This window comes from Oncorhynchus gorbuscha, linkage group LG21 (assembly GCF_021184085.1).
Source record: "Oncorhynchus gorbuscha isolate QuinsamMale2020 ecotype Even-year linkage group LG21, OgorEven_v1.0, whole genome shotgun sequence".
NCBI lineage: Eukaryota > Metazoa > Chordata > Actinopteri > Salmoniformes > Salmonidae > Oncorhynchus > Oncorhynchus gorbuscha.
The window spans coordinates 12,173,763-12,245,851 of record NC_060193.1 but is presented as its reverse complement, the minus strand read 5'-3'; the positions used below and the strand labels follow the sequence as shown (position 1 = coordinate 12,245,851).

Genomic DNA, 72,089 nt, shown 5'->3' with positions numbered 1-72,089 from the left:
ATAACAAATCTCAAAAACAGCTTTTCGACGATGACATTAACATTTTCTTTACATTGTTGAATAGAGATAAAAGAGTTTAGCGGAAAACAAACGTTTATTCTGAAAATGTATGATTATTTATGTAGATGACACCGAAATCGGGTCGCAATAGAAGAACAGTGTTATTCGTAGACAGGCTATAGCCAGCCATATTCACAGTGTTACACACAGCAGCGATGCGTGTGAGGAATACAAGCCTCAGAAAATTACAGTTTAACAACTTTTGGATACTTTAAAAATCAGGAAAAAACAGAGTCCACGAGACAACAGTGACATGTTCATTTTTTTTATGATAAATGACCGTGTAAACAATATTAAAATAGATCAATGCCATTTTCAGCAGATTTCTGTCAATACCACAATATATCACACATTATGGGGGAAAAAATTATCAAACACTATTTGCCTGCAAAATGAATAACATCTAAGCACATTTAAACCACAATTGCACTAAAATACCACAGAAAGACTTAACAATAACATAATCTCAATTCAAATGATTAAAATAACCATGTCATTTAACACAAGTCAATGTTATAAATTATTCAAATGGTGGTAGTAAAAAATAATGCAATGTTATTATTGTTATAACAAGTAACGTACCTGTATTGTTAAGCAGCAGTCAAGTCAGTCTGGATTCTGGAATCCTACAGTCTCGCCTTTCTCCTGTCTTCTCTATCCATATGTAGACAGCCTCGCGCTAGCTCAATACGAGAACGGCCTGATTGGCTAGCGGCCGGGTCGGTTCAAAACAGCCTCCCAAACTGCTGATTGGACGCTGCTCTACACACTTTACGGGTTTCTCGTTGGTGATTGGTCGACAAGGGGAGGCCTTGTCATACCCACGCCTTTGAAAAAGAGCCGCTGAGAAAAGTTTCAGAGTAGTATGAAGAGAAATTCATTGGGTGAGGAAGGTTGGCTGTGTGTGCAGTAGTACATATGGGTACGGTATATATGCTAACATATAAAGGTTCAATTGGAGGTGTTTTTAGAAGGTATGAAACAGCTTTTTCTCTCAGGTGAAAGGTTAAAATAGGACACTAGGCTACAGATCTGTGGACACCTGTCAAGTCATTGGACTTATAAGGGATGGATATTCCTAATAAAATAATTAATTTAACTACAGTTTTGTATTCTACCTTATATGTAGTGAGAAAATGTATAGTGTATTAGATTTGGTAGGCTTACAAATGATTTCAATAATCACTGTTGGATAATTGCCCGGTTGTAATCATTTAATAAACTTGAGTTAGATGGTGCCTATATATATTTCTCATTCATTTGTGACTGAAACTTGCAGATCTTCAGAACAGAATGTGCTCTTTTGAGGAAAATGGGCAGAATAACTTTAGAGTGAACTATCCCTTGAATGGAGGGGTCCTTCAGATCCAGTCCTTAAGCTCAACAGTGTATGTTGATTTCAGATCCAGTCCTTAAGCTCAACAGTGTATGTTGATTTCAGATCCAGTCCTTAAGCTCAACAGTGTATGTTGATTTCAACAGTGTATGTTGATTTCAGATCAGTCCTTAAGCTCAACAGTGTATGTTGATTTCAGATCCAGTCCTTAAGCTCAACAGTGTATGTTAATTTCAGATCCAGTCCTTAAGCTCAACAGTGTATGTTGATTGTCATTCATTAGAATGGACTATCCCTTTAAAGGAGGGGTTCATAGGCTATAGTAGTGTTTGTGGATTTTTATCCTTGATCAGAGATTGATTTCAACATGGCAACCAGTGTTTAGACTATCAAACCAATCAATTACATTAATTGATGGTTACTAAGTCCTGGGAGGATATGAAAACCAAGCAGAACAACAGCCCTCAAGGCCTGCAGTTGTTTCTCTTTTTTAATATCTTTTAGAAATGTGTTTTAACATACAGTGGGGAGAACAAGTATTTGATACACTGCCAAATTTGCAGGTTTTCCTATTTACAAAGCATGTAGAGGTCTGTAATTTTTATCATAGGTACACTTCAACGATGAGAGACGGAATCTAAAACAAAAATCACATTGTATGATTTTTAAGTAATTCATTTGCATTTTATTGAATGACATAAGTATTTGATCACCTACCAACCAGTAAGAATTACAGCTCTCACAGACGTGTTAGTTTTTCTTTAAGAATCCCTCCTGTATTAACTGCACCTGTTTGGACTCGTTACCTGTATAAAAGACACCTGTCCACACACTCAATCAAACAGACTCCAACCTCTCCACAATGGCCAAGACCAGAGGGCTGTGTAAGGACATCAGGGATACATTGTAGACCTGCACAAGGCTGGGATGGGCTACAGGACAATAGGCAAGCAGCTTGGTGAGAGGGCAACAACTGTTGGCGCAATTATTAGAAAATGGAAGAAGTTCAAGATGACGGTCAATCACCCTCGGTCTGGGGCTCCACAGTCTCAAAGAAAACCATTAGTAACACACTACGCCATCATGGATTAAAATCCTGCAGCACACGAAAGGTCCCCCTGCTCAAGCCAGCGCATGTCCAGGCCCGTCTGAAGTTTGCCAATGACCATCTGGATGATCCAGAGGAGGAATGGGAGAAGGTCATGTGGTCTGATGAGACAAAAATATAGCTTTTTGGTCTAAACTCCACTCGCCGTGTTTGGAGGAAGAAGAAGGATGAGTACAACACCAAGAACACCATCCCAACCGTGAAGCATGGAGGTGGAAACATCATTCTTTGGGGATGCTTTTCTGCAAAGGGGACAGGACGACTGCACCGTATTGAGGGGAGGATGGATGGGGCCATGTATTGCGAGATCTTGGCCAACAACCTCCTTCCCTCAGTAAGAGCATTGAAGATGGGTCGTGGCTGGGTCTTCCAGCATGACAACGACTCGAAACACACAGCCAGGGCAACTAAGGAGTGGCTCCATAAGAAGCATCTCAAGGTCCTGGAGTGGCCTAGCCAGTCTCCAGACCTGAATCCAATAGAAAATCTTTGGAGGGAGCTGGAAGTCCATATTGCCCAGCGACAGCAGGAAACCTGAAGGATCTGGAGAAGGTCTGTATGGAGGAGTGGGCCAAAATCCCTGCTGCAGTGTGTGCAAACCTGGTCAAGAACTGCAGGAAACGTATGATGTCTGTAATTGCAAACAAACAAAGGTTTCCGTACCAAAAGTTCTGCTTTTCTGATGTATCAAATACTTATGTTATCCAATAAAATGTAAATTAATTACTTAAAAAATCATACAATGTGATTTTCTGGATTTTTGTTTTAGATTCCGCCTCTCACAGTTGACGTGTACCTATGATCAACTTTACAGACCTCTACATGCTTTGTAAGTAGGAAAACCTGCAAAACCAGCAGTGTATCAAATACTTGTTCTCCCCACTGTATATATTTTTCTATTATACATGTTTTCTTGTTTCAGGACAAAACAATTATCCAGTTATTCTGAAGCCAAACTGAACGCAAGATGACTGACATGATTATCAAGATGTTGACCAATTGTTCCCTTGTGCCAATAGTGCAGCAGAACCAGCCCATGGCCTCTCAGAGCAGGGCTCTGGGTATACACGTGGAGCCATCACCATGTTGTTAGTGCTGAACATCCTCAGTATAGAGGCCTGTGCTGAACATCCTCAGTATAGAGGCCTGTGCTGAACATCCTCAGTATAGAGGCCTGTGCTGAACATCCTCAGTATAGAGGCCTGTGCTGAACATCCTCAGTATAGAGGCCTGTGTTGAACATCCTCAGTATAGAGGCCTGTGCTGAACATCCTCAGTATAGAGGCCTGTGCTCAACATCCTCAGTATAGAGGCCTGTGCTCAACATCCTCAGTATAGAGGCCTGTGCTGAACATCCTCAGTATAGAGGCCTGTGCTGAACATCCTCAGTATAGAGGCCTGTGCTGAACATCCTCAGTATATAGGCCTGTGCTGAACATCCTCAGTATAGAGACCTGTGCTGAACATCCTCAGTATAGAGTCCTGTGCTGAACATCCTCAGTATAGAGGCCTGTTGGGATGTAGCCTACTGGGTTTTTACACCTCACCTGAATACGTCTGGACTCTTTCTACTTGTTTTAAAGGCACCATGTTACTTCCATTTTCATTGGTCCTGTTAATGCTAATGAAGAATAAATACAGAAATACAAATAGGTCGTAGGTAACTGATAAGACACATTTGTTATTTTGTGCCAAATCATTGCATTGGAGTTAATAGAAAGGTATTTAAAATGTTGCCAATATACAGTACCAGTACCAGTACCAGTATACACACCTACTCATTCCAGTACCAGTACCAATATACACACCTACTCATTCCAGTACCAGTACCAATATACACACCTACTCATTCCAGTACCAGTACCAATATACACACCTACTCATTCCAGTACCAGTACCAGTATACACACCTACTCATTCCAGTACCAGTACCAGTATACACACCTACTCATTCCAGTACCAGTACCAATATACACACCTACTCATTCCAGTACCAGTACCAATATACACACCTACTCATTCCAGTACCAGTACCAATATACACACCTACTCATTCCAGTACCAGTACCAGTATACACACCTACTCATTCCAGTACCAGTACCAATATACACACCTACTCATTCCAGTACCAGTACCAATATACACACCTACTCATTCCAGTACCAGTACCAATATACACACCTACTCATTCCAGTACCAGTACCAGTATACACACCTACTCATTCCAGTACCAGTACCAATATACACACCTACTCATTCCAGTACCAGTACCAATATACACACCTACTCATTCCAGTACCAGTACCAATATACACACCTACTCATTCCAGTACCAGTACCAATATACACACCTACTCATTCCAGTACCAGTACCAATATACACACCTACTCATTCCAGTACCAGTACCAATATACACACCTACTCATTCCAGTACCAGTACCAATATACACACCTACTCATTCCAGTACCAGTACCAATATACACACCTACTCATTCCAGTACCAGTACCAATATACACACCTACTCATTCCAGTACCAGTACCAATATACACACCTACTCATTCCAGTACCAGTACCAATATACACACCTACTCATTCCAGTACCAGTACCAATATACACACCTACTCATTCCAGTACCAGTACCAATATACACACCTACTCATTCCAGTACCAGTACCAATATACACACCTACTCATTCCAGTACCAGTACCAATATACACACCTACTCATTCCAGTACCAGTACCAATATACACACCTACTCATTCCAGTACCAGTACCAATATACACACCTACTCATTCCAGTACCAGTACCAATATACACACCTACTCATTCCAGTACCAGTACCAATATACACACCTACTCATTCCAGTACCAGTACCAATATACACACCTACTCATTCCAGTACCAGTACCAATATACACACCTACTCATTCCAGTACCAGTACCAATATACACACCTACTCATTCCAGTACCAGTACCAATATACACACCTACTCATTCCAGTACCAGTACCAATATACACACCTACTCATTCCAGTACCAGTACCAATATACACACCTACTCATTCCAGTACCAGTACCAATATACACACCTACTCATTCCAGTACCAGTACCAATATACACACCTACTCATTCCAGTACCAGTACCAGTATACACACCTACTCATTCCAGTACCAGTACCAATATACACACCTACTCATTCCAGTACCAGTACCAATATACACACCTACTCATTCCCAGTACCAGTACCAATATACACACCTACTCATTCCAGTACCAGTACCAATATACACACCTACTCATTCCAGTACCAGTACCAATATACACACCTACTCATTCCAGTACCAGTACCAATATACACACCTACTCATTCCAGTACCAGTACCAATATACACACCTACTCATTCCAGTACCAGTACCAATATACACACCTACTCATTCCAGTACCAGTACCAATATACACACCTACTCATTCCAGTACCAGTACCAATATACACACCTACTCATTCCAGTACCAGTACCAATATACACACCTACTCATTCCAGTACCAGTACCAATATACACACCTACTCATTCCAGTACCAGTACCAATATACACACCTACTCATTCCAGTACCAGTACCAATATACACACCTACTCATTCCAGTACCAGTACCAATATACACACCTACTCATTCCAGTACCAGTACCAATATACACACCTACTCATTCCAGTACCAGTACCAATATACACACCTACTCATTCCAGTACCAGTACCAATATACACACCTACTCATTCCAGTACCAGTACCAATATACACACCTACTCATTCCAGTACCAGTACCAATATACACACCTACTCATTCCAGTACCAGTACCAATATACACACCTACTCATTCCAGTACCAGTACCAATATACACACCTACTCATTCCAGTACCAGTACCAAATATACACACCTACTCATTCCAGTACCAGTACCAATATACACACCTACTCATTCCAGTACCAGTACCAATATACACACCTACTCATTCCAGTACCAGTACCAATATACACACCTACTCATTCCAGTACCAGTACCAATATACACACCTACTCATTCCAGTACCAGTACCAATATACACACCTACTCATTCCAGTACCAGTACCAATATACACACCTACTCATTCCAGTACCAGTACCAATATACACACCTACTCATTCCAGTACCAGTACCAATATACACACCTACTCATTCCAGTACCAGTACCAATATACACACCTACTCATTCCAGTACCAGTACCAATATACACACCTACTCATTCCAGTACCAGTACCAATATACACACCTACTCATTCCAGTACCAGTACCAATATACACACCTACTCATTCCAGTACCAGTACCAATATACACACCTACTCATTCCAGTACCAGTACCAATATACACACCTTCCACTCATTCCAGTACCAGTACCAATATACACACCTACTCATTCCAGTACCAGTACCAATATACACACCTACTCATTCCAGTACCAGTACCAATATACACACCTACTCATTCCAGTACCAGTACCAATATACACACCTACTCATTCCAGTACCAGTACCAATATACACACCTACTCATTCCAGTACCAGTACCAATATACACACCTACTCATTCCAGTACCAGTACCAATATACACACCTACTCATTCCAGTACCAGTACCAATATACACACCTACTCATTCCAGTACCAGTACCAATATACACACCTACTCATTCCAGTACCAGTACCAATATACACACCTACTCATTCCAGTACCAGTACCAATATACACACCTACTCATTCCAGTACCAGTACCAATATACACACCTACTCATTCCAGTACCAGTACCAATATACACACCTACTCATTCCAGTACCAGTACCAATATACACACCTACTCATTCCAGTACCAGTACCAATATACACACCTACTCATTCCAGTACCAGTACCAATATACACACCTACTCATTCCAGTACCAGTACCAATATACACACCTACTCATTCCAGTACCAGTACCAGTATACACACCTACTCATTCCAGTACCAGTACCAGTACCAATATACACACCTACTCATTCCAGTACCAGTACCAGTATACACACCTACTCATTCCAGTACCAGTACCAATATACACACCTACTCATTCCAGTACCAGTACCAATATACACACCTACTCATTCCAGTACCAGTACCAGTACCAATATACACACCTACTCATTCCAGTACCAGTACCAGTACCAATATACACACCTACTCATTCCAGTACCAGTACCAGTACCAATATACACACCTACTCATTCCAGTACCAGTACCAGTACCAATATACACACCTACTCATTCCAGTACCAGTACCAATATACACACCTACTCATTCCAGTACCAGTACCAATATACACACCTACTCATTCCAGTACCAGTACCAATATACACACCTACTCATTCCAGTACCAGTACCAGTACCAATATACACACCTACTCATTCCAGTACCAGTACCAATATACACACCTACTCATTCCAGTACCAGTACCAATATACACACCTACTCATTCCAGTACCAGTACCAGTACCAATATACACACCTACTCATTCCAGTACCAGTACCAGTACCAATATACACACCTACTCATTCCAGTACCAGTACCAGTACCAATATACACACCTACTCATTCCAGTACCAGTACCAATATACACACCTACTCATTCCAGTACCAGTACCAATATACACACCTACTCATTCCAGTACCAGTACCAATATACACACCTACTCATTCCAGTACCAGTACCAATATACATACCTACTCATTCCAGTACCAGTACCAATATACACACCTACTCATTCCAGTACCAGTACCAATATACACACCTACTCATTCCAGTACCAGTACCAATATACACACCTACTCATTCCAGTACCAGTACCAATATACACACCTACTCATTCCAGTACCAGTACCAATATACACACCTACTCATTCCAGTACCAGTACCAATATACACACCTACTCATTCCAGGGTTTTTCTTTATTTGTACTATTTCTTTATTTGTACAATTTTCCAAAATGTAGTAGAATAATAGTGAAGACATCAAAACTATGAAAGAACATGTAAGGGTTTTCTTCTGGTGAAAGAGAGGCGGACCAAAATGCAGCGTGGTGGTTATTCATGTTTAATTTATAAAGACGACTATACATGAACAGACTAAACAAAACAAGAAACGTGAAAACCTAAACAGTCCTATCTGGTGCAAACACAGAGACAGGAACAATCAACCACAAAACCCAACACAAACAGGCTACCTGGGTCTGGGTGGGCATCTTTCCGCGGTGGAGGCTCTGGCGCTGGACGTGGACCCCACTCCATAATTGTTTTAGTCCACCTCCTTAGCGTCCCTTGAGTGGCGACCCTCGCCGCTAACCTTGGCCTAGGAAACCTAACAACTGGCCCCACTGGACTGAGGTAGCTCAGGACTGAGGGGAAGCTCGGGACTGAGGGGAAGCTCGAGACTGAGGGGAAGCTCGAGACTGAGGGTGAAGCTCGGGACTGAGGGGAAGCTCGGGACTGAGGGGAAGCTCGGGACTGAGGGGAAGCTCGGGACTGAGGGGAAGCTCGGGACTGAGGGGAAGCTCAGGAGTGAGAGGAAGCTCAGGCAGGTTGATGGATCTACCAGATCCTGACTGGCTGGTGGTTCCGGCAGATCCTGGCTGACTGGCAGATCCTGGCCGACTGGAAGTTCTGGCGGATCCTGGCAGACTGGCGGATCCTGGCAGACTGGCGGATCCTGGCAGACTGGCGGATGCTGGCCGGACTGGCGGATCCTGGCCGACTGGCAGTTCTGGCAGATCCTGGCTGACTGGCGGATCCTGGCTGAATGGCGGATCTAACTGATCCTGGCCGACTGGCAGATCCTGGCCGACTGGCGGATCCTGGCTGACTGGCAGATCCTGGCTGACTGGCGGATGCTGGCTGACTGGCGGATCCTGGCTGACTGGCGGATCCTGGCTGACTGGCGGATCTAACTGATCCTGACAGACTGGCGGCGCTGGGCAGACTGGCGGCGCTGGGCAGACTGGCGGCGCTGGGCAGACTGGCGGCACTGGGCAGACTGGCGGCACTGGCGGCGCTGGGCAGACTGGCGGCACTGGGCAGACTGGCGGCACAGGCGGCGCTGAGCAGACTGGCGGCACTGGCGGCGCTGGGCAGACTGGCGGCACTGGCGGCGCTGAGCAGACTGGCGGCACTGGCGGCGCTGAGCAGACTGGCGGCACTGGCGGCGCTGGGCAGACTGGCGGCACTGGCGGCGCTGGGCAGACTGGCGGCACTGGCGGCGCAGGAGAGGAAGGCTCTGGCAGTGCTGGACTGAGGAACTCTGGCGCCTCTGGAATGAGGGGCGGGAGCTCTGGCAGCGCCGGACAGACGGGAGACTCCGGCTGCGCTGGAGAGGAGGAAGACTCTGGCCGCGCTGGACAGAGAAGCTCTGGCGCCTCTGGACTGAGGAGTGCTGGTGCCTCTGGACTGAGGAACGGGAGCTCTGGCAGCGCCGGACAGGCGGGAGACTCTGGCAGCGCCGGACAGGCGGGAGCACCTGTGTTGATGGGACGGAGAAACCGCCTGGTGCGGGGAGCCGGCACTGGTGGTACCGGGCCACGCACCTCCGGGTGAGTGCAAGGAACAGGACACACCGGGTTGTGAAGGTGTACTCCAACACACGTTTCAGGCTGAGCACGAGGAACTGGCACGGGTGACATCGGACAGCTAACACGCTCCTCAGGGCGAATGCCGTGCATACTATGCCAAACCAACAGCTTTCTCTCTACTCTGTCCAATACATCCTCAACACTCTCAGACTCAGCACTCAGCTTCGCCGACAGCTCCAATTCCATTCATGGCTCCTTACGGTAAACAGGGGGAGTTGGCTCAGGTCTGACTCCTGACTCTGCCACACTCTCCCTATGCCACCCCCCCCCCAAGAAATTTCTGGGGCTGACTCTCGGGCTTCCGTCCGCTCCGCCGTGCTTGCTTCGCCAACCTCATTCTCCTGTAACCTTCCACACACTGCTCCATCGAATCCCAGGCGGGCTCCGGCACTCTCCCTGGGTCGACCGCCCACCTGTCTATCTCCTCCCAAGTTGTGTAGTCCAGATTCTGGTCCCATGTCCCGAAATCCTGACCTCGCTGTTGTTGTTCCTGCTTCTGCTGCCTCTGTTCCTTCTCCTGCTGCTGCTTTTGCTGTTGCCCGTTACCACGCCGCTTGGTCCTGTTGTGGTGGGTGATTCTGTAAGGGTTTTCTTCTGGTGAAAGAGAGGCGGACCAAAATGCAGCGTGGTGGTTATTCATGTTTAATTTATAAAGACGACTATACATGAACAGACTAAACAAAACAAGAAAAGTGAAAACCTAAACAGTCCTATCTGGTGCAAACACAGAGACAGGAACAATCACCCACAAAACCCAACACAAAACAGGCTACCTACATATGGTTCCCAATCAGAGACAATGACTAACACCTGCCTCTGATTGAGAACCATATCAGGCCAAACATAGAAATAGACAAACCAGACACACAACATAGAATGCCCACCCAGCTCACGTCCTGACCAACACTAAAACAAGGAAAACACATACGAACGATGGACAGAACGTGACAGAACACATATGGAATCATGTAGTAACCAAAGAAGTGCAGCTGAAAAACATCCCCACACTATGATGTTGCACCCACCATGCTTCACCGTAGGGTGGGTGCCAGGTTTCCTCCAGACGTGACGCTTGGCATTCAGGCCAAAGAGTTCAATCTTGGTTTCATCAGACCAGATAATCTTGTTTCTCATGGTCTGAGAGTCTTTAGGTGCCTTTTGGCAAACTCAGGGTGGGCTGTCATGTGCCTTTTACTAAGGAGTGGCTTCCGTCTGGACACTCTACCATAAAGGCCTGTTTGGTGATGGTTGTCCTTCTGGAAGGTTCTGCCATCTCTACAGAGGAACTCTAGAGCTCTGTCAGAGTGACCATCAGGTTCTTGGTCATCTCTCTGACCAAGGCCCTTCTCCCACAATTGCTCAGGGTAGAGTCTTGGTGGATCCAAACTTCTTCCATTTAAGAATGATGGAGACCACTGTGTTCTTGGGGACCTTCAATGCTGCAGACATTTTTGGTACCCTTCCCCAGATCTGTGCCTCGACACAATCCTGTCTCGGAGCTCTACGGACAATTTCTTCAACCTCATTGCTTGTTTTTTTGCTCTGACATGCACTGTCAACTGTGGGACCCATAGACAGGCGTGTGCCTTTCCAAATCATGTCCAATCAATTGAATTTACCACAGGTGGACTCCAATCAAGTTGTCGACACATCTCAAGGATGATCAATGGAAACAGGATGCACCTGAGCTCAATTTTGAGTCTCATAGTAAAGGGTCTGAATACTTACAGTGCCAGTCAAAAGTTTGGACAAACCTACTCATTCAAGATTTTTTCTTTATTTGTACTATTTTCTACATTATAGAATAATAGTTAAAACATCAAAAATCTGAAAAAATAAATAACACATATGGAATCATGCCGTAACCACAAAAATCGAAATATATTTTATATTTGAGATTCTCCGAAGTAGCCACCCTTTGCCTTGATGACAGCCTTGCACACTCTTGGCATTCTCTCAACCAGCTTCATGAGGTAGTCACTCGGGAATGCATTTCAATTAACAGGTTTATCTTGTTAAAAGTTCATTTGTGGACTTTCTTTCCTTCTTATTGTGTTTGAACCAGTCAGTTGAGTTGTGACAAGGTAGGGGTTGTATACAGAAGATTTGGTAAAATACTTTGTCGATATTATGGCGAGAACAGCTCAAATAAGCAAAGAGAAACGACAGTCCATTATTACTTTAAGACATGAAGGTCCGTTTCTTCAAGTGCAGTCCCAAAAACCATCAAGCACTATGATGAAACTGGCTCTCATGAGGACTGCAACAGAAATGGAAGACCCAGAGTTACCTCTGCTGTGGAGGATAAGTTCATTAGAGTTACCAGCCTCAGAAATTGCACCCCAAATAAATGCTTCAGAGTGTTTATTAAGTAACAGACACATTTCAACATCAACTGTTCAAAGGAGACTGTGTGAAAGGATGATTCATATGTGTGATTCCCACCGTGAAGCATGGAGGAGGAGGTGTGCGGGTGTTTTGCTGTTATTTACAATTCAAGGCCCTTTTAACCAGCATGGCTACCACAGCAGTCTGCAGCTATATGCCATCCCATCTGGTTTACACTTAGTGGGACTATCATTTGTTTTTAAACAGGACAATGACCCAACACACCTCCAGGCTGAATAAGGGCTATTTGATGTTAAGGGCTATTTTAATGTTTTATTTCACCTTTATTTAACCAGGTAGGCCAGTTGAGAACACCTTTATTTAACCAGGTAGGCCAGTTGAGAACACCTTTATTTAACCAGGTAGGCCAGTTGAGAATACCTTTATTTAACCAGGTAGGCCAGTTGAGAACACCTTTCTTTAACCAGGTAGGCCAGTTGAGAACAAGTTCTCATTTACAACTGCGACCTGAACAAGATAAAGCAAAGCAGTGCGACACAAACAACAAAACAGAGTTACACATGTAATAAACAAACATACAGTCAATAACACAATATGAAACAAAGTCTATGTACAGTGTGTGCAAATGAGGTAGGATAAGGGAGGTAATGCAATAAATAGGCCATAGTGGCAAAATAATTAAAATACAGCAATTAAACACTGGAGTGATAGATGTGCAGAAGATGAATGTGCACGTAGAGATACTGGGGTGCAAAGGAGCAAAAAAAAAAAAAAAACAGTATGGGGATGAGGTAGTTGGATGGGCTATGTACAGATGGACTATGTACAGGTGCAGTGATCCTGTGAGCTGCTCTGACAGCCGGTGCTTATATTTAGTGAGGGAGATATGAGTCTTCAGCTTCAGTGGTTTTTGCAATTCGTTCCAGTCATTTGCAGCAGAGAACTGGAAGGAAAGGCGGTCAAAGTAGGAATTGGCTTTGGGGATGACCAGTGAAATATAACTGCTGGAGCGCGTGCTACGGGTGGGTGCTGCTATGGTGACTAGTGAGCTGAGATAAGGTGGGGCTTTACCCCAAAGACGTATAGATGACCTGGAGCCAGTGGGTTTGGCGACGAATATGAAGCGAGGGCCGGCTTTGGTGACAAAACAGATGGCACTGTGATAGACTGCATCCAATTTGCTGAGTAGAGTGTTGGAGGCTATTTTGCAAATTTATTTAACTTGGCAAGTCAGTTAAGAACAAATTCTTATTTTCAATGACGGCCTAGGAACAGTGGGTTAACTGCCTGTTCAGGGGCAGAACAAAACATTTGTACCTTGTCAGCTCGGGGTGTTGAACTTGCAACCTTTTGGTTACTAGTCCAATGCTCTAACCACTAGGCTATCCTGCCGCCCCAATGACATTGCCGAAGTCAAGGATCGGTAGGATAGTCAGTTTTACGAGGGTATGTTTGGCAGCATGAGCGAAGGATGGTTTGTTGCAAAATAGGAAGCCTTTTCTAGATGTAATTTTCGATTGGAGATGCTTAATGTGAGTCTAGAAGGAGAGTTTACAGTCTAACCAGACACCTAGGTATTTGCATCAGATGACCTGGCATCCACAATCACCCATACTCAACCCAATTGAGATGGTTTGGGATGAGTTGGACCACAAGAGTGAAGGAAAAGCAGCTAACACTTGCTCAGCATATGTGTGAAATCCTTCAAGACTATTGGAAAAGCATTCCAGGTGAAGCTGGTTTAGAGAATGCCAAGAGTGTGCAAACCTGTCATCAAGGCAGAGGGAGGCTACTTGGAAGAATCTAAAATCTAAAATTTATTTAGATTTTTTAAACACTGTTTTGGTTACTACATGATTCCATATGTGTTATTTCGTAGTTTTAATGTCTTCACTATTATTGTACAATGTAGAAAATAGTAAAAATAAAGAAAAACCCTTGAATGAGTAGATGTGTCCAAACTTTTGACTGGTACTGTATACTGTATCAGGAGAAATAATTATGGCCACATGTCTGATGAAGTGAGTTTGAAACCTTTATGTTAGAAGATATAGTAATGAATGATTAAATGATAGAAGGAAGTGATCAAACAATTGAATTTTTCAATCAATTAATTTAATCAATTAGTCAAATCAATGATCAAGCAGAATCATCAGAGACTATTGTGATTTTAGTCTGGGGATTTAATTATGTTTTGAGGTAACAATGTTATGATTGAATTATATTTTGAGGTAGCAATGTTATGATTGAATTATATTTTGAGGTAGCAATATTATGATTTAATTATGTGATTTTATAGGCGACAACTACATGGTAGCCTAAATCAAACTAATTCCCCCTGGGAAATGTATAAAGTAGCCTATATTTATTCCATTCTACAGGAGACTAAGGCATATGATCAAGCTGTGAGACAGGGATAGACAGATATCTGTCAGGACTGATCTATCAATAGACCATTCAGGAAAAAGGAGAAAATGCAACCAGACAGTGAGCCAGAAGGCTCCCTTCTTACTCTCTCTTTCTTTCAACAGTTAATTTGAACCCATTATATTGTATGGCATTGTATTCTATTATCTTCTAGCACATCTACAGTTGAAGTCGGAAGTTTACACACACTTAGGTTGGAGTCATTAAAACTAGTTTTTCAACCACTCCACAAATTTCTTGTTAACAAACTATAGTTTTGGCAAGTCGGTTAGGACATCTACTTTGTGCATGACACAAGTCATTTTTCCAACAATTGTTTACAGACAGATTATTTCACTTAGAATTCAATGTATCACAATTGAATCCAGTGGGTCAGAAGTTTACATACACTATGTTGACTGTGCCTTCAAACAGCTTGGAAAATTCCCCAAAATTATGTCATGGCTTTAGAAGATTCGGATAGGCTAATTGACATAATTTGAGTCAATTGGAGGTATTTCAAGGCCTACCTTCAAACTCAGTGCCACTTTGCTTGACATCATGGGAAAATCAAAAGAAATCAGCCAAGACCTCAGAAAAAAACATTGTAGACCACCATAAGTCTGGTTCATCCTTGGGAGCAATTTCCAAGTGCCTGAAGGTACCACGTCAATCTGTACAAATAGTAGTATGTAAGTATAAACACCATGAGACCACACAGCTGTCATATCGCTCAGGAAGGAGACGTGTTCTGTCTCCTAGAGATGAACATACTTTGGTGTGAAAAGTGCAAATCAATCCCAAAACAACAGCAAAGGTCCTCGTGAAGATGGTGGAGGAAACATGTACAAAAGTATCTATATCCACAGTAAACAAGTCCTATTTCGACATAACCTGAAAGGCCGCTCAGCAAGGAAGAAGCCACTGCTCCAAAACCGCCATAAAAAAAGACAGACTATGGTTTGCAACTCAACTGCACATCGGGACAAAGATCATACTTTCTGGAGAAATATCCTCTGGTCTGATTAAACAAAAACAGAACTGTTTGGCCATAATTACCATCGTTGTGTTTGGAGGAAAAGAGGAGAGGCTTGCAAGCCGAAGAACACCATCCCAACCTTGAAGCACGGGGGTGGCAGCATCATGTTGTGGGGGTGTTTTTCTGCAGGAGGGACTGGTGCATTTCACACAATAGATGGCATCATGAGGAGGCAAAATGATGTGGATATATTGAAGCAACATCTCAAAACATCAGTCAGGAAGATAAATCTTGGTTGCAAATGGGTCTTCCAAATGGACAATGACCCCAAGCATACTTCCAAAGTTGTGTCAAAATGGCTTAAGGACAACAAAGTCAAGGTATTGGAGTGGCCATCACAAAGCCCTGACCTCAGTCCCATATAAAATGTGTGGGCACAACTGAAAAAGCGTGTGCGAGCGAGGAGGCTTACAAACCTGACTCAGTTACACCAGCTCTGTCAGGAGGAATGGGCCAAAATTCCCTCAACTTATTGTGGAAAGCTTGTGGAAGGCTACCTGAAACGTTTGACCCAAGTTAAACAATTTAAGGCAATGCTACCAAATATGAATTGAGTGTATGTAAACTTCTGACCCACTGGGAATGTGATGAAAGAAATAAAAGCTGAAATGAATAATTCTCTACTATTATTCTGAAATTTCACATTCTTAAAATGAAGTGGTGATCCCACCTGACCTAAAACAGGGTATTGTTACTAGGATTAGATGTCAGGAATTGTGAAAAACTGAGTTTAAATGTATTTGGCTAAGATGTAAACTTACGACTTCAACTATATTTCATTCTGATTTCAAGGTTGGTCTAATATGGCTACCTCTTGACTGAATCAGCTACAATAGGTCTGAAGGTCATGATGTCATTATGCATTACGACCTCATATGAACAACAGTCCTCTGAGGTTATCCCCTCCCCATCACCCGACGCCTCTGGCTAAGCAGCTGTAGTCTGTAGCTGTAGGGTAAGTGTAATGGGGTGGCAGGTAGCCTAGCGATTAAGAGCATTGGGACAATAACTGAAAGATTGCTGGTTTGAATCCACGAGCCATCTAGGTGAAAAAAAATCTGTCTACGTGCCCATGAGCAAGGCACTTGGCCCTAATTGCTCTTGATACCAGCGTCAGCTAAATGACTAAAATGTATATTGAACTTATACATCATGCATTGTATTACACCCTTTAAAGCCTAGAGGCCAATATGGTAAAACCGTATTATTCATCATAGAGATTATGGAATGGGATATAACTATTAAAATCATCACCATTCTGTCTGCCTGCCTGTCTGTGTAATAGCTATAGGCTAATGAAAGTTCAACATCATGAATTGTCTATTAGCCTTCACACCCTCACTAAATCACCAGTCTGTCTGTCTGTCTGTCTGTCTGTCTGTCTGTCTGTCTGTCTGTCTGTCTGTCTGTCTGTCTGTCTGTCTGTCTGTCTGTCTGTCTGTCTGTCTGTCTGTCTGTCTGTCTGTCTGTCTGTCTGTCTGTCTGTCTGTCTGTCTGTCTGCCTCTGTAAAAACGGAGAGGAACCGCCCTACACCGCCACTGTAATGTGATTCTCGCTGTACCTGCTGCGCCTACCGACCGCTCTCTCGTTTCTCCGCAGGCGCACAGCGGCACTACTCTCATTCTCACTGCAGACTTTCCGTTCAGTTGCAGCCAACTGTTCGCCACTGTCGCCGCCAAACAAAATTTTTTTGGTTTAAAATAGGCTTTCAAGCGGCTCAACAATTCGCTACATTGTAGCAAGCAGGCAGCGAGATAAGAAGATACATCGATTTATCGATACAGTGTAACGTTATTTTATCTCTCGCTTCAGAACCAGTCTCGATACAACACCGGAACGACAAATCTCAAACATGAAGAAATGTTCGGCGTGGTCGCTCTTTCTAGTGGTTTCGCTGCTAACTGTGAAAGGTAAGCGTTTTGCCCAACCCCTCTCTCAATTCAATTCAAAGGCCTCTCTTTCTCTTTCTTCTTTGTTGCTGTTCACGCCATTGCCGAGTTCATCAGTTTTTTGTTTCCTCGGTCTATTGTGTGTGTTTTAGCGGTATTCCTTTATTCTACACCGAATAACGGTACACTTGCGGCAGCAAGCCGCTGCATCGATTACAATGGATACCTATTACGTCTACATAACACGTCGCGGTAATACATGTTTTAACTTAACTACCGAACCCAATCATACCAATAAGTAGCCCACATGTGTCACGTTTGAACCTAGTCATATTGACCAGCCAGTCTGGTTGCGAACTGATCTACCACATGTTCGATTCCACAATTTTAAATGGATCTCTTTCTATCACACATTTAGCCTACTGATGTGAATTCTAATGATACCAGACGAAACTTTATATACAGAAGTGTGGGACAAAAAAAACGTTCTCCGAGAGGCTAATGTCTATGCAGTCTAGTCACATATCAGTGCAGGTAGATTATTTGTACATTTCAGCAGACGAGCGATTTTACAGTAGTGACTGCATCCATTTTCATACTTTCGTTCATAGTAGTCCCCCATGGGAATCGAACCCACAACCCTGGCGTCGCAAGTGAGCTGCCCACTGAGCCACATCATGGTAGCAGAGATACATCCTATGGCAGAGACAGATATTATAATAGTGATTTGATAAACGATTGGTGTTATTTTGGGATTATATACATGTATTTAAACGGGTAAAGTAATCTTTGTTTATCACAAATAATCAGCATGAATTAAAGAGATATGCAAATAAACTAGACTACTGATGATAATTGTCTCGAAATAATTTACAGCCTATGGTTTTAATTTGTTGTGGCTCACTTAGACGATACACATAAAATAGTATGGTTGTGATTGACTGAATGGTGAGATTATGAGGTTTGGTTCAGTGAGTAGAGTCTTTATTTCCTTCTCTTCAAAGGATCACTCTTCCGTTCTCTCTATCATGGCAAGCGCAGGTTCAAACCTCCAGGGTGCCTGTTTCCTTCCGACACACACACACACACACACACACACACACACACACACACACACACACACACACACACACACACACACACACACACACACACACACACACACACACACACACACACACACACACACACACACACACACACTGAGCGTGTCATTGTAAGACAATGAGGACATGTTGAGTCCCTATTCTATTATTGTGTTTTGTTCACATTATTACTCCTTCAATGAGGTGAAAGCATGTTTAAAGTTCAGTCTGTCGGCCCTGACACCCTCCATAGATTAGTGCATACTTGGCAAATTTTAGCTGGAGGGGTTTGGATTTTGAGATGAGGGAATGGAGGAGAGGGTGATGGAAAGGAGGGGGAGGAAAAGAGGGGAAGATAGGGATGAAAGGAGGGGGAAGATAGGGATGGGAGAGCGATGGAGAGGGATGAAGAAGGGGGAGAGGAAAGGAGGGGAAGATAGGGATGGGAGAGTGATGAAGGAGGGGGAGAGGAAAGGAGGGAAGATAGGGATGGGAGAGCGATGGAGAGGGATGAAGGAGGGGAAGATAGGGATGGGAGAGCGATGGAGAGGGATGAAGGAGGGGGAGAGGAAAGGGGGGAAGGAGGAAAAGGGAAGGGGGAGGAAAGGAGAGAGGGTGGAAAGTAGGGGAAGATAGGGATGGGAGAGCGATGGAGAGGGATGAAGGAGGGGGAGAGGAAAGGGAGGGGGAGGAAAGGAGGAAAAGGGAAGGGGGAGGAAAGGAGGGGGAGAGGGATGGAAAGGAGGCAGGGAGGAAAAGGGTGAGGGAGGGGGAGAAGGAGGAAAGGAGGGGGAGAGGGATAAATAGAGGGGGGCAGGGAGGAAAGAAGGGGGAGAGGGAGGAAACATTTGTAGAGAAGAGGGAGAGGGAGGAAAAGGAGGGGGAGAGGGAGGAAAGAAGGGGGAGAGGAGGAATAGAGGGGGAGAGGGAGGAATAGAGGGGGCAGGGAGGAAAGAAGGGGGAGAGGGAGGAATAGAGGGGGGACAGGGAGGAAAGGGGAGAGGGAGGAATAGAGGGGGACAGGGAGGAAAGAAGGGGGACAGGGAGGAATAGAGGGGGACAGGGAGGAAAGAAGGGGGACAGGGAGGAATAGAGGGGGACAGGGAGGAATAGAGGGGGACAGGGAGGAATAGAAGGGGGACAGTGAGGAAAGAAGGGGGACAGGGAGAAAATAAGGGGGAGAGGGAGGAATAGAGGGGGACAGGGAGGAAAGAAGGGGAGAGGGAGGAATAGAGGGGGACAGGGAGGAAAGAAGGGGGAGAGGGAGGAATAGAGGGGGGACAGTGAGGAAAGAAGGGGGAGAGGGAGGAATAGAGGGGGGACAGTGAGGAAAGAAGGGGGACAGGGAGAAAATAAGGGGGAGAGGGAGGAATAGAGGGGGACAGGGAGGAAAGAAGGGGGAGAGGGAGGAATAGAGGGGGGACAGTGAGGAAAGAAGGGGGAGAGGGAGGAATAGAGGGGGACAGTGAGGAAAGAAGGGGGACAGTGAGGAAATAAGGGGAGAGGGAGGAATAGAGGGGGACAGGGAGGAAAGAAGGGGGAGAGGGAGGAATAGAGGGGGACAGTGAGAAAATAAGGGGAGAGGGAGGAATAGAGGGGGATAGGGGAGGAAAGAAGGGGGAGAGGGAGGGAAAATGTGTAGAGAAAAGGAGGGAGAGGGAGGAAAAGGAGGGGGAGAAGGGGGAGAGGTCGATAAACGGAGGGGAGGAGGGAGGGAGAGGGATGAAAGGAGGGGGAGAGGGGGATGATAAGGAGGGGGGTTAAAGGCAGGTAAAGAAGGGAGAGCGAGAGAGAGGAAATGATGGGGAGGGGGAAAGAAGGAGAAAAGGGAGGGGAGAGGGCAGAAAAGGAGGGGGGAGGAGGGGAGAGAGGGATGGTAAAGGAAGGGGGGCAAGGGAGGGAAGAAGAGGGGTGAAGCCTCAGCTGCAGTCTTTTCTTTGGGAAAGGGGATGAGGGGTGTGTGTGTGTGCAGCGTGCAAGCTTTTGGGTTATATTACACCCTGCCACACCCTTAATGAAGTGTAATGAGATCAGTCCCCAGTCATTGAACAGAGGAATGTGATTATTTATTCTCTTTGATGCACAACAGCTGAGGATCCATGCAGGAGCCCTCTATACAGTCTCTATAGAGATGACTGTTCATATTGGGAATTCAATATTGACATGATGAGTTATATCTAGCTAATTTACTCCTTTGGTGTCGAAAGTAATGAGTTAAAAGTAAGATCTATACATGTGGAAAAGGAAAACTCCACTCACTGGTGATCAGAAGTCACATGGTTGGTTCTTGGGCCATCATGTGACAGAGAGACAAAGGGCTGTTTCCCCTATATTCTGTAGGGGAGGAAGGAGCAAATATACGTGGGGGCAGGCTGGGTGCATGGGGGCGGGCTGGGTGCATGGGGGCGGGCTGGGTGCATGGGGGCGGGCTGGGTGCATGGGGGCGGGCTGGGTGCATGGGGACGGGCTTGGGTGCATGGGGGCGGGCTTGGGTGCATGGGGGCGGGCTTGGGTGCATAGCAATAGTTATACCAGGTGAAATAAAGCAACAGTAATATCAATAATGAGTGCAAACAGAATATCAATAACTATAGTAATAACATTATAGTGAAGCTTCATTGACCAGGGTGTGGTGGTGGCCCTGGCTGGCCTGCAACACCTTCACAACACAGCCATGTCTCACAGGGGGTTTGGACAGGACAGGGGTGTGTGTGTGTGTGTGTGTGTGTGTGTGTGTGTGTGTGTGTGTGTGTGTGTGTGTGTGTGTGTGTGTGTGTGTGTGTGTGTGTGTGTGTGTGTGTGTGTGTGTGTGTGTGTGTGTGTGTGTGTGTGTGCGTGATCTAGCTTGTATGCGCCTGTGTGTGTTAGAAGGAGCTGTGACTAGGGCTGTGGCTGTCATGACATTTCATCAGCTGGGGATTGTCATGCAGATAACTGTCGGTCTCACGGTAATTAACCGTTAATTAACATAAAGGCGTTTACCATCTCCTGGCTTCCACACAGCCACTGATGCAGATCTAAATCCATGTCATATAGCCTACACCATCCCAATAAATCCATGTAATATAGCCTACACCATCCCAATAAATCCATGTCATATAGCCTACACCATCACAATAAATCCATGTAATATAGCCTACACCTTCCCAATAAATCCATGTCATATAGCCTACACCATCCCAATAAATCCATGTCATATAGCCTACACCATCCCAATAAATCCATGTAATATAGCCTACACCATCCCAATAAATCCATGTAATATAGCCTACACCTTCCCAATAAATCCATGTCATATAGCCTACACCATCCCAATAAATCCATGTCATATAGCCTACACCTTCCCAATAAATCCATGTAATATAGCCTACACCATCCCAATAAATCCATGTCATATAGCCTACACCTTCCCAATAAATCCATGTCATATAGCCTACACCATCCCAATAAATCCATGTAATATAGCCTACACCATCCCAATAAATCCATGTAATATAGCCTACACCATCCCAATAAATCCATGTAATATAGCCTACACCTTCCCAATAAATCCATGTAATATAGCCTACACCTTCCCAATAAATCCATGTCATATAGCCTACACCATCCCAATAAATCCATGTAATATAGCCTACACCATCCCAATAAATCCATGTAATATAGCCTACACCTTCCCAATAAATCCATGTAATATAGCCTACACCTTCCCAATAAATCCATGTCATATAGCCTACACCATCCCAATAAATCCATGTAATATAGCCTACACCTTCCCAATAAATCCATGTCATATAGCCTACACCATCCCAATAAATCCATGTCATATAGCCTACACCATGCCAATAAATCCATGTCATATAGCCTACACCATCACAATAAATCCATGTCATATAGCCTACATCATCCCAATAAATCCATGTCATATAGCCTACACCATCCCAATAAATCCATGTAATATAGCCTACACCATCCCAATAAATACATGTAATATAGCCTACATCATCCCAATAAATACATGTAATATAGCCTACACCATCCCAATAGATACATGTAATATAGCCTACACCATCCCAATAGATACATGTAATATAGCCTACACCATCCCAATAGATACATGTAATATAGCCTACACCATCCCAATAGATACATGTAATATAGCCTACACCATCCCAATAGATACATGTAATATAGCCTACACCATCCCAATAGATACATGTAATATAGCCTACACCATCCCAATAGATACATGTAATATAGCCTACACCATCCCAATAGATACATGTAATATAGCCTACACCATCCCAATAGATACATGTAACATAGCCTACACCATCCCAATAAATCCATTATTTATTTTAGACGGGTCTAAAGAAGAATGATAGGAATAAAATGTAGTCTATTTCAGAATAACAGAGTAGCATACTATGAGTTGTCCTTATGTTAGGTCCTGATCTGGCTATGCCATATGGCTGTGGGCTACACTAGTTCATTTAGCAGACCAGATTTGCTTAGAATTCCCAAGGCATTATTTTATGACAAATACAATTGAACAAAGCAGAATAAAATAGAAAGGATATTTCCTCAAACGATTTAAGGGATTGCGCACATGGGGCTATTCTGTGTTGAGCATTTAACAAAGAAATAGGTACTCCTAAATGTTTAATTTAGAGTTATTAATGTAACTTTAGTTGTTCAATAAATGTTGGATTATAAGTTTTGGTGTTTAATACATTGTAAGGCTGCATGATGTGACTCTAATGATGATTTGAAAAAAGTTGCTTGAAAGGCATGAGCTCTGCTTAGTGTTTTGTGCAGGCTTCACACTTCATCAGTCACTCATTCACAATTTGAGAAGCACTTGATAATGCTTCATATTTCCCAGCGGCACCCCCTTTGTGCAGCCAAAATGCATGTGAAAAGAAATCCACGCCTTTTGCAGCCAGTGGCCATTGTGCCCTTCTCCCTGAGTGCTGCGGGCTCTGAATCACCTCTTCAAGACTTGCGCTGTTTATGACTTCAAGCCTATCAACTCCCAAGATTAGCCATTTCACATCGGTTACACCAGCCTATCTAGTTAGTGGGGTGCGAGCTAATAGCGTTTCAAACGTTACTCGTTCTGAGACTTGGAGTAGTTGTTCGACTTGCTCTGCATGGGTAACGCTACTTTGAGTGTGGCTGTTGTCGATGTGTTCCTGGTTCGAGCCCAGGTAGGAGTGAGGAGAGGGACGGAAGCTATACTGTTACACTGGCAATACTAAAGTGCCTATAAGAACATCCAATAGTCAAAGGTATATGAAATACAAATCGTATAGAGAGAAATAGTCCTATAATTCCTATAATAACTACAACCTAAAACTTCTTACCTGGAAATATTGAAGACTCAAAAGGAACCACCATCTTTTATATGTTCTCATGTTCTGAGAAAGGAACTTTAAATGTTAGCTTTCTTACATGGCACATATTGCACTTTTACTTCTCCAACACTTTGTTTTTGCATTATTTAAACCAAATTGAATATGTTTCATTATTTATTTGAGGCTAAATTGATTTTATTGAAGTATTATATTAAGTTAAAATAAGTGTTTATTCAGTATTGTTGTAATTGTCATTATATATATTTTAAATCGTCGGTATCGGTGTTTTTTGGTCCTCCAATAATCGGTATCGGTGTCGGCGTTGAAAAATCATAATCAGTCGTCCTCCAGTTCTGACTATTTAGATGGGGGGTCTGATACATGTCATTGTTCTGACTATTTAGATGGGGGGGTCTGATACATGTCATTGTTCTGACTATTTAGATGGGGGGTCTGATACATGTCATTGTTCTGACTATTTAGATGGGGGAGGGTCTGATACATGTCATTGTTCTGACTATTTAGATGGGGGGGTCTGATACATGTCATTGTTCTGACTATTTAGATGGGGGGGTCTGATACATGTCATTGTTCTGACTATTTAGATGGGTCTGATACATGTCATTGTTCTGACTATTTAGATGGGTCTGATACATGTCATTGTTCTGACTATTTAGATGGGGGGGTCTGATACATGTCATTGTTCTGACTATTTGGATGGGGGGTCTGATAGATGTCATAGTTCTAACTATTTAGATGGGGGTCTAATACATGTGATAGTTCTGACTATTTAGATGGGGCGGGGGTCTGATACATGTCATAGTTCTGACTATTTGGATGGGGGGTCTGATACATGTCATTGTTCTGACTATTTAGATGGGGGGTCTGATACATGTCATAGTTCTAACTATTTAGATGGGGGGGTCTGATACATGTCATAGTTCTAACTATTTAGATGGGGGTCTGATACATGTCATTGTTCTGACTTTTAGATGGGGGGAGGGGTCTGATACATGTCATTGTTCTGACTAGATGGGGGGTCTGATACATGTCATTGTTCTGACTATTTAGATGGGGGGTCTGATACATGTCATTGTTCTGACTATTTAGATGGGGGTCTGATACATGTCATTGTTCTGACTATTTAGATGGGGGTCTGATACATGTCATAGTTCTGACTATTTGATGGGGGGGGTCTGATACATGTCATTGTTCTGACTATTTAGATGGGGGGTCTGATACATGTCATTGTTCTGACTATTTAGATGGGGGTCTGATACATGTCATAGTTCTGACTTTAGATGGGGGTCTGGTACATGTCATTGCTCTGACTTTAGATGGGGGGGGGGGGGGGTCTGATACATGTCATTGTTCTGACTATTTAGATGGGGGGTCTGATACATGTCATAGTTCTAACTATTTAGATGGGGGTCTGATACATGTCATTGTTCTGACTTTAGATGGGGGAGGGGTCTGATACATGTCATTGTTCTGACTTTAGATGGGGGGGTCTGGTACATGTCATTGCTCTGACTTTAGATGGGGGGGTCTGATACATGTCATTGCTCTGACTTTAGATGGGGGGGTCTGATACATGTCATTGTTCTGACTATTTAGATGGGGGGTTTGATACATGTCATAGTTCTGACTATTTAGATGGGGGGTCTGATACATGTCATAGTTCTGACTATTTAGATGGGGGGTCTGATACATGTCATTGTTCTGACTGATGGGGGTCTGATACATGTCATTGTTCTGACTATTCAGATGGGGGTCTGATACATGTCATTGTTCTGACTATTTAGATGGGGGTCTGATACATGTCATTGTTCTGACTATTTAGATGGGGGTCTGATACATGTCATTGTTCTGACTATTTAGATGGGTCTGACACATGTCATTGTTCTGACTATGTAGATGGGGGTCTGATACATGTCATTGTTCTGAAAATTTAGATGGGGGTCTGATACATGTCATTGTTCTGACTATTTATTTGGGGGGGTTGATACATGTCATTGTTCTGACTTTAGATGGGGGGTCTGATACATGTCATTGTTCTGACTATTTAGATGGGGGGGTCTGATACATGTCATTGTTCTGACTGATGGGGGTCTGATACATGTCATAGTTCTGACTATTTAGATGGGGGGGTCTGATACATGTCATAGTTCTGACTATTTGGATGGGGGGGTCTGATACATGTCATTGTTCTGACTATTTAGATGGGGGGTCTGATACATGTCATAGTTCTGACTATTTAGATGGGGGGTCTGATACATGTCATAGTTCTGACTATTTAGATGGGGGGTCTGATAAATGTCATTGTTCTAACTATTTAGATGGGGGGTCTGATACATGTCATTGTTCTGACTATTTAGATGGGGGTCTGATACATGTCATTGTTCTGACTATTTAGATGGGGGTCTGATACATGTCATTGTTCTGACTATTTAGATGGGGGGTCTGATACATGTCATTGTTCTAACTATTTAGATGAGGGGGGTCTGATACATGTCATTGTTCTGACTATTTAGATGGGGGTCTGATAAATGTCATTGTTCTAACTATTTAGATGGGGGTCTGATACATGTCATTGTTCTGACTATTTAGATGGGGGTCTGATACATGTCATTGTTCTGACTATTTAGATGGGGGTCTGATACATGTCATTGTTCTGACTATTTAGATGGGGGGAGGGATCTGATACATGTCATTGTTCTGACTATTTAGATGGGGGTCTGATAAATGTCATTGTTCTGACTTTAGATGGGGGGAGGGGTCTGTTACATGTCATCGTTCTGACTTTAGATGGGGGGAGGGGTCTGATACATGTCATTGTTCTGACTTTAGATGGGGGGAGGGGTCTGATACATGTCATTGTTCTGACTTTAGATGGGGGGGGTCTGATACATGTCATTGTTCTGACTTTAGATGGGGGGGTCTGATACATGTCATTGTTTTTCTAGATGGGGGGCCCTGATACATGTCATTGTTCTGACTAGATGGGGGGGTCTGATACATGTCATAGTTCTGACTATTTAGATGGGAGGGTCTGATACATGTCATAGTTCTGACTATTTAGATGGGAGGGTCTGATACATGTCATTGTTCTGACTTTAGATGGGGGGGTCTGATACATGTCATTGTTCTGACTATTTAGATGGGGGGGTCTGATACATGTCATTGTTCTGACTGATGGGGGTCTGATACATGTCATTGTTCTGACTATTCAGATGGGGGTCTGATACATGTCATTGTTCTGACTATTTAGATGGGGGTCTGATACATGTCATTGTTCTGACTATTTAGATGGGGGTCTGATACATGTCATTGTTCTGACTATTTAGATGGGGGGGTTGATACATGTCATTGTTCTGACTATTTAGATGGGGGGGGGTCTGATACATGTCATAGTTCTAACTATTTAGATGGGGGTCTGATACATGTCATAGTTCTGACTATTTAGATGGGGGTTCTGATACATGTCACAGTTCTGACTATTTAGATGGGGGTCTGATACATGTCATTGTTCTGACTATTTAGATGGGGGGTCTGATACATGTCATTGTTCTGACTATTTAGATGGGTCTGACACATGTCATTGTTCTGACTATTTAGATGGGGGGGTCTGATACATGTCATTGTTCTGACTATTTAGATGGGGGGTCTGATACATGTCATAGTTCTGACTATTTGGATGGGGGGATCTGATACATGTCATTGTTCTGACTATTTAGATGGGGGGTCTGATACATGTCATAGTTCTAACTATTTAGATGGGGGTCTGATACATGTCATTGTTCTGACTATTTATTTGGGGGGTTGATACATGTCATTGTTCTGACTTTAGATGGGGGGTCTGATACATGTCATTGTTCTGACTATTTAGATGGGGGGTCTGATACATGTCATTGTTCTGACTGATGGGGGTCTGATACATGTCATAGTTCTGACTATTTAGATGGGGGGTCTGATACATGTCATAGTTCTGACTATTTGGATGGGGGGGTCTGATATATGTCATTGTTCTGACTATTTAGATGGGGGGGTCTGATACATGTCATAGTTCTGACTATTTAGATGGGGGGTCTGATACATGTCATAGTTCTGACTATTTAGATGGGGGTCTGATAAATGTCATTGTTCTAACTATTTAGATGGGGGGTCTGATACATGTCATTGTTCTGACTATTTAGATGGGGGTCTGATACATGTCATTGTTCTGACTATTTAGATGGGGGGTCTGATACATGTCATTGTTCTGACTATTTAGATGGGGGGTCTGATACATGTCATTGTTCTAACTATTTAGATGGGGGGGGTCTGATACATGTCATTGTTCTGACTATTTAGATGGGGGTCTGATAAATGTCATTGTTCTAACTATTTAGATGGGGGTCTGATACATGTCATTGTTCTGACTATTTAGATGGGGGGTCTGATACATGTCATTGTTCTGACTATTTAGATGGGGGTCTGATAAATGTCATTGTTCTGACTTTAGATGGGGGGAGGGGTCTGTTACATGTCATCGTTCTGACTTTAGATGGGGGGAGGGGTCTGATACATGTCATTGTTCTGACTTTAGATGGGGGGTTCTGATACATGTCATTGTTCTGACTTTAGATGGGGGGTCTGATACATGTCATTGTTCTGACTTTAGATGGGGGGGTCTGATACATGTCATGTCAGTTGGTAGAGCATGGCGCTTGTAACGCCAGTGTAGTGGGTTCGATCCCCGGGACCACCCATACGTAGAATGTATGCACACATGACTGTAAGTCGCTTTGGATAAAAGCGTCTGCTAAATGGCATTTATTATTATTATTATTGTTTTTCTAGATGGGGGCCCTGATACATGTCATTGTTCTGACTAGATGGGGGGGTCTGATACATGTCATAGTTCTGACTATTTAGATGGGAGGGTCTGATACATGTCATAGTTCTGACTATTTAGATGGGAGGGTCTGATACATGTCATTGTTCTGACTTTAGATGGGGGGGGGTCTGATACATGTCATTGTTCTGACTATTTAGATGGGGGGGTCTGATACATGTCATTGTTCTGACTGATGGGGGTCTGATACATGTCATTGTTCTGACTATTCAGATGGGGGGTCTGATACATGTCATTGTTCTGACTATTTAGATGGGGGTCTGATACATGTCATTGTTCTGACTATTTAGATGGGGGGTTGATACATGTCATTGTTCTGACTATTTAGATGGGGGGGGTCTGATACATGTCATAGTTCTAACTATTTAGATGGGGGTCTGATACATGTCATAGTTCTGACTATTTAGATGGGGGTTCTGATACATGTCACAGTTCTGACTATTTAGATGGGGGTCTGATACATGTCATAGTTCTGACTAATTAGATGGGGGTCTGATACATGTCATTGTTCTGACTATTTAGATGGGGGTCTGATACATGTCATTGTTCTGACTATTTAGATGGGGGTCTGATACATGTCATTGTTCTAACTATTTAGATGGGGGGTCTGATACATGTCATTGTTCTGACTATTTAGATGGGGGTCTGATACATGTCATAGTTCTGACTATTTAGATGGGGGTCTGATACATGTCATTGTTCTGACTATTTAGATGGGGGTCTGATACATGTCATTGTTCTGACTATTTAGATGGGGGTCTGATACATGTCATTGTTCTAACTATTTAGATGGGGGGGTCTGATACATGTCATTGTTCTGACTATTTAGATGGGGGTCTGATACATGTCATAGTTCTGACTATTTAGATGGGGGTCTGATACATGTCATTGTTCTGACTATTTAGATGGGGGTCTGATACATGTCATTGTTCTGACTATTTAGATGGGGGTCTGATACATGTCATTGTTCTGACTATTTAGATGGGGGTCTGATACATGTCATTGTTCTGACTATTTAGATGGGGGTCTGATACATGTCATTGTTCTGACTATTTAGATGGGGGGATCTGATACATGTCATTGTTCTGACTATTTAGATGGGGGTCTGATAAATGTCATTGTTCTGACTTTAGATGGGGGGAGGGGTCTGATACATGTCATCGTTCTGACTTTAGATGGGGGGAGGGGTCTGATACATGTCATTGTTCTGACTTTAGATGGGGGGTTCTGATACATGTCATTGTTCTGACTTTAGATGGGGGGTCTGATACATGTCATTGTTCTGACTTTAGATGGGGGGGTCTGATACATGTCATTGTTCTGACTATTTATTATTATTATTATTATTATTATTATTATTATTATTATTATTTAGATGGGGGGGTCTGATACATGTCATTGTTCTGACTATTTAGATGGGGGTCTGATACATGTCATTGTTCTGACTTTTTAGATGGGGGGGGGTCTGATACATGTCATTGTTCTGACTGATGGGGGTCTGATACATGTCATTGTTCTGACTATTTAGATGGGTCTCATACATGTCATTGTTCTGACTATTTAGATGGGGGGGTCTGATACATGTCATTGTTCTGACTATTTAGATGGGTCTGATACATGTCTTTGTTCTTTCTATTTAGATGGGGGGGTCTGATACATGTCATTGTTCTGACTATTTAGATGGGGGGTCTGATACATGTCATTGTTCTGACTATTTAGATGGGGGGTCTGATACATGTCATTGTTCTGACTATTTAGATGAGGGGGGTCTGATACATGTCATTGTTCTGACTATTTAGATGGGTCTGATACATGTCATTGTTCTGACTATGTAGATGGGGGGGTCTGATCATTGTCATTGTTCTGACTATGTAGATGGGGGGTCTGATACATGTCATTGTTCTGACTATTTAGATGGGGGTCTGATACATGTCATTGTTCTGACTATTTAGATGGGGGTCTGATACATGTCATTGTTCTGACTATTTAGATGGGGGGGTCTGATACATGTCATTGTTCTGACTTTAGATGGGGGGTCTGATACATGTCATTGTTCTGACCTTAGATGGGGGGTCTGATACATGTCATTGTTCTGACTATTTAGATGGGGGGGTCTGATACATGTCATTGTTCTGACTGATGGGGGTCTGATACATGTCATAGTTCTGACTATTTGGATGGGGGTCTGATACATGTCATTGTTCTGACTATTTAGATGGGGGGTCTGATACATGTCATAGTTCTAACTATTTAGATGGGGGTCTGATACATGTCATTGTTCTGACTTTATATGGGGGAGGGGTCTGATACATGTCATTGTTCTGACTATTTAGATGGGGGTCTGATACATGTCATAGTTCTAACTATTTAGATGGGGGGTCTGATACATGTCACAGTTCTGTCTATTTAGATGGGGGGTCTGATACATGTCATAGTTCTGACTATTTAGATGGGGGTCTGATACATGTCACAGTTCTCTGTCTATTTAGATGGGGGTCTGATACATGTCATTGTTCTGACTATTTAGATGGGGGTCTGATACATGTCATTGTTTTAACTATTTAGATGGGGGGTCTGATACATGTCATTGTTCTGACTATTTAGATGGGGGTCTGATACATGTCATTGTTCTGACTATTTAGATGGGGGTCTGGTACATGTCATTGTTCTGACTATTTAGATGGGGGGGTCTGATACATGTCATTGTTCTGACTGATGGGGGTCTGATACATGTCATTGTTCTGACTATTCAGATGGGGGTCTGATACATGTCATTGTTCTGACTATTTAGATGGGGGTCTGATACATGTCATTGTTCTGACTATTTAGATGGGGGTCTGATACATGTCATTGTTCTGACTATTTAGATGGGGGGGGTTGATACATGTCATTGTTCTGACTATTTAGATGGGGGTCTGATACATGTCATAGTTCTGACTATTTAGATGGGGGTTCTGATACATGTCACAGTTCTGACTATTTAGATGGGGGTCTGATACATGTCATTGTTCTGACTATTTAGATGGGGGGTCTGATACATGTCATTGTTCTGACTATTTAGATGGGTCTGACACATGTCATTGTTCTGACTATGTAGATGGGGGGTCTGATACATGTCATTGTTCTAACTATTTAGATGGGGGTCTGATACATGTCATTGTTCTGACTATTTAGATGGGGGTCTGATACATGTCATTGTTCTGACTATTTAGATGGGGGTCTGATACATGTCATTGTTCTGACTATTTAGATGGGGGGGTCTGATACATGTCATTGTTCTAACTATTTAGATGGGGGGTCTGATACATGTCATTGTTCTGACTATTTAGATGGGGGTCTGATAAATGTCATTGTTCTAACTATTTAGATGGGGGTCTGATACATGTCATTGTTCTGACTATTTAGATGGGGGTCTGATACATGTCATTGTTCTGACTATTTAGATGGGGGTCTGATACATGTCATTGTTCTGACTATTTAGATGGGGGGGAGGGATCTGATACATGTCATTGTTCTGACTATTTAGATGGGGGGAGGGATCTGATACATGTCATTGTTCTGACTATTTAGATGGGGGTCTGATAAATGTCATTGTTCTGACTTTAGATGGGGGAGGGGTCTGTTACATGTCATCGTTCTGACTTTAGATGGGGGGAGGGGTCTGATACATGTCATTGTTCTGACTTTAGATGGGGGGTTCTGATACATGTCATTGTTCTGACTTTAGATGGGGGGTCTGATACATGTCATTGTTCTGACTTTAGATGGGGGGGTCTGATACATGTCATGTCAGTTGGTAGAGCATGGCGCTTGTAACGCCAGTGTAGTGGGTTCGATCCCGGGACCACCCATACGTAGAATGTATGCACACATGACTGTAAGTCGCTTTGGATAAAAGCGTCTGCTAAATGGCATTTATTATTATTATTATTGTTTTTCTAGATGGGGGCCCTGATACATGTCATTGTTCTGACTAGATGGGGGGTCTGATACATGTCATAGTTCTGACTATTTAGATGGGAGGGTCTGATACATGTCATAGTTCTGACTATTTAGATGGGAGGGTCTGATACATGTCATTGTTCTGACTTTAGATGGGGGGGTCTGATACATGTCATTGTTCTGACTATTTAGATGGGGGTCTGATACATGTCATTGTTCTGACTGATGGGGGTCTGATACATGTCATTGTTCTGACTATTCAGATGGGGGTCTGATACATGTCATTGTTCTGACTATTTAGATGGGGGTCTGATACATGTCATTGTTCTGACTATTTAGATGGGGGTCTGATACATGTCATTGTTCTGACTATTTAGATGGGGGGGTTGATACATGTCATTGTTCTGACTATTTAGATGGGGGGTCTGATACATGTCATAGTTCTAACTATTTAGATGGGGGTCTGATACATGTCATAGTTCTGACTATTTAGATGGGGGTTCTGATACATGTCACAGTTCTGACTATTTAGATGGGGGTCTGATACATGTCATAGTTCTGACTAATTAGATGGGGGTCTGATACATGTCATTGTTCTGACTATTTAGATGGGGGTCTGATACATGTCATTGTTCTGACTATTTAGATGGGGGTCTGATACATGTCATTGTTCTAACTATTTAGATGGGGGGTCTGATACATGTCATTGTTCTGACTATTTAGATGGGGGTCTGATACATGTCATAGTTCTGACTATTTAGATGGGGGTCTGATACATGTCATTGTTCTGACTATTTAGATGGGGGTCTGATACATGTCATTGTTCTGACTATTTAGATGGGGGTCTGATACATGTCATTGTTCTGACTATTTAGATGGGGGTCTGATACATGTCATTGTTCTGACTATTTAGATGGGGGTCTGATACATGTCATTGTTCTGACTATTTAGATGGGGGATCTGATACATGTCATTGTTCTGACTATTTAGATGGGGGTCTGATAAATGTCATTGTTCTGACTTTAGATGGGGGAGGGGTCTGATACATGTCATCGTTCTGACTTTAGATGGGGGGAGGGGTCTGATACATGTCATTGTTCTGACTTTAGATGGGGGGGTTCTGATACATGTCATTGTTCTGACTTTAGATGGGGGTCTGATACATGTCATTGTTCTGACTTTAGATGGGGGGTCTGATACATGTCATTGTTCTGACTATTTATTATTATTATTATTATTATTATTATTTAGATGGGGGGTCTGATACATGTCATTGTTCTGACTATTTAGATGGGGGGTCTGATACATGTCATTGTTCTGACTTTTTAGATGGGGGGGGTCTGATACATGTCATTGTTCTGACTGATGGGGGTCTGATACATGTCATTGTTCTGACTATTTAGATGGGTCTCATACATGTCATTGTTCTGACTATTTAGATGGGGGGGTCTGATACATGTCATTGTTCTGACTATTTAGATGGGTCTGATACATGTCTTTGTTCTTTCTATTTAGATGGGGGGTCTGATACATGTCATTGTTCTGACTATTTAGATGGGGGGGTCTGATACATGTCATTGTTCTGACTATTTAGATGGGGGGTCTGATACATGTCATTGTTCTGACTATTTAGATGAGGGGGGTCTGATACATGTCATTGTTCTGACTATTTAGATGGGTCTGATACATGTCATTGTTCTGACTATGTAGATGGGGGGGTCTGATCATTGTCATTGTTCTGACTATGTAGATGGGGGGGTCTGATACATGTCATTGTTCTGACTATTTAGATGGGGGTCTGATACATGTCATTGTTCTGACTATTTAGATGGGGGGTCTGATACATGTCATTGTTCTGACTATTTAGATGGGGGGGTCTGATACATGTCATTGTTCTGACTTTAGATGGGGGGTCTGATACATGTCATTGTTCTGACCTTAGATGGGGGTCTGATACATGTCATTGTTCTGACTATTTAGATGGGGGGTCTGATACATGTCATTGTTCTGACTGATGGGGGGTCTGATACATGTCATAGTTCTGACTATTTGGATGGGGGGTCTGATACATGTCATTGTTCTGACTATTTAGATGGGGGGTCTGATACATGTCATAGTTCTAACTATTTAGATGGGGGTCTGATACATGTCATTGTTCTGACTTTATATGGGGGAGGGGTCTGATACATGTCATTGTTCTGACTATTTAGATGGGGGTCTGATACATGTCATAGTTCTAACTATTTAGATGGGGGTCTGATACATGTCACAGTTCTGTCTATTTAGATGGGGGTCTGATACATGTCATAGTTCTGACTATTTAGATGGGGGTCTGATACATGTCACAGTTCTGTCTATTTAGATGGGGGTCTGATACATGTCATTGTTCTGACTATTTAGATGGGGGTCTGATACATGTCATTGTTTTAACTATTTAGATGGGGGTCTGATACATGTCATTGTTCTGACTATTTAGATGGGGGTCTGATACATGTCATTGTTCTGACTATTTAGATGGGGGTCTGGTACATGTCATTGTTCTGACTATTTAGATGGGGGTCTGGTACATGTCATTGTTCTGACTATTTAGATGGGGGTCTGATACATGTCATTGTTCTGACTATTTAGATGGGGGTCTGATACATGTCATTGTTCTGACTATTTAGATGGGGTGGGGGTCTGATACATGTCATTGTTCTGACTATTTAGATGAGGGGTCTGATACATGTCATTGTTCTGACTATTTAGATGGGGGTCTGATACATGTCATTGTTCTGACTATTTAGATGGGGGGTCTGATACATGTCATAGTTCTGACTATTTAGATGGGGATTCTGATACATGTCATAGTTCTGACTATTTAGATGAGGGGGGTCTGATACATGTCATTGTTCTGACTGATGGGGGTCTGATACATATTATTGTTCTGACTCATGGGGGTCTGATACATAATGATGATCAAAAGCTGATCCTCTAATCCTAAGCAGGTCATTCATTTGTCTTATTGGGGGAGGGGGGTGAAGGAGGATGCTAAACTGTCCTTAGATCAGTGTGTAGGTAATGAGGCTACGCAGGTGTTATCTACATAATGATAATGAGAGTATGCAGGTGTTATCTACATAATGATAATGAGAGTATGCAGGTGTTATCTACATAATGATAATGAGAGTATGCAGGTGTTATCTACATAATGAGAGTATGCAGGTGTTATCTACATAATGAGGGTATGCAGGTGTTATTTACATAATGAGGGTATGCAGGTGTTATCTACATAATGAGGGTATGCAGGTGTTATCTACATAATGAGGGTATGCAGGTGTTATCTACATAATGAGGGTATGCAGGTGTTATCTACATAATGAGAGTATGCAGGTGTTATCTACATAATGAGAGTATGCAGGTGTTATCTACATAATGAGGGTATGCAGGTGTTATCTACATAATGATAATGAGAGTATGCAGGTGTTATCTACATAATGAGAGTATGCAGGTGTTATCTACATAATGAGGGTATGCAGGTGTTATCTACATAATGAGAGTATGCAGGTTTTATCGACCTAATGATAAGGCTGAATTATTTCATTGGAGGGAAAAAATACCCCTTATAGGTCTTTAGATTCATGATTATCACTAATTGTGAGGAGAAACTTGAAAAAGAGACGTGTTGCTGTATGGACACAATAGCTCTTCTGTTCCATGTGTTTGAGGAATGCAAGGAGTCTTTGTTGCCATCGAGATACGACAGAAACCACTGCATTCGTCACTACACTGGAACGTTGATCATGGAAAGGAATGAAGAAGGTGTTGATTGGCAGCAGACCTATGGCCATATGGTTCCATTGTGTCAGACAAGCTCAGCTACAGCATTTGACATGATTTCAAATAGTATTTGAACCCAGGTCTGGTTGACCGCACTGAAAATCGAAGAGCTGTGCATAACGTTACTGCACAGCTGTTTGATAAAAGGATGCTCCATTAGTGTGTGTGTGTGTTCCAGATTGGAAGTAGATATAGCAGTAGATATAGCTGTAGATATAGCAGTAGATATAGCTGTAGATATAGCTGTAGATATAGCAGTAGATATAGCTGTAGATATAGCTGTAGATATAGCAGTAGATATAGCAGTAGATATAGCAGTAGATATAGCAGTAGATATAGCTGTAGATATAGCAGTAGATATAGCAGTAGATATAGCAGTAGATATAGCAGTAGATATAGCAGTAGAATGGAAGTAGATATAGCAGTAGATATAGCAGTAGATATAGCTGTAGATATAGCAGTAGATATAGCAGTAGAATGGAAGTAGATATAGCAGTAGATATAGCAGTAGATATAGCAGTAGATATAGCAGTAGAATGGAAGTAGATATAGCAGTAGATATAGCTGTAGATATAGCAGTAGATATAGCAGTAGAATGGAAGTAGATATAGCTGTAGATATAGCAGTAGATGTAGATATAGCAGTAGATATAGCTGTAGATATAGCAGTAGAATGGAAGTAGATATAGCAGTAGATATAGCAGTAGAATGGAAGTAGATATAGCAGTAGAATGGAAGTAGATATAGCTGTATATATAGCAGTAGATATAGCTGTAGATATAGTAGTAGATATAGCAGTAGAATGGAAGTAGATATAGCAGTAGATATCGCTGTAGATATAGAAGTAGATATAGCTGTAGACATAGCTGTAGATATAGCAGTAGATATAGCAGTAGATATAGCAGTAGAATGGAAGTAGATATAGCTGTAGATATAGCTGTAGATATAGCTGTAGATATAGCAGTAGATATAGCAGTAGATATAGCAGTAGATATAGCAGTAGATATAGCAGTAGATATAGCAGTAGATATAGCAGTAGATATAGCAGTAGATATAGCTGCATAATCTCGGATGGAGGTAAAGAGAAATGAGGACTGACTAGAGCAAAGTTCCTGTCCTTTTCTCTGCACTGCATTGTGTAAAAACCCTCAACTCCTCCCTGTTTCTCTCCTCCCCCTGCCTTATTCCCTGTCTTCTTCTTGCCCTCCCGGTCTTCAGCTCTGTCCCAGAATTCAGATGGCTTTGACCTGTCTGATGCCTTGGATGACGTCTCTATAGCAAGTAAGTACAGAAAGAGAGTCTGACTGTAAAATACACAATATTCATAGACTTCAGATTTACTACTGCAGTATCTACAATACAGTCTGGATGCTTTATGTCTATGAAATCATGCATCACTACCATGAATTCATGGTCGATGGATTCATGTACAGTGTCTTCAGAATATATTCACACCCGTTTGCTTTTTCCAAATTTTTACAGCCTGAATTTAAAATGGATTAAATTGCATTTTTTTGTTACTGGTCTGCACACAATAAATACCCTGTAATGTCAAAGTGGAATTGTGTTTAAAAATATATATTTTTTTTACATTAATGAAAAGCGGAAATGTCTTGAGTCAAGCCACAAGTTGCATGGACTCACTCTGTCTGCAATACTAGTGTCTAACATGATTTATGAATGACTACCTCACCTCTGTACCCCACACATACAGTTATCTGTAAGGTCCCTCAGTCAAGCACTGACTTTCAAACACAGATTTGACCACAAAGACCAGGGAGGTCTTCCAATGCCCCAATAAAAAGTGCATGGAACTCCCTTCCATCTTATAGAGCAAGAGAGCAGCAAATCTGGTTTAAAAAAACTCCCCCGTGTGACTTACTTATTGTGTGTATGTACTGATGTATGTGTAACTGATAGATGCACACACACACACACAGTAAATGTTCATGTTTTTAATTGTATGTAAATTGTTAGTTTTTTTGTCTGTCTTTTCCATTATGTTTCCGACCTCAGTAAGACGTTGGCTAATGGGGATCCCTAATAAATAAAACCTATTGGTAGATGGGTAAAAACAAAAAAGAAGACCCTTTGAGCATGGTGAAGTTATTAATTCCACTTTGGATGGTGTATCAATACACCCAGTCACTACAAAGGTTGTAGCCTAAACAGTTAAAACACACACCCTATCCCCTCCGCCCTCAAATGAAGTGGACACTTCTGTTAACGTGTCATGACGTCTGTCGATTATACACTTGCAGGGTGAGGGAGGAAGGAATGATTTTTAAACGGACCACCCTTGGCCGGAAATTCGCCATTCGTTCATCCCGCGATGATTGTGTTTTCAGTCACCGTAGCTTGTTTGTGCTTTATATGCGCTAGAGTCCATTATGAGTGCACGTCTACTTATATTAACTATATAAATATTAAAATATGCCTACTGTATGATAGATAACAAATTAATTAGCTAACTAATGTTAGCCTGCCTAGCTGGAACTTCTGAAGAAGGAATTTTTATTTATTTCTACAATTTCCAAAAGAAACTTATTTACTTTTTACAAGACATGTTTGTGCCGTCGTGTGCATTAGTAGCACAATTTCTAACTTATTTGTATTTGTTTTTACTTACACTTTTATGTTGACTAATCCATTGATGTTGTTTTTAAGTTTTCGCTGACTTTTCTTAGCGGATGTACAATCGTCGCAAATTAAATTATGGGGAGTTTCAGGCCCCGGAGTGAACATTATTGCACACTCGCAAAGCCGACTAAAAACGAGGGCTGAGGGGCTTACGTCGCAAACTTCCCCTGCTTGGCTATTAATTTGGATCGCCCTCCAAATTGGTGACGGGATTCCCACAAGGGCACAAGGCGAGGTTAAGTGGACGAGGGTGTGTCTTTTTTTGATGAGTTTGAACCGCAGCCAAAGATACAGGTGTCCTTCCTAACTCTCTTGCTGGAGAGGAAAGAAACCACTAAGGGATTTCACCGTGAGGCCAATGGTGACTTTAAAACACTTACAGGGTTGAATGGTTCTGATAGGAGATAACTGAGCGTGGATCAACAACATTGTAGTTACTCCACAATAATAACCTAATTGACAGAGTGAAAAGAAGGAAGCCTGTACAATAATAATACAAATAAAAAATATTCCAAAATATGCATCCTGAGTACAATAAGGCAAATACTTTCTGAAGGCTCTTGTATGCCATTATCTAACAATGTATTTCTGATCCCTGAGTATGAAGTCTACTGACTACTAATTTAGGTACATTCTGACTGTGTGGATGTAGCTATATTCTGTATGACATTTTTCTAACAATACGTTTGTATGCGCTGGCTATGAAGTCGTTAATTTGCAAAAACCAAATCTAAATTGAGGTACCAATTGCTGATTGTAGCTTCAATGCACTGTCTGACTGCATGTTTTATATGAATTAATGTCATCATTTTGACTGTGTATTGATGTAGCTACATTCTGTATGATGACGTTGTTCTTCTCTTCACCTCTAATCTTCTTCTGTTCTCTTCTGTTCTTTTCTTGTTCTCTTCCCTTCTTCTCTCATTGCTTCTCTTCTCTCAGCAGCAGCCACCCCCAAACCAGTAGAAGGGGCAGGAGCAGGTAAACGATCCCAGATTCACAGATCAGTCTGAATATAGACTTTCTCTGCTATATATTATATCTGCCTGTGCTGTAGCAACTGTGCTCACATGAGTAAGCACAAGGCTCCTCATTTATTTACATCTATTAACCTGGCAGGTATTTAATCAGGTATTGACCACATGAAAGACTACTAATAAAGATGTAGTGTATTTTCTATTATTGATTATATCTAAGGTTCTAACGTTAGTACAAGCCACAGGAGGCTGGTTGCACCTTAATTGGGGAGGACGGGCTCATGGTAATGACTGGAGCGGAATAGGTGGAATGGTATCAGATACATCACACACATTGTTTTCAGGTATTTGATGCCATTCCATTTGCTCTGCTCCGGACATTATTATGAGCCGTTCTCCCCTCAGCAGCCTCATCTGGTGCCTGGGATTTCCCCTTTTAATCAGCATCATTGTGTACAGACTGTGTACAGGCTTACTTTTTATTCTCTACTGTAGCTATGCTCTATAGGCCTACTTAGCACATGCTTAAGCACAAAGCTGGTAAATCATACTAATCTCCTAAGCAGGTATTAGGCATTGGCGCAGTGGTCTAAGGCATTGCATCTCAGTGCATCTAGAGGCATCACTACAGTCCCTGGTTAGATTCCAAGCTGTATCACAACCGGCCGTGATTGGGTGTCCCATAGGGCGGCGCACAATTGGGCCAGCGTCGTCCGGGTTTGGCCGGAGTAGGCCGTCATTGTAAATAAGAATTTGTTCTTAACTGGCTTGCCTAGTTAAATAAAGGTTAAATAAATAAAATGTTATGGACTAGATTCAATCCAGACCGTGGAAGGGTGCTTGACATTTTAAAGGTCTCGGACAGTCATTCTGATTTCCATGTAAAATTGCCCATAATAATATCACCCATAATATTTGTTTTGGATAGAAATGTTCAAAATCTGAGAAACTATCAGGAAGTTTTAAAAGACAGGCTGAGTGGGTGGGGAGCTTATATTAATTCATAATATTTGATCAATGTCAATTTTACTTATACATTTCCTGTTTGGCATGTCTCTTGTGATGCTGTTCACAACAGTGCTGATTGATGTGTTGTTCCATGTTGGCTGAAGACCTAGCTAGTCAGTAACTAGCTAACACCAGACACAGATGAAGACCTAGCTAGACAGTAACTAGCTAACACCAGACACAGATGAAGACCTAGCTAGTCAGTAACTAGCTAACACCAGACACAGATGAAGACCTAGCTAGACAGTAACTAGCTAACACCAGACACAGATGAAGACCTAGCTAGACAGTAACTAGCTAACACCAGACACAGATGAAGACCTAGCTAGACAGTAACTAGCTAACACCAGACACAGATGAAGACCTAGCTAGCCAGTAACTAGCTAACACCAGACACAGATGAAGACCTAGCTAGACAGTAACTAGCTAGAACCAGACACAGATGAAGACCTAGCTAGACAGTAACTAGCTAACACCAGACACAGATGAAGACCTAGCTAGACAGTAACTAGCTAACACCAGACACAGAAGAAAGGGGAAACATACACTGAGTGTACAAAACATTAAGAACGCCTTGCTAATATTGAGTTGGTTTTCTTGCTGGGAAACGTAACAATATAATAAAATATCATCGAATTTAATAAAAAACATTGACTGTTTGACTGTTCATGGCCTTTAAAAGGTAACTTCCGATTGAGCCGACATATGCAGCGTTGTCTCTTCGAATGCGGGAACATTGCCTTTCAATGTCAATCGCACTATAACGCGGAAATTCCGCGGTCTGGATTGAATCTAACCCTGGTTTGACTGTACTGACCTCAGCTATTGTGATGACGTTCCTAATGTGCCATTGTGATGATGTTCCTCATGTGCCATTGTGATGATGTTCCTCATGTGCCATTGTGATGATGTTCCTCATGTGCCATTGTGATGACGTTCCTCGTGTGCCGTCTTTGGAGAAGATGAGGAGATCACCCCCACCAAGGCTCCACCTAAAGCCCCAGCCACTAAGGCCCCGTCACACAAGCCCAAGCCACGTAAGATCACACACACCTCATAAGGGTCCTCCTAAAGCCACAGCCACCAAGGCTCGGCTCAAGCCCAAACCAGATGACACATGAGGAAGAAACCACCATAACATACAGGCTTTCTAACCAGACCCTTCACACTTAACATGTGAATGGAGAAATGCCTACTTACTACAGTTATGTCTGCAACTATATACTACTTGCTAACATACTAAGACTGCTACTCTATAATACTACTAGCTAACATACTAAGACTGCTACTATATAATACTACCATACTAAGACTGCTACACTATAATACTACTAGCTACCATACTAAGACTGCTACTATATAATACTACTTGCTAACATACTAAGATTGCTACTCTATAATACTACTAGCTAACATACTAAGACTGCTACTATATAATACTACCATACTAAGACTGCTACACTATAATACTACTAGCTACCATACTAAGACTGCTACTCTATAATACTACTAGCTAACATACTAAGACTGCTACTATATAATACTACCATACTAAGACTGTTACACTATAATACTACTAGCTACCATACTAAGACTGCTACTCTATAATACTACTAGCTACCATACTAAGACTGCTACTCTATAATACTACTAGCTACCATACTAAGACTGCTACTATATAATACTAGCTAACATACTAAGACTGCTATTCTATAATACTACTAGCTAACATACTACGACTGCTACTCTATAATACTACTAGCTACCATACTACGACTGCTACTCTATAATACTACTAGCTACCATACTAAGACTGCTACTATATAATACTACTCGCTAACATACTAAGACTGCTACTCTATACTACTACCATACTAAGACGAAGACCACACTGACTGCTACTCTATAATACTACTATCTAACATACTACGACTGCTACTCTATAATACTACTAGCTAACATACTAAGACTGCTACTATATACTACTAGCTAACATACTAAGACTGCTACTCTACTAATCCAGCATTCATTTAGTCTCTCCTTTAGGAGAGGCTTTTACCCAAAGTGGCTCATGATTTTGAGTAGTACTTGAACACAGGCCTGTTAACAAACCATCTCCATTCCCCAATTAGTCTGGGTTGTGTCCCAAATGGCACCACTATTCCCTACGTAGTGCACTACTTTTGACCAGGGCCCATAGTGCACTACTTCCTACATACTACCCTATGTGGGTAATAGGGTGCCATATCGATATATGCCCCCCCATCATGTAGTTGGTCACCCATCTGCGCTGCTGGTCAAAGGACTAGTGCTGGGTTGGAGTGACATATGCTTCCTGTCAGAAGACAATGCTTATGTCCCTTCAATCTAAAACAGAGGTATAGAGTTTGGAAAACTCCGTTTGAGATTGTATCATTTTTATTGGTGGCCATTTTGACACCAGATGTTCTATGCGTTCAAATTAGAAAGGAGATTAGAAGGTTAATGTCATGGAATGTTTAGAACCAACATGGAGGCAAATTTGCCAAACTCTCTCTATTGTATGGCTTTGATCTAAACTAGCTTCCTTGTTCCTGGTATCTGCTTTCTCTCATGACCAATGATCTGATTGGACTGGACAGATGACAACTCCTATTGGTTATAATGGAGGAGATGAGGAAAGGAAGCCAGTGAAGATTATTGGGACACGGTCCACGTATAGACATTCACACACATTGTAGTGATATCTTGCCTGCGTCAATGACATCCTGTGTAAATCAAATCAAATCAAATTTTATTTGTCACATACACATGGTTAGCAGATGTTAATGCGAGTGTAGCGAAATGCGTGTGCTTCTAGTTCCGACAATGCAGTAATAACCAACAAGTAATCTAACTAACAATTCCAAAACTACTGTCTTATACATTACATTACATTTAAGTCATTTAGCAGACGCTCTTATCCAGAGGGACTTACAAATTGGTGCATTATACACAGTGTAAGGGGATAAAGAATATGTACATATGTACATATGTACATTCATATATCTTTATGTACATAAAGATATATGAATGAGTGATGGTACGGAGCAGCATAGGCAAGATATAGTAGATGGTATCGAGTACAGTATATACATATGAGATGAGTATGTAAACAAAGTGGCATAGTTAAAGTGGCTAGTGATACATGTATTACATAAGGATGCAGTCGATGATATAGAGTACAGAATATACGTATGCATATGAGATGAATAATGTAGGGTATGTAGCATTATATAAGGTAGCATTGTTTAAAGTGGCTAGTGATATATTTTACATCAATTCCCATTATTAAAGTGGCTGGAGTTGAGTCAGAGTCAGTGTGTTGGCAGCAGCCACTCAATGTTAGTGGTGTCTGTTTAACTGTCTGATGGCCTTGAGATAGAAGCTGTTTTTCAGTCTCTCGGTCCCAGCTTTGATGCACCTGTACTGACCTCGCCTTCTGGATGATAGCGGGGTGAACAGGCAGTGGCTCGGGTGGTTGTTGTCCTTGATGATCTTTATGGCCTTCCTGTAACATCGGGTGGTGTAGGTGTCCTGGAGGGCAGGTAGTTTGCCCCCGGTGATGCGTTGTACAGACCTCACTACCCTCTGGAGAGCCTTATGGTTGTGGGCGGAGCAGTTGCCGTACCAGGCGGTGATACAGCCCGCCAGGATGCTCTCGATTGTGCATCTGTAGAAGTTTGTGAGTGCTTTTGGTGACAAGCCGAATTTCTTCAGCCTCCTGAGGTTGAAGAACGCCTTCTTCACGAAGAACGCCTTCTTCCTGACGCCTTCTTCACGACGCTGTCAGTGTGAGTGGACCAATTCAGTTTGTCTGTGATGTGTATGCCAAGGAACTTAAAACTTGCTACCCTCTCCACTACTGTTCCATCGATGTGGATAGGGGGGGTGTTCCCTCTGCTGTTTCCTGAAGTCCACAATCATCTCCTTAGTTTTGTTGACGTTGAGTGTGAGGTTATTTTCCTGACACCACACTCCGAGGGCCCTCACCTCCTCCCTGTAGGCCGTCTCGTCGTTGTTGGTAATCAAGCCTACCACTGTAGTGTCGTCCGCAAACTTGATGATTGAGTTGGAGGCGTGCATGGCCACGCAGTCGTGGGTGAACAGGGAGTACAGGAGTTGGCTCAGAACGCACCCTTGTGGGGCCCCAGTGTTGAGGATCAGCGGGGTGGAGATGTTGTTGCCTACCCTCACCACCTGGGGGCGGCCCGTCAGGAAGTCCAGTACCCAGTTGCACAGGGCAGGGTCGAGACCCAGGGTCTCGAGCTTGATGACGAGCTTGGAGGGTACTATGGTGTTGAATGCCGAGCTGTAGTCGATGAACACCATTCTCACATAGGTATTCCTCTTGTCCAGATGGGTTAGGGCAGTGTGCAGTGTGGTTGAGATTGCATCGTCTGTGGACCTATTTGGGCGGTAAGCAAATTGGAGTGGATCTAGGGTGTCAGGTAGGGTGGAGGTGATATGGTCCTTGACTAGTCTCTCAAAGCACTTCATGATGACTGAAGTGAGTGCTACGGGGCGGTAGTCGTTTAGCTCAGTTACCTTAGCTTTCTTGGGAACAGGAACAATGGTGGCCCTCTTGAAGCATGTGGGAACAGCAGACTGGGATAGGGACTGATTGAATATGTAGCATGCTATTGTAGACACTCTGTAGGTACACTCACCATGTTGTTTACATATTGTTGTCTTTGTTGCCACACATGTTGTGTCGTGTATGTATGTATGTATGTATGTATGTATGTATGTATGTATGTATGTATGTATGTATGTATGTATGTATGTATGTATGTATGTATGTATGTATGCATGCATGCATGCATGCATGCATGCGTGGGTCGTGTTGTGTGTTTGCATCTCATTATCTCGGTTGTTTTGTTTTTTTTAGCCACAGAATGCTGTCATTTTCTTGAAGTCAACAAATAGGAAGTGTGACCTTTGAATGACCTTTGGACATTCGGTATCTATTGTGTACCAAAATAGAGTAGATGTGAGTGCTTCCTGGATGTCTTCCACACATTCTAGTTTCGGAGATGTTTTCTCGACTGTGTGGCTCCTGGAAGCTGTGAAAGCAGTGAGTCTCATCTTCTTTTGTGTTTGTATTTGTCTGTATGTATGTATCTATGGATCTGTACAATGTGTGGAAAACTGATATTGTAGACCAGGGGTATTCAACTCTGACCCTACGAGGTCCGGAGCCTGCTGGTTTTCTGTTCTACCTGATCATTAATTGCACACACCTGGTGTCCCAGGTCTAAATCAGTCCCTGATTAGAGGGGAACAATGAAAAAATACATTGGAACTGGCTTAGAGGCCCAGAGTTGAGTTTGAGGGCTGTAGACATTATGTTACCATGTGTAGAATGTATCTCTTCACAGATGCTGTATATTGTGACTATGCTGTTTGGTTTTCCTCCTGGTTGAGACATGTTAGATATACTGTAGAATCCATGTTTTTTTTTTTTTGCCCGACTCGCATTTGAACTTTTACCCATGATCTTTGAATTCTGACCTGTGACCTCTCCCTGCAGCCTCTGAGTTTGGCCTGAGTGATGCTCTGGATCCCAACAATGACATTGGAGGGAAGGACAAGAACAAGGGACAAGCAGGTTATTGTTTATTTTCGTTATAATTTATTTATGTATGAATTACTTTTGTTCTTATTTTGTTTGTGTAGAGTATGTCATTCAGAAGTGTGGATTATCAGTAGGTGTGGTATACATATTGTAGTGGAGCAGCAGTAGGTGTGGTATACATATTGTAGTGGAGCAGCATTAGGTGTGGTATACATATTGTAGTGGAGCAGCAGTAGGTGTGGTATACATATTGTAGTGGAGCAGCAGTAGGTGTGGTATACATATTGTAGTGGAGCAGCAGTAGATAGCTGGTGTAGAAAACTGTAGCAGTTTTAGTTGTAGTAGAGTAGCAAATACTAGGAAAAGCAGTCATAGTAATAGGCTGTAGTATTAGTGTATTAGGTTTCATAGTCTGTATACTACAGTCACAGTAGTAGTATGGTAATATTATATTAGGGTTTGATAGTCTGTATACTACAGTCACTTGAGTAGAATGGTAATATAGTATTAGTGAATTAGGGTTTGATAGTCTGTATACTATAGTCACAGTGGTATTATAGTACAGTGGTGGTATAGTATTAGTATATTAGGGTGTGATAGTCTTTATACTACAGTGGTATTATAGTAGTTTGGTTTGATAGTCTGTATATTGCAGTAGTAGTAGTGTGTTATTCTCCTAGTAACACTATATTAGCCTAGTATCAGAGGGTTGATGTGGTGTCATGTCTCGTCAGATAAAGGTATTGGAGGCGGAGGCAGGGGAGACAGAGCCCCCAACAACAGAGGAGGGAACGGGGGTAAGAACCCTGCCTGACCTACCCGACCTGACCCTAACCTACCTTGTCAACCTGGATAAACTAAACTAAGCCTGTCTACTGGGCCTACCCAAATCAACACTAACCTGCCTGTCTACTGGGTCTACCCAAATCAACCCTAACCTGCCTGTCTACTGGGCCTACCCAAATCAACCCTAACCTGCCTGTCTACTGGGCCTACCCAAATCAACCCTAACCTGCCTGTCTACTGGGCCTACCCAAATCAACACTAACCTGCCTGTCTACTGGGTCTACCCAAATCAACCCTAACCTGCCTGTCTACTGGGCCTACCCAAATCAACCCTAACCTGCCTGTCTACTGGGCCTACCCAAATCAACCCTAACCTGCCTGTCTACTGGGTCTACCCAAATCAACCCTAACCTGCCTGTCTACTGGGCCTACCCAAATCAACCCTAACCTGCCTGTCTACTGGGTCTACCCAAATCAACCCTAACCTGCCTGTCTACTGGGCCTACCCAAATCAACCCTAACCTGCCTGTCTACTGGGCCTACCCAAATCAACCCTAACCTGCCTGTCTACTGGGCCTACCCAAATCAACCCTAACCTGCCTGTCTACTGGGCCTACCCAAATCAACACTAACCTGCCTGTCTACTGGGCCTACCCAAATCAACACTAACCTGCCTGTCTACTGGGCCTACCCAAATCAACCCTAACCTGCCTGTCTACTGGGCCTACCCAAATCAACACTAACCTGCCTGTCTACTGGGCCTACCCAAATCAACACTAACCTGCCTGTCTACTGGGCCTACCCAAATCAACACTAACCTGCCTGTCTACTGGGCCTACCCAAATCAACACTAACCTGCCTGTCTACTGGGCCTACCCAAATCAACACTAACCTGCCTGTCTACTGGGCCTACCCAAATCAACCCTAACCTGCCTGTCTACTGGGCCTACCCAAATCAACCCTAACCTGCCTGTCTACTGGGCCTACCCAAATCAACACTAACCTGCCTGTCTACTGGGCCTACCCAAATCAACACTAACCTGCCTGTCTACTGGGCCTACCCAAATCAACACTAACCTGCCTGTCTACTGGGCCTACCCAAATCAACACTAACCTGCCTGTCTACTGGGCCTACCCAAACCTGCCTGTCTACTGGGCCTACCCAAATCAACCCTAACCTGCCTGTCTACTGGGCCTACCCAAATCAACACTAACCTGCCTGTCTACTGGGCCTACCCAAATCAACCCTAACCTGCCTGTCTACTGGGCCTACCCAAATCAACACTAACCTGCCTGTCTACTGGGCCTACCCAAATCAACACTAACCTGCCTGTCTACTGGGCCTACCCAAATCAACACTAACCTGCCTGTCTACTGGGCCTACCCAAATCAACACTAACCTGCCTGTCTACTGGGCCTACCCAAATCAACACTAACCTGCCTGTCTACTGGGCCTACCCAAATCAACACTAACCTGCCTGTCTACTGGGCCTACCCAAATCAACACTAACCTGCCTGTCTACTGGGCCTACCCAAATCAACACTAACCTGCCTGTCTACTGGGCCTACCCAAATCAACACTAACCTGCCTGTCTACTGGGCCTACCCAAATCAACACTAACCTGCCTGTCTACTGGGCCTACCCAAATCAACACTAACCTGCCTGTCTACTGGGCCTACCCAAATCAACACTAACCTGCCTGTCTACTGGGCCTACCCAAATCAACACTAACCTGCCTGTCTACTGGGCCTACCCAAATCAACCCTAACCTGCCTGTCTACTGGGCCTACCCAAATCAACACTAACCTGCCTGTCTACTGGGCCTACCCAAATCAACCCTAACCTGCCTGTCTACTGGGCCTACCCAAATCAACCCTAACCTGCCTGTCTACTGGGCCTACCCAAATCAACACTAACCTGCCTGTCTACTGGGCCTACCCAAATCAACCCTAACCTGCCTGTCTACTGGGCCTACCCAAATCAACCCTAACCTGCCTGTCTACTGGGCCTACCCAAATCAACCCTAACCTGCCTGTCTACTGGGCCTACCCAAATCAACACTAACCTGCCTGTCTACTGGGCCTACCCAAATCAACACTAACCTGCCTGTCTACTGGGCCTACCCAAATCAACCCTAACCTGCCTGTCTACTGGGCCTACCCAAATCAACACTAACCTGCCTGTCTACTGGGCCTACCCAAATCAACCCTAACCTGCCTGTCTACTGGGCCTACCCAAATCAACCCTAACCTGCCTGTCTACTGGGCCTACCCAAATCAACACTAACCTGCCTGTCTACTGGGCCTACCCAAATCAACCCTAACCTGCCTGTCTACTGGGCCTACCCAAATCAACCCTAACCTGCCTGTCTACTGGGCCTACCCAAATCAACACTAACCTGCCTGTCTACTGGGCCTACCCAAATCAACACTAACCTGCCTGTCTACTGGGCCTACCCAAATCAACACTAACCTGCCTGTCTACTGGGCCTACCCAAATCAACCCTAACCTGCCTGTCTACTGGGCCTACCCAAATCAACACTAACCTGCCTGTCTACTGGGCCTACCCAAATCAACCCTAACCTGCCTGTCTACTGGGCCTACCCAAATCAACCCTAACCTGCCTGTCTACTGGGCCTACCCAAATCAACCCTAACCTGCCTGTCTACTGGGTCTACCCAAATCAACCCTAACCTGCCTGTCTACTGGGCCTACCCAAATCAACACTAACCTGCCTGTCTACTGGGCCTACCCAAATCAACACTAACCTGCCTGTCTACTGGGCCTACCCAAATCAACACTAACCTGCCTGTCTACTGGGCCTACCCAAATCAACACTAACCTGCCTGTCTACTGGGCTACCCAAATCAACCCTAACCTGCCTGTCTACTGGGCCTACCCAAATCAACACTAACCTGCCTGTCTACTGGGCCTACCCAAATCAACACTAACCTGCCTGTCTACTGGGCCTACCCAAATCAACACTAACCTGCCTGTCTACTGGGCCTACCCAAATCAACCCTAACCTGCCTGTCTACTGGGCCTACCCAAATCAACACTAACCTGCCTGTCTACTGGGCCTACCCAAATCAACACTAACCTGCCTGTCTACTGGGCCTACCCAAATCAACCCTAACCTGCCTGTCTACTGGGCCTACCCAAATCAACCCTAACCTGCCTGTCTACTGGGCCTACCCAAATCAACACTAACCTGCCTGTCTACTGGGCCTACCCAAATCAACCCTAACCTGCCTGTCTACTGGGCCTACCCAAATCAACCCTAACCTGCCTGTCTACTGGGCCTACCCAAATCAACACTAACCTGCCTGTCTACTGGGCCTACCCAAATCAACACTAACCTGCCTGTCTACTGGGCCTACCCAAATCAACCCTAACCTGCCTGTCTACTGGGCCTACCCAAATCAACACTAACCTGCCTGTCTACTGGGCCTACCCAAATCAACACTAACCTGCCTGTCTACTGGGCCTACCCAAATCAACCCTAACCTGCCTGTCTACTGGGCCTACCCAAATCAACACTAACCTGCCTGTCTACTGGGCCTACCCAAATCAACCCTAACCTGCCTGTCTACTGGGTCTACCCAAATCAACCCTAACCTGCCTGTCTACTGGGCCTACCCAAATCAACACTAACCTGCCTGTCTACTGGGCCTACCCAAATCAACACTAACCTGCCTGTCTACTGGGCCTACCCAAATCAACACTAACCTGCCTGTCTACTGGGCCTACCCAAATCAACACTAACCTGCCTGTCTACTGGGTCTACCCAAATCAACCCTAACCTGCCTGTCTACTGGGCCTACCCAAATCAACACTAACCTGCCTGTCTACTGGGCCTACCCAAATCAACACTAACCTGCCTGTCTACTGGGCCTACCCAAATCAACACTAACCTGCCTGTCTACTGGGCCTACCCAAATCAACCCTAACCTGCCTGTCTACTGGGCCTACCCAAATCAACACTAACCTGCCTGTCTACTGGGCCTACCCAAATCAACACTAACCTGCCTGTCTACTGGGCCTACCCAAATCAACACTAACCTGCCTGTCTACTGGGCCTACCCAAATCAACACTAACCTGCCTGTCTACTGGGCCTACCCAAATCAACACTAACCTGCCTGTCTACTGGGCCTACCCAAATCAACACTAACCTGCCTGTCTACTGGGCCTACCCAAATCAACCCTAACCTGCCTGTCTACTGGGCCTACCCAAATCAACCCTAACCTGCCTGTCTACTGGGCCTACCCAAATCAACCCTAACCTGCCTGTCTACTGGGCCTACCCAAATCAACCCTAACCTGCCTGTCTACTGGGCCTACCCAAATCAACCCTAACCTGCCTGTCTACTGGGCCTACCCAAATCAACCCTAACCTGCCTGTCTACTGGGCCTACCCAAATCAACCCTAACCTGCCTGTCTACTGGGCCTACCCAAATCAACCCTAACCTGCCTGTCTACTGGGCCTACCCAAATCAACACTAACCTGCCTGTCTACTGGGCCTACCCAAATCAACCCTAACCTGCCTGTCTACTGGGCCTACCCAAATCAACCCTAACCTGCCTGTCTACTGGGCCTACCCAAATCAACCCTAACCTGCCTGTCTACTGGGCCTACCCAAATCAACACTAACCTGCCTGTCTACTGGGCCTACCCAAATCAACACTAACCTGCCTGTCTACTGGGCCTACCCAAATCAACACTAACCTGCCTGTCTACTGGGCTTGGGGACCAGCTTTCTGCTCTGTTCTTGGATAATACCTAGTTCTATTTAACAGCATACCTCTCTTTTAATATCCAATCTCTGTCCTTCTTTATATCACTCTACATTTGATCTATGTGTAAATGTGTAGAATGGCAGGAAATAAGCTTTAAAAGAGAAATATTTTCAGCCTCATCTCAGCCTCTTGGTGTACTGTGTGTGTACTGTGTGTGTACTGTGTGTGTACTGTGTGTGTACTGTGTGTGTACTGTGTGTGTACTGTGTGTGTACTGTGTGTGTACTGCATGTGTGCACTGCGTGTGTACTGTGTGTGTACTGTGTGTGTGTACTGCGTGTGTGCACTGCGTGTGTGTACTGTGTGTGTACTGTGTGTGTACTGCGTGTGTGCACTGTGCACAAAGCTTAGCTGATGGTCTATATCCTCACTCTATCCTGTTAATGTGGTGATAATATCTGGCAACCCCGATCCTTCTCTTTCTCCTTCCTGAATGACATCTGGCAACCCCGATCCTTCTCTTTCTCCTTCCTGAATGACATCTGGCAACCCCGATCCTTCTCTTTCTCCTTCCTGAATGACATCTGGCAACCCCGATCCTTCTCTTTCTCCTTCCTGAATGACATCTGGCAACCCCGATCCTTCTCTTTCTCCTTCCTGAATGACATCTGGCAACCCCGATTCTTCTCTTTCTCCTTCCTGAATGACATCTGGCAACCCCGATCCTTCTCTTTCTCCTTATTACATCTTTACACTAGAAGACCAGCGCTTGTCCTCTATATCCTGTGACTGACTCCCTCGTCTACTGAACTTTCTCCTCTTTCTGGAGACCCTACTTTGGGGATGTTGGCTGTGTTTGAGCGGGGGCCGTCCCTGGCTTGGAGCCTGTCAAGTTAGGGTTGGGGATGTCGGCTGTGTTTGAGCGGGGGCCGTCCCTGGCTTGGAGCCTGGCAGGTTGGGGACGTTGTCTGTGTTTGAGCGGGGGCCGTCCCTGGCTTGGAGCCTGGTGTGTCAGGTTAGGGTTGCCAGCTAATGCTGATTCTATATCCCTTAGGTGGATCTTTCTCAGATGATGATCTGCTTGACGTTGGGAAAGACGACCCCTACAACCCTGACAAAGGCAAAGGTAATGGATGACCTTAAAAAGTGGAAATTATTAGATAAACAAACATAATAAAAGAGCGTGAGAACAGTCTTCTGAGTTCAGACCTTTACCATTGCTTGTTTTTTAAAAGGAAGACACTCACTCTGTTTAAATCCTACTTAAAGGTAAATGTCTTGTTTTAGTTGGACAAATATGTACATCTGGGTAGGTAGTTCATATTTTCAATCAGGACACAGGGACCTTTATTAAATGCATTTACATTGATTGCACATTATAATAGAATGTAACCGACTAGCTGACATGCATCATTCCTGTAGGTGGACACGGTGGAGGCCAGTCTGCCGCCGACGACAACAACCTTGGTATGATGACGACAACAATATTTTTATGAAACAACTGGTTATGCATGGCAAAGGTCTGTGTCTAATATTGATTATTGGCTATCGATTATTGACTATTGATTACACCTCTGTGTTCCTCTGTGCTCCAGACACCATGGCTGAGACCGGAACCATCGCCGGGATCGTCAGTGCCATTGGCTTGGCGCTGGTCGGCGCGGTCACCAGCTACGTCTCCTACCAGAAGAAGAAGCTCTGCTTCAGCATACAGCGTAAGAAGCCAGATGGGGTTGACGTAATCTGACGTAATCTGTGATCTAGATCTTGTGGTATAATGTGGATATGATTCTATATAGTTTTGATAACAGTGTAATGATTACCTGGGATTACAGTAATCTATATTCAGATAATCGTATCTAGATAAATTCTCAGATTTACCAGACTTCTGTGTCCTGTTACAGAGAGCCTGAATGCAGACCTGGTGAAGACTGATAACCCAGACGCTGTGGTGGCCACAGAACCACAAGGTAACCACCAAACCACCCATACAGGTCCTATCTCCAGTGCATTCTGAAAGTATTCAGACCCCTTAACTTTTTCCACATTTTGTTACGTTACAGCTTTATTCTAAAATGGATTCAATAGTTTTTCCACCCTCATTAATCTACACACAATTACGCATAATGGCAAAGCAAAAATAGTTTTGGGGAAATTTTTGCAAATGTATCATTTCTTTTGTTTGTTGAAATATCACATTTACATAAGTATTCAGACTCTTTACTCAGTACTTAGTTGAAGCACCTTTTGAAAGTGTGATCAGGTTTATTACAGTCAGTTTAATCTCCTCTCCTCTCCTCTCCTCTCCTCTCCTCTCCTCTCCTCTCCTCTCTAGTTCAACAGACTCTTCTGGAGCCCCCCAACGCTGAGCCTCCTAGTCAGGATAACACTGTCTAATATCCCACCCGCCTGTCCTGCCTTCGCCCCCCAACCTACACACACACCTGCACACACACGAAGAGGGTGTGACAACACACACTTACACGCCCTCGCAGTGGGGAATATCCCTCCCCACCTCATACGCCAACACACGCTCACCACTTTTGAAGGACAGTTCCATCCCTGTTATACCTTAAGAATTGTAGATAGATGGTGATCAGCAAACTCTGTCTGAAATGTAGAGTTCCACTGACAGCCATGTTGACGCCACCAAGTTCCATGTCATTCTAGAATCTTAATGTCATTCTAGAATCTTAATGTCATTCTAGAATCTTAATGTCATTCTAGAATCTTAATGTCATTCTAGAGTGGGAATGGTATTGTCACTATGGTTCGCCGACCTCTGTAGACCTTCCCCCCGCCACACTGTGTGTACATATCATTTAATTTATTTGAACTGTTTTAAACACCACTAATATGCCTGTTTACAAGTTGATTATGAAGGAATGGTAGCCTAATCCTAGATCAGTTTTTATTTGACAATGATAGTCAGAGGATTTGCTATACTTAAGCACATACAGATCCTGGACCAGGCTTTCATCTTGGTATTTCCTGAAAGATAGTATGGTACATAGTATAACCCACATACTTTCCCCCTAACTCTGTTATCCAATCAAAAATCTTAACCAAATAATCACACCCCCCCCCTAGTACATATATCTCCCCCTAGTACATATATCCCCCTCATTCCCCCTAGTACATATATACCCCCTTTTCCCCCTAGTACATATATCCCCCTCATTCCCCCTAGTACATATATCCACCTCATTTCCCCCTAGTACATATATACCCCCCATTTCCCCCTAGTACATATATCCCCCTCATTCCCCCTAGTACATATATACCCCTCATTCCCCCTAGTACATATATACCCCCATTTCCCCCTAGTACATATATCCCCCTCATTCCCCCCTAGTACATATATACCCCCCATTACCCCCTAGTACATATCTTTTTTATTTAATTTTTTTATTGAACCTTTATCTAACCAGGTAGGCTAGTTGAGAACAAGTTCTCATTTGCAACTGCGACCTGGCCAAGATAAAGCATAGCTTTATTTCCCCCTAGTACATATATCCCCCTCATTCCCCCTAGTACATATATCCCCCTCATTTCCCCCTAGTACATATATCCATCTCATTTCCCTCTAGTACATATATCCCCCTCATTCCCCCTAGTACATATATCCCCCTCATTCCCCCTAGTACATATATCCCTCTCATTCACCCCTAGTACATATATCCCCCTCATTCGCCCCTAGTACATATATCCCCCTCATTCGCCCCTAGTACATATATCCCCCTCATTCGCCCCTAGTACATATATCCCCCTCATTCCCCCTAGTACATATATCCCCCTCATTTCCCCCTCATTTCCCCCTAGTACATATATCCATCTCATTTCCCTCTAGTACATATATCCCCCTCATTTCCCCCTAGTACGTATATCCATCTCATTTCCCCCTAGTACATATATCCATCTCATTTCCCTCTAGTACATATATCCCCCTCATTCCCCCTAGTACATATATCCCCCTCATTCGCCCCTAGTACATATATCCCCCTCATTCGCCCCTAGTACATATATCCCCCTCATTCCCCCTAGTACATATATCCCCCTCATTCCCCCCCTAGTACATATATCCCCCTCATTCCCCCTAGTACATATATCCCCCTCATTCCCCCTAGTACATATATCCCCCTCATTCCCCCTAGTACATATATCCCCCTAGTACATATATCCCCCTCATTCGCCCCTAGTACATATATCCCCCTCATTCGCCCCTAGTACATATATCCCCCTCATTTCCCCCTCATTTCCCCCTAGTACATATATCCATCTCATTTCCCTCTAGTACATATATCCCCCTCATTTCCCCCTAGTACATATATCCATCTCATTTCCCTCTAGTACATATATCCCCCTCATTCCCCCCTAGTACATATATCCCCCTCATTCGCCCCTAGTACATATATCCCCCTCATTCGCCCCTAGTACATATATCCCCCTCATTCGCCCCTAGTACATATATCCCCCTCATTCGCCCCTAGTACATATATCCCCCTCATTCGCCCCTAGTACATATATCCCCCTCATTCGCCCCTAGTACATATATCCCCCTCATTCGCCCCTAGTACATATATCCCCCTCATTCGCCCCTAGTACATATATCCCCCTCATTCGCCCCTAGTACATATATCCCCCTCATTCGCCCCTAGTACATATATCCCCCTCATTCCCCCCTAGTACATATATCCCCCTCATTCCCCCTAGTACATATATCCCCCTCATTCCCCCTAGTACATATATCCCCCTCATTCCCCCTAGTACATATATCCCCCTCATTCCCCCTAGTACATATATCCCCCTCATGTGATTTTTCTACCATTTCTACCTTCATGTTATTGTCCTAAAGAAACAGTTTTGCAGTGGTTTCTTCCATACGTTAATGTTTAGAAGCTGCATTTTTATAGCCTGGTTGTCAGTCTGTTTGTGCTTTCTTGCCAACTCCTTATCACTCATTGTAATGGCAGTCATATGTACTGCATGACGATGACAGAAATAGAATTGATAAGAGCACAACCAGATCTGGGAACCAGGCTAGCACTTTTGTAGTGTTGATTTTAGGATGATGTTTTATTTTTTATGAAGCGATGTTCATTTGAAGAACTCAATGACTTACTTACTCCAGAGCTGCTGCGTAAATGTCCATGATGTGATTTGCGTTTGTTTTATGAAACTGAAGAGAATATAAGCTCTTTTCCAATATCCATACTAGCATACTACTTATGGAACAAACCCGTGTATTGGGTCCTAGCATTCTAAGTAGTATGCTAGGATGGACATTGGAGCACACTCAAAGGCTCTGTTCCAATAGCCACACTAGTGTACTGCTTAGTGAACGATACCAGTGAATTTGGCGTGCTTTCTAAGTAGTATGCTAGTATGAATATTGGGAGTGTAGCCATTAAGTCCCCATGTGTGGAACATGGGAATGTGATGAAGATACACCATGTATAAAGACTAGTTAGTATCTGTTTTGTCTTATTGAGATAACGCCTGTGCTAGAGAAAGTCAAGTAAACGTGAAATCGAAGCCTAGTCGAACTTAAAACTTCTTGATATTGAAGTAACGTAACGGTTGTGTCCCAGACTGCATTGCATCAACCAACGGTTGCGTGTCACGTCAGCGAGCGCGTAGTCGGGCATCGCATTGCTATATCAATGAGTTGTTTAGCAGATATGGAACAGAATTACACACCTATCCAGGCGTTGTGACTTCTGGCAAGCTTCTGCAATGTAGCCATCCTGGAACGTGCCCAGTGGTTCTGTAGACTGGACATTTGTTTGACTGGACAAGGCTATACATAGACTTGTGAAGTTCTTCAGATTGAGCTATTTGCTATATGATATCAGGGTTAGTTCATCTCTGTGATTTGGATAGTGTTTATACTAGCTGTTGCTTGTTGTTAGGAAAGGTCGAGGTGAATTACGTTTCAATTCACTTTAGTTCATTCAAGAAGCGAATTCAAATTCCATGTCAAGAATTTAGAAAATCTTTAATGAAAAAATAAAGGGCACATTTCAATTTGATTTTGAATTTAAAATCACTCCTTTGAATAGAATGATTTGAAATGGAATTGGCCGGAATCCTGATTAGGAGACTAGTAAGTGGAACGTGAAGCTTGTAAATTGCAGCGTGAGCATATTTCTGTGTTTTTACTATTTAATTGTTGTATGATCGTATTCCTTGATATTACGGTGTATCTTAATGATCTATACACTCGTTCCTAAGTGTGTTTTTATTCAAATAGTTTCCGTCTTTGCTCCCCCACTCTTTCTGAACGAATGTTGTTTACTAGAGTGGCTTTTGTCTTAACTACTTAGCTGAACTTATCTAAATATTGTTTTAGATATAGAAGGTTTCCAAGTTATTTTATTCCAGATAACAAAACAAACCTTTTTAGGGAAGATACTCAAATGACACCCTCTTCCTTTGTAGTGCACTATTTTATTCTATACAGGGAATAGGGTGTGATTTGGGATGCACTCCCACTGGAACCTGTGCCCTGTTCTGTTCGGCTCCCTTGTTGCCTTGGAAACGCAGCTCTAGAACCACTCCTCCTGTGAGGTTGAGGCGCTCTCCCTACCTGCGTATACTCTCCGCCTTTAGTAACTGATCCTGGTGCAGTTGTAATCTTACTTATAATGGATAAGATAAATATTTAGGTTGGAGGAACCCTTTGATAAATAAGAACAGAACATTCCATCCTTTGTCAATCGTTCTTATTAATTCTAGCCGTTGGCATCATGAAGGACCGTAGCATTCCGGGATAGGACAATAGAACTGTCCAGAACTTCCACTCTACAAAGGGTTAATAACTGTTAGTCAACATTCTCCTTTCCTGTGATCCAGATGCAGGTGCTGCAGTACTGATGGTGCTTCTCTCTATGCCTTATAACCTGCTGGCTCTCACAATACTAAACACACAGAACTAGAACCAATAGAATTCAGATTCTATTAGTGCTTTTCTCAGTGTTCTACACATGAAACATTAGTGTGGGAACCACCAACCAAATATCAGTGGTTTGAGGGCCTGTGTCCATTCTATACGTTGTCTTTCTATGGCTAAAAAACACCTCCTGTGACAGAGCTGTGCTCACACAAAAGAAACAATGAATGTTAAAGGAATGTACTCTTTCTCTAAATCCGTTGCGATAGCGATCGCTCGTAGCAAATGTTCTTAAAACCCACCAAAGAAATGTTGAATTGCTGATTTTAAGATTGGACAATATTGGACGTTGGTGTTGTGCTTTGGGTTGAATGTTTCACTCATTGACTGGCACTAAACAGAGTAGAGGAAGACACCCCTTCAATCTTTTTAAAATAAGATTGCACATGTGGTAGTTTTGGGCACAATCAAAAATAATGAAAACACATAAGTGAAGACCTTTGAATACGGACCAATTGAATGCTTACAAGTGTCTTCCTGTACGCTAGTAACATCACATAAAAATCTAAAAATAAAAATGACATAGAAATTCCTTACAAATATTAACTTTTTTTAAACACGGTTTCAGACCGTTAGAACTAAGAATCCCCCACCCCCTATCCTTAGAGACAAAGCTTGGTAGAAATTAGACAATTTGAAGAGCACAGAGTTGTGTGAGTGAGATTTGCCTGTGTGGTGAGTACCATCTTCTAGCACTGTGGTTCGGAATGGTATTAAGGTGCCTCTTGGTTGCAGTATGGATAATTTGCCTGATTTTGAAAATTAGAGGTGTTTCGAAGATGTAAAAAAACAACTAGTTCATACAGTAGTCAGTGAACTAGGAGTTGCTGCCCAATAGTTCGCAGTCAAGGCTTTGAGGTTGCCCTTTTGTTTATATGGTTTACGGTAACAGACATATCAGCAGTTGGATCCCCTTAAATCTCGGGTGCTCCTCTACTACACACATGACGGTAACGGGCTATAACAGAAGTGTACAGAAATGAAAAGCATGTTTTTGGATATTTAGCTGTAGTCTTTGGAAGTTGTCCTCATTGGGTTATCATTGGGATGGCCTGGGTGCCAGTCTATTTCTGCTCTCTTGCCAACTCCTTACGGCTTGAAAATGACAGCAATGGAGTTGTCAAGTAACAAGAGCACAAACAGATTTGGGACTGGAGTGAAGTTGGACCAGACGTAGTGGTTGGTGAATGTGAGGGTATTTATACACTGCCAGTAAAGTCTAGGATAAGAACATTAAGTATTGGACTGTTATGTCAAGAGAAACCAGGAAGGAACTATTCATATGAGCCAATAAGTTCCAGTCACTGCTGGCTCTGTTCTGAAGTAGTGCACTAGTATCTAGGGAATATGCTGTTATTTCAGACACCTATATTTGTTTTTCTGTGCAGATATACTTCCCCTAAGATACGTTATGACATCAATGTCCCATCCTTCTTAATCCCGTTCTAGTGTGATGTCATCCAGTCCTTACACTAGCGTCACTCCAACCCCACTGACCAGTTAGAACACAGGGCTCTTATGACATGACAATGTACATTATGTATTCAGATATGTAAACAGAATGGCCTTCTGCATGCATGGAATCCACGCCTGATTCACTAGTGCCTGTCAATTGACCCACACAATTTGACATGTATGCATATACACATACTTATGCACACAAACACACAGTTAACAAAGGGCCACTGGTAACTTGGACCACTTCTTATAATACTAAACAGACATGTAATGACAGATTATTCCTATACTGCTGCAGTTCTATACATCTATATTTCACTGCTGTCTCGCTCACTGGCAAATACATTGTGGAACGACGACATTCATACGATCAATCAATGAAACCCAATAAAATTTGAAAAGAAAGCCAAAGACTGTTTCTTTTCTCGTATCAGTGCAATGTAAGACGTTTTTATTTGTGATGAGCCGCGAAAAGCATATTAGCTTCGTTTTGGTCACCCACAGAAGCACCAAGGCATAATGCTAACGGTTAAGTTGACAGGCAGGCATGTAAAATACACATGGTAAAGGCTTAAACATGTTTGAGATGAACACATTTACCACAGAATTGTTTAATGAAGGTGCAGCACAGTGTTGAGAACATTAAACATGTCATGGGAAACAGTTATTGTTATAACCACTAATACAGCAGAACACATGCATAGTGTCAAAGGTCAGGTAAAAAATGTAGGTTGATTTTACGGACTATTCAAGTTGGGTAATGGCATGGGTATAGGGTCAACCAATGCAAAAACGTACCTAATGTCTACATATGGGTATTTGATTCAATTGCAACTCAAATAATGAGCATATTTTTTTATTTCTTCATAGTTGAGAAAAGAATGGTCAGTATTGTTATTTGGCTTAAAGGCCACAAGAGGGCCCTATGAGTTGAACATTACCAGTGACTACCATTACCATCTTGTTAGGCCTTAGAGTAAAAACCAAGGGAGCAACTTCGGTTTTAGAAGTGTGTGGGGGGAGGGGGGTATTTACAGTACCAGTCAAAAGTTTGGACACCAACTCATTCAAGGGTTTTTCTTTATTTGAACTATTTTCTACCGAAGAATAGTGAAGACATCAAAACTATGAATAAACACATATGGAATCATGTAGTAACCAAAAAGGTGTTATCAAAATATATTTTAAATTCTTCAAAGTAGCCACCTTTTGTCTTTGACAGCTTTGTACACTCTTGGCATTCTCTCAACCAGCTTCACCTGTAACGCTTTTCCAACAGTCTTGAAGGAGTTCCCACATATGCTGAGCGCTTGTTGGCTGCTTTTCCTTCACTCTGCTGTCCAACTCATCCCAAACGATCTCAATTAGGTTGAGGAGGACAGGTCATCTGATGCAACACTCTAGCACTCTCCTTGGTCAAATAGACCTTACACAGCCTGGAGGTGTGTTGGGTCATTGTCTTGAAAAACGTATGATAGTCCCACTAAGCACAAACCAGATGGGATGGCGTATTGCTGCAGAATGCTGTGGTAGCCATGCTGGTTAAGTGTGCCTTGAATTCTAAATAAATCAGTTTCATCAGCAAAGCACCATCACACCTCCTCCTCAATGCTTTACGATGGGAACCACACATGCAGAGGTCATCTGCATCTCACAAAGACAAGGCGGTTGGAACCAAAATCTCAAATTTGGACTCATCAAGACCAAAGGACAGATTTCCACTGGTCTAATGTCCATTGCTCATGTTTCTTGGCCCAAGCAAGTCACTTCTTCTTATTGGTGTCCTTTAGTAGTGGTTACTTTGCAGCAATTCGACCATGAAGGCCTGATTCACATCACCTTTGAAGTTGATGTTGAGATGTGTCTGTTACTTAAACTCTGAAGCATTTATTTGGGCTGCAATTTCTGAGGCTGGTAACTCTAATGAACTTATCCTCTGCAGCAGAGGTAACTCTGGGCCTTCCTTTCTTGTGGCGGTCCTCATAAGAGCCAGTTTCATCAATAGCGCTGATGGTTTTTGCGACTGCACTTGAAGAAACTTTCAAAGTAATGATGGATTGTCATTTCACCAAATAGTGCTATCTTCTGTATATCACCCCTACCTTGTCACAACAACAGTCTCAAACGCATAAGGGGAAAAAAAGTCCAGAAATTAACTTTTTACAGGGCACACCTGTTAATTGAAATGCATTCTAGGTGACTAACTAATGAAGCTGGCTGAGAGAATGCCTTGACAGATTTGCACACTCTTGGCGAAGGGTTGCTACTTTGAAGAATCTCAAATATATTTAGATTTTATCACTTTTTTGGTTACTACATGATTCCATGTGTTAATTCATAGTTTGTCTTCACTATTATTCTACAATGTATAAAATAGTACAAGTAAAGACAAACCTTTGAATGAGTAGGTGTGTCCAAACTTTTGACTGGATAGCAAAATGTATATCTCCAGTACCAGTCGGATCAACACTCCAAACAGCCTACCCGACCGCTCAGAGGCGTCCGCATGGTCTTAAAGCTGGTTTTCTCTCTTTTTTCTCTTTTTGTATCACATTCAAATGATAAACCTGGGGAGGGGGGCAAAAATGTCTATCCCAAGTGAAAGTTCCACCCCTGGTAAAAAAAAAAAACACCAGTAGAAATGCACAATCTAATACAAAAGCAACACTGGGTAAAAGGTTCAAACACAAAACAAAAGGATTTGGCATCAAATCAAACAAACATGGTTGCATTTACACAGGCAGTCTAAATCTATTCCACTGATTCATCAGATCAGATTTGTCAACTGAGCAAAAGATCAGATTTGTGCTGCCTGTGTAAACACAGCCTATGACCAATAACAGTGTGGATAAGCAACAAATACCCATTGAATAGAAAGGCAAAGAGGACGTTTTTTAAGAGTGCACAGACTTTGAATGGAACATGTTGATAGGAACACATGACAGGGTACATTACAAGGGAAGGACAGGAATAGGGGACACATATTACGAGGTACCAGTTATGGCACAGCTGGTTAAGTAGTACATACAGAGCTCTTATTTAGGTTATGTCCCAAATGCCACCCTACGTAGTGCACAGCTTTTGATCATTTCTTTTCCCTTATTTTAAATACAAAAAAAAAAGAATAAACTTTGTTAAAAACGTGTACCTCGTTTCTCAAGTTAAACTCTTTCTAGTTCTTTATGATAAAAACACGAAGTGAAAAAGTGATTCAGGAATACGAAGACTAACAAACAAGTGGTTACGTGTGTGTGTTCAGTTCTGTGTTGGGGACTGCATTCAGGTGTGTGTTCAGTTCTGTGTTGGAGACTGCATTCAGGTGTGTGTGTGTGTTCAGTTCTGTGTTGGAGACTGCATTCAGGTGTGTGTGTTCAGTTCTGTGTTGGGGACTGCATTCAGGTGTGTGTGTTCAGTTCTGTGTTGGAGACTGCATTCAGGTGTGTGTGTGTGTGTTCAGTTCTGTGTTGGAGACTGCATTCAGGTGTGTGTGTGTGTTCAGTTCTGTGTTGGAGACTGCATTCAGGTGTGTGTGTGTGTTCAGTTCTGTGTTGGGGACTGCATTCAGGTGTGTGTGTGTGTTCAGTTCTGTGTTGGAGACTGCATTCAGGTGTGTGTGTTCAGTTCTGTGTTGGAGACTGCATTCAGGTGTGTGTGTGTGTGTGTTCAGTTCTGTGTTGGAGACTGCATTCAGGTGTGTGTGTGTGTTCAGTTCTGTGTTGGAGACTGCATTCAGGTGTGTGTGTTCAGTTCTGTGTTGGCGACTGCATTCAGGTGTGTGTGTGTGTGTGTTAGACAATGGTATGTGTGTCCTGTATTAAACAATGGTGTGTAGGGGCGTGCCCCCGCTGTGTGAGGGTGATGATGTGTGTTCTGACGAAGACGAGAGAGAGCCGCGTGATGAAGATGCTTCCCTCTCCAACTCGTCTACCTTCCTCTGTAACTCTGCTCTCAGGAACAACAGCTCCTTCAGGTTCTGGTGCACCGGCATCTGATGAGAGAGATGCAGAGTTAGAAACATGTACGGATACACATGCAGATAGACGCACACGTGCAGAACAAGCCGTAAAGCAACACACAGTCAGGTCTGTCTTCCTTCACAACCCCTACCTGCGGCCTCATACGGGGGTTCCATCGTACGTAGTAGCCAGTCCACAGCTCCAGGTGTCTGACGCTAGCTAGAGGGTACAAGACCTGGTGCTCATAGTCCACATAGAACGGGTTGGTGAAGTCCTCTGGTTGACTGTTGATATAGGACCACAGGGAGACTGTCTTTGTCTGGACTTCCTGTTGAGGAGGAGAGAAAGAGAGACAGGCATGAGTTAATCAACATTCCACACATAGCTTTACAGTAAGAGACCAGATGAGAACTTAATTCATTGTGACTAGGTGACCCAACCTCCCACCCCCGTCAGCAAAGAAATGGTCCGTACCTTGGCTACTCTTTCCTGTTCGCTGTCGTAGAGGAATGTACCAAATAGACAACTATAGAGGTGGTCCAGAATGGTTATCAGGAACAACTCATTAAACTCAAACGCAGCAGGAAACTAGGAACAAATAGACAGAAAGAAAAAAGTATAATTTGTTTGTGTGTAGCAGGGAAAACTTATCAGATGTGTGTACATGCTGTGTGTGTGTCAGTCGGCACTCACCTGTCTGTTCATCTGCCAGACACAGTCTATAAACTGGATAAAGAGAGGCGATCTCTCCGAGTTGGCATGGTTCTCATCCCCATGACCCACACGCTGAAAAACACAGGTTATTACACAAAGAGCCCCTCACACACCTGTATAAAAACCCGCAGGAAACCATATAAAAACACACAGTCCTCACCGCAGCAAACTTGTGTCCGAAGCTGATCCACTCCTTCTCCAATAGCACCTGAGGAGACACAGCTCTTATACTTTACAGAAACCTCCCTCACCAACAAGGCACTGCACAAGTTATAGTGATCTTGAGATCTTTCTTCTTTTAATAATGAATCAAAAGTAGCTGAAGTTAAGATGTGGTCAGCTAGGCTCTGAGCAGTATTAGCAAGCTGACAAACTAGACACTAACCAACACATTGTTTAGACAGTTGACTTTGGGTGCTAGATTGATAAACTAAAATCATTTGAAAATGGTTTATTTGTGTTAAAATACAGCAGATATGGCCTTTGGATCACCAGGCTGTTGATGTCGTTTTTGTGTTTATACTTTTCAAAATGACAAGGACAATTTTGATGTCAGACGGCTATAGAATGTTCCAAGCTGCCACGGTGACAATTGTCCACAGACAGCCTTTACCCCTTCTCCCCTCCCCCCTCCCTTCATCCATCCCTCCTACCCACCTGGAATCCTCTCAGGGTGCGGTAATGGCTGTCCAGCATCAGCATGGCCAGAGAGGTGAGCTGGGCCGTCCGGTCCCACCCATCACTACAGTGGACCACCACAGAGGTCTTACCAGACTCCAGCTTGTCAGCTATACGCATGGCGCCCGCCAGGAGCAGCTAGGGGGACATTTAGTGACAGTAAGCCTGATCTATGAACCACCCCCTGTGTGTGTGTGTGTCAAATCAAATCTTATTTGTAACATGCGCAGAACACAACAGGTGTTGACCTATCCGTGAGATGCTTACTGACGAGCCCTTAACCAACAACGCAGTTCAAGAAATAGAGAAGAAAATATTTACGAAATAAACTAAAAGTAAAACAAAACATAGTAAAATCTAAAAGTAACAAGAAAATTACATAACAATAACGAGGCTATATACAAGGGGTACCGGTGGTATGCATAGATAATAAACAGCAAGTAGTGTAAATTGGGGAGGGGGGGGGTTAAAATGTAAATAGTCTGGGTGGCCATTTTATTCATTGTTCAGCAGTCTTATGGGAAGCTGTTAAGAAGCCTTTTGGTCCTAGACTTGGCGCTTCGGTACCGCTTGCTGTGCTGTAGCAGAGAGAACAGTCTGACTTGGGTGTTTGGAGTCTGACAATTTTTTGGGCCTTCCTCTGCCACTGCCTAGTTTACATACACCTTAGTCAAATACATTTAAACTCAGTTTCACAATTCCTGCCATTTGATCCTAGTAAAAATGCCCTGTTTTAGGTCAGTTAGGATCACCACTTTATTTTAAGAATGTGGGCACAGGGACTATGATGGCTCACGGCTGGGTTTCCCTTTGTAGTCCGTAATAGTTTTCAAGCCCTGACATATCCAACAAGCGTCAGAGGCAGCATAGTAGGATTTAATCTCAGTATGTATTGACACTTGGCCTGTTTGATGGTTCGTCTGAAGGCATAGCGGGATTTCTTATAAGCTCTAGCCTTTCGCTCAGTGCGGATGTTGCCTTTAATCCATGGCTTCTGGTTGGGGTATGTACGGTCACTGTGGGGATGACGTCGTCGATGCACTTTTATTTAACTAGGCAAGTCAGTTAAGGACAAATTCTTATTTACAATGAAGGCCTAACCCGGCCAAACCCTAATGAAGCTGGGCCAATTGTGAGCCTCCCTATGGGACTCCCAATCACGGCCGGTTGTGATACAGCCTGCAAACAAACCAGGGTCTGTAGTGACACCTCTAAGCACTGAGATGCAGTGCCTTAGACCGATGTGCCACTCTGGAGCCCCCAAAATATATTGATGAAGCCGGTGACTGAGTGGTGTACTCCTCAATGCCATTGGATGAATCCCCGAACATATTCCAGTCTGTGCTAGCAAAACAGTCCTGTAGTGTAGAATTCACATCATCTGACCACTTCAATATTGAGTCACCACTTTAGCTTTTGCGCGTAAGCAGGAATCAGGAGGATAGAATTGTGGTCATTGCCAAATGTATGCGTCTCGGTGTGGAGTAAAGGTGGTCTGGAGTTGACATGCTGGTAGAAATTTAAGTTTGCCTGCATTGAAGTCCCCGGCCACTAGGAGCGCTGCTTCTGGATGAGCATTTTCTTGTTTGCTTCTGGCCCTATACAGCTTGTTGAGTGAGGTCTTAGTGCCAGCATTGGGTTGTGGTGGTAAATAGATGGCTACGAATAATATAGATGAGAACTCTCTTGGTAGATAGTGTGTATTCTACCTCAGGCAAGCAGTGGTGTAAAGTACTTTTAAGTCGTTTTTTGGGGTGTCTGTACTTTTACTTTATATTTGACAACTTTTACTCCACTTCACTCCAAAGAAAATAATGTATTTTTTAACTCCATACATGTTCCCTGACATCTAAAAGTACTCATTACATTTAGAATGCTAAAGCAGAATTATGGCACCACTATAATGCTAATCAATATAATGCTAATCAATATAATGCTAATCAATATAATGCTAAAGCAGAATTATGGCATCAATATAATGCTAATCAATATAATGCTAATGCAGAATTATGGCATCAATATAATGCTAATCAATATAATGCTAATCAATATAATACTAATCAATATAATGCTAAAGCAGAATTATGGCACCACTATAATGCTAATCAATATAATGCTAATCAATATAATGCTAAAGCAGGACAGAATTATGGCACCACTATAATGCTAATCAATATAATGCTAATCAATATAATGCTAAAGCAGGGCAGAATTATGGCACCACTGTAATGCTAATCAATATAATACTAATCAATATAATGCTAAAGCAGAATTATGGCATCAATATAATGCTAATCAATATAATGCTAAAGCAGAATTATGGCACCAATATAATTCTAATCAATATAATGCTAATCAATATAATGCTCTGTCATCCATACTGCCTCATCTGGCAGACTCACGAAACACAAATACTTGTTTGTACAGGATGTCGGAGTGTTGGAGTGTGTCCCCGTAATTAAATATAATATGAAAATTGTGCTGTCTGGTTTGCCTAATATAAGGAATTTGATGTATAGCATGTACTTTTACTCAAGTATGACGTTTTGAGTACTTTTCCCACCCCTGTACTTAAGAACATTTAAAACCAGATACTTTTACTGGGCAACTTTCACTTTTACTTGAGTCATTTTCTGTTAATTATCATCCTTGAGTATTTTTTCCACCACTGCAGGTGAGCAATACCTCGAGACTTATTTTATATTAGACATCGCACACCAGCAGTTATTGACAAATAGGCACAAACTCCCGCACCTCGCTTTACCAGACGTAGCTGCTCTATTCTGCCGAAACACGGAGAAGCCAGCCAGCTCTATATTATCCATGTCGTCTTTCAGCCAAGTCTCGGTGAAACATAAGATATTACAGTTTTTAATGTCCCGTTGGTAGTATAGTCTTAATCGTAGATCGCCCAGTTTGTTTTCCAATGATTTCATGTTGGCCAATAATACGGAGGGTAGTGGTGGTTTACCTACTCGTCCACAAATTCTTACAAGGCACCCCGCCCTCCTCTTCCTTCTTCTCGGTCTTTTCTTCACGCTGATGATGGGGATTTGGGCCTTGTCTCGACAAAGCAGTATGTCCTTGGCGTCGGACTCATTAAAGAAAAAAATATTTGTCTAGTTCGAGGTGAGTAATCGCTGTTCTGATGTCCAGAAGCTCTTTCCAGTCATGAGACGGTAGCAGCAACTTTAAGTACAAAATGAGTTACAAACAATGTGACCCCCCCCCCCCACAAAAAAAACAGCACAGTTGGTTAAGAGCCTGTAAAATGTCAGCCATTCCCTCCGGCACCATTATCATAGTGTGTGTGCAAAACAGGGAGTCCTCCTTACCCGTATGTACTCTAGCCAGTGTGTCTGGTCGACTGCAGAGTGCCAGTGAGCCTCATCTATACTAGGGTAGACCACTTCCTTCAGTTTCCTCAGTGACTCTCTCATCACGTGGATGTTGGGGATCTCCAGGAAGTTGAGTTCTACGTTGGGATAGAAACTCTCACTCTCATAACCACCATCCTTAGCCTGGGAGAGAGGAGGGGAGGGGTGGAAGGAAGAAAGGAGGGAGGGAGGGGTATAAAGAAGGAAGGAGGGAGGGGTAGAAGGAAGGAAAGGGGGGGTATAAGGAAGGAAGGAGGGAGGGGTATAAGGAAGGAAGGAGGGAGGGGTATAAGGAAGGAAGGAGGGAGGGGTATAAGGAAGGAAGGAGGGAGGGGTATAAGGAAGGAAGGAGGGAGGGGTATAAGGAAGGAAGGAGGGAGGGGTATAAGGAAGGAGGGAGGGGTAGGGAAGGAAGGAGGGAGGGGTAAAGGAAGGAAGGAGGGAGGGAGGGGTAGAAGGAAGGAAGGAGGGAGGGGTAGAAGGAAGGAAGGAGGGAGGGGTAGAAGGAAGGAAGGAGGGAGGGGTAGAAGGAAGGAAGGAGGGAGGGGTAGAAGGAAGGAAGGAGGGAGGGGTAGAAGGAAGGAGGGAGGGAGGGGTAGAAGGAAGGAGGGAGGGAGGGGTAGAAGGAAGGAGGGAGGGAGGGGTAGAAGGAAGGAGGGAGGGGTAGAAGGAAGGAGGGGTGGTAGGAAGGAAGGAGGGGTATAAGGAAGGAAGGGTAGAAGAAAGGAGGGAGGGGTAGAAGGGAGGGAGGGGTGGTAGGAAGGAAGTAGAATGAAGGAGGGAGGGGTAGAAGGAAGGAGGGGTGGTAGGAAGGAAGTAGAATGAAGGAGGGAGGGGTAGAAGGAAGAAGGGAGGGGTAGAAGGAAGGAGGGAGGGGTAGAAGGAAGGAGGGAGGGGTAGAAGGAAGGAAGGAGGGGTAGAAGGAAGGAAGGAGGGAGGGGTAGAAGGAAGGAGGGAGGGGTAGAAGGAAGGAGGGAGGGGTAGAAGGAAGGAGGGAGGGGTAGAAGGAAGGAGGGAGGGGTAGAAGGAAGGAGGGAGGGGTAGAAGGAAGGAGGGAGGGGTATAAGGAAGGAGGGAGGGGTATAAGGAAGGAGGGAGGGGTAGAAGGAAGGAGGGAGGGGTAGAAGGAAGGAGGGGTAGAAGGAAGGAAGGAAGGAGGGGTAGAAGGAAGGAAGGAAGGAGGGGTAGAAGGAAGGAAGGAAGGAGGGGTAGAAGGAAGGAAGGAGGGGTAGAAGGAAGGAAGGGTAGAAGAAAGGAGGGAGGGGTAGAAGGGAGGGAAGGGTGGTAGGAAGGAAGTAGAATGAAGGAGGGAGGGGTAGAAGGAAGGAGGGAGGGGTAGAAGGAAGGAGGGAGGGGTAGAAGGGAGGGAGGGGTGGTAGGAAGGAAGTAGAATGAAGGAGGGAGGGGTAGAAGGAAGGAGGGAGGGGTAGAAGGAAGGAGGGAGGGGTATAAGGAAGGAAGGAGGGGTATAAGGAAGGAAGGAGGGAGGGGTATAAGGAAGGAAGGAGGGAGGGGTATAAGGAAGGGGTAGAAGGAAGGAAGGAGGGGTATAAGGAAGGAAGGAAGGGTATAAGGAAGGAAGGAGGGAGGGGAAGAAGGACGGAGGGGTAGAAGAACGGAGGGAGGGGTAGAAGGAAGGAGGGAGGGGTAGAAGGAAGGAGGGAGGGGTAGAAGGAAGGAGGGAGGGGTAGTAGGAAGGAGGGAGGGGTAGAAGGAAGGAGTAGTAGGAAGGAGGGAGGGGTAGAAGGAAGGAGTAGTAGGAAGGAGGGAGGGGTAGTAGGAAGGAAGGAGGGGTAGAAGGAAGGAAGGAAGGGTATAAGGAAGGAAGGAGGGAGGGGTATAAGGAAGGAGGGAGGGGTATAAGGAAGGAGGGAGGGGTATAAGGAAGGAGGGAGGGGTAGAAGGAAGGAAGGAGGGGTAGAAGGAAGGAAGGAGGGGTAGAAGGAAGGAAGGAGGGGTAGAAGGAAGGAAGGAGGGGTAGAAGGAAGGAAGGAGGGGTAGAAGGAAGGAAGGAGGGGTAGAAGGAAGGAAGGAGGGGTAGAAGGAAGGAAGGAGGGGTAGAAGGAAGGAAGGAGGGGTAGAAGGAAGGAAGGAGGGGTAGAAGGAAGGAAGGAGGGGTAGAAGGAAGGAAGGGTAGAAGAAAGGAGGGAGGGGTAGAAGGGAGGGAAGGGTGGTAGGAAGGAAGTAGAATGAAGGAGGGAGGGGTAGAAGGA

General features: G+C 43.4%; 3 protein-coding genes across 8 annotated transcripts in view; 1 reads left to right on the top strand and 2 right to left on the bottom strand.

The window, feature by feature from the left end:
- Positions 1-750, bottom strand: part of LOC124008519 (high mobility group protein B3-like) — a 6,449-nt gene extending 5,699 nt beyond the window's left edge. Inside the window, exon 1 of the mRNA XM_046319847.1 lies at positions 643-750. The gene's annotated coding sequence lies outside the window, so the exon portion shown is untranslated. The remainder of the gene's footprint in view (positions 1-642) is intronic.
- A 16,804-nt stretch (positions 751-17,554) lies between these two features.
- On the top strand, positions 17,555-55,807 carry cd99l2 (CD99 molecule-like 2). 5 transcript variants are annotated; one of them, XM_046319673.1, is made up of 11 exons: positions 17,555-17,919; positions 38,213-38,275; positions 40,580-40,615; positions 42,582-42,656; positions 47,171-47,248; positions 47,950-48,012; positions 53,796-53,867; positions 54,164-54,208; positions 54,337-54,456; positions 54,646-54,711; positions 55,077-55,807. In XM_046319673.1, exons 1-11 carry the CDS (start codon positions 17,862-17,864, stop codon positions 55,136-55,138), a joined length of 738 nt encoding a protein of 245 aa, XP_046175629.1. In that variant the 5' UTR covers positions 17,555-17,861; the 3' UTR covers positions 55,139-55,807. The 5 variants fall into 5 exon arrangements, with proteins under 5 accessions (XP_046175629.1, XP_046175628.1, XP_046175630.1 ...); XM_046319672.1 differs by having other exon boundaries at positions 40,577-40,615; XM_046319674.1 differs by lacking the exon at positions 47,950-48,012 and having other exon boundaries at positions 40,577-40,615.
- A 9,047-nt stretch (positions 55,808-64,854) lies between these two features.
- The window catches only part of LOC124008344 (myotubularin-related protein 1-like), a 79,277-nt gene continuing 72,042 nt past the window's right edge, over positions 64,855-72,089 (bottom strand). For both annotated transcript variants that reach the window (XM_046319532.1, XM_046319533.1), the window contains 7 exons: positions 69,835-70,020; positions 66,479-66,637; positions 65,982-66,029; positions 65,801-65,893; positions 65,582-65,695; positions 65,259-65,435; positions 64,855-65,139 (listed from right to left, as the gene is read on the bottom strand). In XM_046319532.1, the coding sequence (XP_046175488.1) occupies positions 64,966-65,139; positions 65,259-65,435; positions 65,582-65,695; positions 65,801-65,893; positions 65,982-66,029; positions 66,479-66,637; positions 69,835-70,020 (951 nt within the window). In that variant the 3' untranslated portion in view covers positions 64,855-64,965. The remainder of the gene's footprint in view (positions 65,140-65,258; positions 65,436-65,581; positions 65,696-65,800; positions 65,894-65,981; positions 66,030-66,478; positions 66,638-69,834; positions 70,021-72,089) is intronic.

Excerpts from the sequence above, each read along its gene's own strand:
- cd99l2 (XM_046319672.1), top strand. The coding sequence starts at position 17,862 with ATGAAGAAATGTTCGGCGTGGTCGCTCTTTCTAGTGGTTTCGCTGCTA. Across the intron at positions 17,920-38,212 it reads TTCGCTGCTAACTGTGAAAG|CTCTGTCCCAGAATTCAGAT; the intron begins GTAAGCGTTTTG and ends CCCGGTCTTCAG. Across the intron at positions 54,209-54,336 it reads CGCCGACGACAACAACCTTG|ACACCATGGCTGAGACCGGA; the intron begins GTATGATGACGA and ends TCTGTGCTCCAG.